Source organism: Rattus norvegicus, chromosome 14, assembly GCF_021556685.1.
Source record: "Rattus norvegicus strain SHRSP/BbbUtx chromosome 14, alternate assembly SHRSP_T2T, whole genome shotgun sequence".
NCBI lineage: Eukaryota > Metazoa > Chordata > Mammalia > Rodentia > Muridae > Rattus > Rattus norvegicus.
The window spans coordinates 38,947,709-39,019,797 of record NC_141547.1 but is presented as its reverse complement, the minus strand read 5'-3'; the positions used below and the strand labels follow the sequence as shown (position 1 = coordinate 39,019,797).

General features: G+C 39.0%; 1 protein-coding gene and 1 non-coding gene across 3 annotated transcripts; one reads left to right on the top strand and one right to left on the bottom strand.

Moving 5' to 3' along the window:
- The first annotated feature begins 27,057 nt into the window (after positions 1–27,057).
- On the top strand, positions 27,058–27,187 carry LOC120096807 (small nucleolar RNA SNORA17). The gene has a single exon (XR_015637783.1). It is a non-coding gene; the product is annotated as a small nucleolar RNA SNORA17 (small nucleolar RNA).
- A 16,624-nt stretch (positions 27,188–43,811) lies between these two features.
- Yipf7 (Yip1 domain family, member 7) lies at positions 43,812–71,811 on the bottom strand. Of its 2 annotated transcripts, none has more exon segments than NM_001108861.2 (6): positions 43,812–44,325; positions 46,337–46,518; positions 48,557–48,702; positions 53,224–53,387; positions 70,239–70,355; positions 71,769–71,811. In NM_001108861.2, coding segments are annotated over 5 exon segments (771 nt in total). In that variant the 5' UTR covers position 70,355; positions 71,769–71,811; the 3' UTR covers positions 43,812–44,162.
- Positions 71,812–72,089: the final 278 nt, after the last annotated feature.

The following is a 72,089-nucleotide window of genomic DNA, read 5'->3' as shown; positions in this document are numbered from 1 at the left end:
AGACAAAAAACAGGGGGTGGGTATAGACCAAGGCACTTTTATATGAAATCATTATACACAATTCGCTCTCAGTGAAGACAGAAAACCCCTGTGATTGATTCTGTTACAGAAGAAATTTCTTTAGTTATGTATTTTAATTAAATTCAATGTAGTTCCAAAGGAGGACAAAAAAACAAGAAGCCAAAAGCTATTCTGAAGAGGTCTTTATATTACCAAAATAACCTACAGCATTTCACAAAATAGGATCTGGGGGGCAAGAGAGATGGTTCAGTGGTTAAGAGAACTGACTGCTCGTCCAGAGGTCCTGAGTTCAATTCCCAGCAACTACAGGGTGGCTCACAACCATCTGTAATGGGATCTGATGCCCTCTTTGGGTGTGTGTCTGAAAACAGCTACAGTGTGTTCTTATAAATAAAATAAATAAATCTTAGAAAGAAAGGAAAAAGAAAAGAAAGAAAGGAAAGAAAGGAAAAAGAAAGGAAAGAGGATCTGGGACCTTAAGAATACTGGTTGGATATGAAAACAATAATCAACACACTGTTACAGAAGAGGATCATAGCTTTCACTAAATTACCCCGAGGAAAGGGCCTCATCTGTCAGGAGACCCACAGAAATCTATGAAATTCAAAAATAACCAGGGATTTATTCCCTGCCCACTGTCGACAAGGAACCAACAGAAGAAAAAAGAACAAAGTGTGGCAAAAGACAAATGAGTTGAAGATGCACTGCTTTGGGCAAATTCAATGGCATGTAGGATTTTTTCCCCCAACTCAATAACATTATCCAGGTTATAGCACTGACCCAGTTCCATTTTTATTTTCCTCTACCATTACTTTTACAAGGAATTAATTTGAATACTTTCAAAAGTACATTATAGGTCATCAAGAGCATATATTTTAAAATCTTAAAGTCATGCTGTGATATTAAATTAGTAAACACAGAATTATTGATAGGGTCACTGGTTTAGCTTCTTATATCTTCCTTTTGTAAACGTATTCATTTTTTTTTATTAACTTGAGTATTTCTTATATACATTTCGAGTGTTATTCCCTTTCCCGGTTTCCGGGCAAACATCCCCCTCCCCCCTCCCCTTCCTTATGGGTGTTCCCCTCCCAACCCTCCCCCCATTGCCGCCCTCCCCCCATAGACTAGTTCACTGTGGGTTCAGTCTTAGCAGGACCCAGGGCTTCCCCTTCCACTGGTGCTCTTACTAGGATATTCATTGCTACCTATGGGGTCAGAGTCCAGGGTCAGTCCATGTATAGTCTTTAGGTAGTGGCTTAGTCCCTGGAAGCTCTGGTTGCTTGGCATTGTTGTACTTTTGGGGTCTCGAGCCCCTTCAAGCTCTTCCAGTTCTTTCTCTGATTCCTTCAATAGGGGACCAATTCTCAGTTCAGTGGTTTGCTGCTGGCATTCGCCTCTATATTTGCTGTATTCTGGCTGTGTCTCTCAGGAGCGATCTACATCCGGCTCCTGTCGGTCTGCACTTCTTTGCTTCATCCATCTTGTCTAATTGGGTGGCTGTATATGTATGGGCCACATGTGGGGCAGGCTCTGAATGGGTGTTCCTTCAGTCTCTGTTTTAATCTTTGCCTCTCCCTTCCCTGCCAAGGGTATTCTTTTTCCTCATTTAAAGAAGGAGTGAAGCATTCACATTTTGATCATCCGTCTTGAGTTTCCTTTGTTCTAGGGATCTAGGGTAATTCAAGCATTTGGGCTAATAGCCACTTATCAATGAGTGCATACCATGTATGTCTTTCTGTGATTGGGTTAGCTCACTCAGGATGATATTTTCCAGTTCCAACCATTTGCCTACGAATTTCATAAACTCGTTGTTTTTGATAGCTGAGTAATATTCCATTGTGTAGATGTACCACATTTTCTGTATCCATTCCTCTGTTGAAGGGCATCTGGGTTCTTTCCATTTTCTGGCTATTATAAATAAGGCTGCGATGAACATAGTGGAGCACGTGTCTCTTTTATATGTTGAGGCATCTTTTGGGTATATGCCCAAGAGAGGTATAGCTGGATCCTCAGGCAGTTCAATGTCCAATTTTCTGAGGAACCTCCAGACTGATTTCCAGAATGGTTTTACCAGTCTGCAATCCCACCAACAATGGAGGAGTGTTCCTCTTTCTCCACATCCTCGCCAGCATCTGCTGTCACCTGAGTTTTTGATCTTAGCCAATCGCACTGGTGTGAGGTGAAATCTCAGGGTTGTTTTGATTTGCATTTCCCTTATGACTAAAGATGTTGAACATTTCTTTAGGTGTTTCTCAGCCATTCGGCATTCCTCAGCTGTGAATTCTTTGTTTAGCTCTGAACCCCATTTTTTAATAGGGTTATTTGTTTCCCTGCGGTCTAACTTCTTGAGTTCTTTGTATATTTTGGAAATAAGGCCTCTATCTGTTGTAGGATTGGTAAAGATCTTTTCCCAATCTGTTGGTTGCCGTTTTGTCCTAACCACAGTGTCCTTTGCCTTACAGAAGCTTTGCAGTTTTATGAGATCCCATTTGTCGATTCTTGATCTTAGAGCATAAGCCATTGGTGTTTTGTTCAGGAAATTTTTTCCAGTGCCCATGTGTTCCAGATGCTTCCCTAGTTTTTCTTCTATTAGTTTGAGTGTGTCTGGTTTGATGTGGAGGTCCTTGATCCACTTGGACTTAAGCTTTGTACAGGGTGATAAGGATGGATCGATCTGCATTCTTCTACATGTTGCCCTCCAGTTGAACCAGCACCATTTGCTGAAAATACTATCTTTTTTCCATTGGATGGTTTTGGCTCCTTTGTCAAAAATCAAGTGACCATAGGTGTGTGGGTTCATTTCTGGGTCTTCAGTTCTATTCCATTGGTCTATCTATCTGTCTCTGTACCAATACCATGCAGTTTTTATCACTATTGCTCTGTAATACTGCTTGAGTTCAGGGATAGTGATTCCCCCTGAAGTCCTTTTATTGTTGAGGATAGCTTTAGCTATCCTGGGTTTTTTGTTATTCCAGATGAATTTGCAAAATGTTCTGTCTAACTCTTTGAAGAATTGGATTGGTATTTTGATGGGGATTGCATTGAATCTGTAGATTGCTTTTGGTAAAATGGCCATTTTTACCATATTAATCCGGCCAATCCATGAGCATGGGAGATCTTTCCATCTTCTGAGGTCTTCTTCAATTTCTTTCCTCAGTGTCTTGAAGTTCTTATTGTACAGATCTTTTACTTGCTTGGTTAAAGTCACACCGAGGTACTTTATATTATTTGGGTCTATTATGAAGGGTGTCGTTTCCCTAATTTCTTTCTCGGCTTGTTTCTCTTTTGTATAGAGGAAGGCAACTGATTTATTTGAGTTAATTTTATACCCAGCCACTTTGCTGAAGTTGTTTATCAGCTTTAGTAGTTCTCTGGTGGAACTTTTGGGATCACTTAAATATACTATCATGTCATCTGCAAATAGTGATATTTTGACCTCTTCTTTTCCGATCTGTATCCCCTTGATCTCCTTTTGTTGTCTGATTGCTCTGGCTAGAACTTCAAGAACTATATTGAATAAGTAGGGAGAGAGTGGGCAGCCTTGTCTAGTCCCTGATTTTAGTGGGATTGCTTCAAGTTTCTCTCCATTTAGTTTAATGTTAGCAACTGGTTTGCTGTATATGGCTTTTACTATGTTTAGGTATGGGCCTTGAATTCCTATTCTTTCCAGGACTTTTATCATGAAGGGGTGTTGAATTTTGTCAAATGCTTTCTCAGCATCTAATGAAATGATCATGTGGTTCTGTTCTTTCAGTTTGTTTATATAATGGATCACGTTGATGGTTTTCCGTATATTAAACCATCCCTGCATGCCTGGGATGAAGCCTACTTGATCGTGGTGGATGATTGTTTTGATGTGCTCTTGAATTCGGTTTGCCAGAATTTTATTGAGTATTTTTGCGTCGATATTCATAAGGGAAATTGGTCTGAAGTTCTCTTTCTTTGTTGTGTCTTTGTGTGGTTTAGGTATAAGAGTAATTGTGGCTTCATAGAAGGAATTCGGTAGGGCTCCATCTGTTTCAATTTTGTGGAATAGTTTGGATAATATTGGTATGAGGTCTTCTATGAAGGTTTGATAGAATTCTGCACTAAACCCGTCTGGACCTGGGCTCTTTTTGGTTGGGAGACCTTTAATGACTGCTTCTATTTCCTTAGGAGTTATGGGGTTGTTTAACTGGTTTATCTGTTCCTGATTTAACTTCGATACCTGGTATCTGTCTAGGAAATTGTCCATTTCCTGAAGATTTTCAAATTTTGTTGAATATAGGTTTTTATAGTAAGATCTAATGATTTTTTGAATTTCCTCCGAATCTGTAGTTATGTCTCCCTTTTCATTTCTGATTTTGTTAATTTGGACACACTCTCTGTGTCCTCTCGTTAGTCTGGCTAAGGGTTTATCTATCTTGTTGATTTTCTCAAAGAACCAACTTTTGGTTCTGTTGATTCTTTCTATGGTCCTTTTTGTTTCTACTTGGTTGATTTCAGCTCTGAGTTTGATTATTTCCTGCCTTCTACTCCTCCTGGGTGTATTTGCTTCTTTTTGTTCTAGAGCTTTTAGGTGTGCTGTCAAGCTGCTGACATATGCTCTTTCCTGTTTCTTTCTGCAGGCACTCAGCGCTATGAGTTTTCCTCTCAGCACAGCTTTCATTGTGTCCCATAAGTTTGAGTATGTTGTATCTTCATTTTCATTAAATTCTAAAAAGTTTTTAATTTCTTTCTTTATTTCTTCCTTGACCAGGTTATCATTGAGTAGAGCATTGTTCAATTTCCACGTATATGTGGGCATTCTTCCCTTATTGTTATTGAAGACCAGTTTTAGGCCGTGGTGGTCCGATAGCACGCATGGGATTATTTCTATCTTTCTGTACCTGTTGAGGTCCGTTTTTTGACCAATTATATGGTCAATTTTGGAGAAAGTACCATGAGGAGCTGAGAAGAAGGTATATCCTTTTGCTTTAGGATAGCATGTTCTATAAATATCCGTTAAGTCCATTTGGCTCATGACTTCTCTTAGTCTGTCTACATCACTGTTTAATTTCTGTTTCCATGATCTGTCCATTGATGAGAGTGGGGTGTTGAAATCTCCCACTATTATTGTGTGAGGTGCAATGTGTGTTTTGAGCTTTAGTAAGGTTTCTTTTACATATGTAGGTGCCCTTGTATTTGGGGCATAGATATTTAGGATTGAGAGTTCATCTTGGTGGATTTTTCCTTTGATGAATATGAAGTGTCCTTCCTTATCTTTTTTGATGACTTTTAGTTGGAAATTGATTTTATTTGATATTAGAATGGCTACTCCAGCTTGCTTCTTCTGACCATTTGCTTGGAAAGTTGTTTTCCAGCCTTTCACTCTGAGGTAGTGTCTGTCTTTGTCTCTGAGGTGTGTTTCCTGTAGGCAGCAGAATGCAGGGTCCTCGTTGCGTATCCAGTTTGTTAATCTATGTCTTTTTATTGGGGAGTTGAGGCCATTGATATTGAGAGATATTAAGGAATAGTGATTATTGCTTCCCGTTATATTCATATTTGATGTGAGGTTATGTTTGTGTGCTTTCATTCTCTTTGTTTTGTTGCCAAGACGATTAGTTTCTTGCTTCTTCTAGGGTATAGCTTGCCTCCTTATGTTGGGCTTTACCATTTATTATCCTTTGTAGTGCTGGATTTGTAGAAAGATATTGTGTAAATTTGGTTTTGTCATGGAATATCTTGGTTTCTCCATCAATGTTAATTGAGAGTTTTGCTAGATACAGTAATCTGGGCTGGCATTTGTGTTCTCTTAGGGTCTGTATAACATCAGTCCAGGATCTTCTGGCCTTCATAGTTTCTGGCGAGAAGTCTGGTGTGATTCTGATAGGTCTCCCTTTATATGTTACTTGACCTTTTTCCCTTACTGCTTTTAATATTCTTTCTTTATTTTGTGCGTTTGGTGTTTTGACAATTATGTGACGGGAGGTGTTTCTTTTCTGGTCCAATCTATTTGGAGTTCTGTAGGCTTCCTGTATGTCTATGGGTATCTCTTTTTTTAGGTTAGGGAAGTTTTCTTCTATGATTTTGTTGAAGATATTTACTGGTCCTTTGAGCTGGGAGTCTTCACTCTCTTCTATACCTATTATCCTTAGGTTTGATCTTCTCATTGAGTCCTGGATTTCCTGTATGTTTTGGACCAGTAGCTTTTTCCGCTTTACATTATCTTTGACAGTTGAGTCAATGATTTCTATGGAATCTTCTGCTCCTGAGATTCTCTCTTCCATCTCTTGTATTCTGTTGGTGAAGCTTGTATCTACAGCTCCTTGTCTCTTCTTTTGGTTTTCTATATCCAGGGTTGTTTCCATGTGTTCTTTCTTGATTGCTTCTATTTCCATTTTTAATTCCTTCAACTGTTTGATTGTGTTTTCCTGGAATTCTTTCAGGGATTTTTGCGATTCCTCTCTGTAGGCTTTTACTTGTTTATTAATGTTTTCCTGTGCTTCCCTAAGTGTGTTCAGGTCTTTCCTGAAGTCCTCCAGCATCATGATCAAATATGATTTTGAAACTAGATCTTGCTTTTCTGGTGTGTTTGGATATTCCATGTTTGTTTTGGTGGGAGAATTGGGCTCCGATGATGGCATGTAGTCTTGGTTTCTGTTGCTTGGGTTCCTGCGCTTGCCTCTCGCCATCAGATTATCTCTAGTGTTACTTTGTTCTGCTATTTCTGACAGTGGCTAGACTGTCCTATAAGCCTGTGTGTCAGGAGTGCTGTAGACCTGTTTTCCTCTCTTTCAGTCAGTTATGGGGACAGAGTGTTCTGCTTTCGGGCGTGTAGTTTTTCCTCTCTACAGGTCTTCAGCTGTTCCTGTGGGCCTGTGTCTTGAGTTCACCAGGCAGCTTTCTTGCAGCAGAAAATTTGGTCTTACCTGTGGTCCCGAGGCTCAGGTTTGCTCGTGGGGTGCTGCCCAGGGGCTCTCTGCAGCAGCAGCAACCAGGAAGACCTGTGCCGCCCCTTCCGGGAGCTTCAGTGCACCAGGGTTCCAGATGGTCTTTGGCTTTTTCCTCTGGCGTCCGAGATGTGTGTGCAGGGAGCAGTCTCTTCTGGTTTCCCAGGCTTGTCTGCCTCTCTGAAGGTTTAGCTCTCCCTCCCACGGGATTTGGGTGCAGAGAACTGTTTATCCGGTCTGTTTCCTTCAGGGTCCGGCGGTGTCTCCGGCAGGGGTCCTGCCGCTCCTGGGCCCTCCCCCACGGGAGCCCAGAGGCCTTATACAGTTTCCTCTTGGGCCAGGGATGTGGGCAGGGGTGAGCAGTGTTGGTGGTCTCTTCCGCTCTGCAGCCTCAGGAGTGCCCACCTGACCAGGCGGTTGGGTCTCTCTCTCACCGGGTCTGGGAGCAGAGAGCTGCAGCGGGCCGGGATCCGCGGGTGTGGGACTTCCGGTAAACACAGAACGTGCCAGGTTCTAGAGAAATTCTGCTTCCGTGTGTCCCAAGCTCACCAGGCAGCTTTCTTGCAGCAGAAAATTTGGTCTTACCTGTGGTCCCGAGGCTCAAGTTCGCTCGTGGGGTGCTGCCCAGGGGCTCTCTGCAGCGGCAGCAACCAGGAAGCAAACGTATTCATTTTTAATTCACATCCAAAAGTCTACTTTCAAAGGATAAGTGTGATTTGCAAAGGTATCGTTGCCTTGGATGAAAATGTATGTTTCAGTGACTTTTCTCTTTGTTGTGACTAAGTACCTCACAGAAATACCACGTACAGATATCAGTTTATTTTGCCTCATGGTTCCAACTGTTATCCATCCATCATCCTGGGGAAGGCCTCCTTTTGACACTTGGAACATCTCTTGCCATGCCACGGGGAACATACTATGTGACTTGTTTACATCTTGATGGTTCGCAATAAACAACCTTGCCAACAGCTAAAGAAGAAATCACCTTCCAGGCCCAGTCCCAGGAGTTCACTTCTGCCAGGTGCCCATCATTCCAGAAATATGAGAGTGTCCCAGAACAGCGCCACTACCTGGGAGCTAGTTGCTATCTCTAGGGGCTTTGGGGGTGTTTCATACTTAAACTATAACTGTGGGGTGAAATATTTGAAAAACTTCTTTTAAAAGAACACCACTAAAAATAATAACAGACATACATACTTAGAGAAAGCTAAAACAACAATAGTCTCAAGTGTTAGGAGAGATTATATGCCACAAACATTAAGACGACTTAAAGAATATGCTATTAAAAACCTTCAACTCTATGAATGAGAAATTAATTAGGGGTCACATGGAGATGAAAACACTTCTCATCTTTAAAATTAAGAAACAGTCATAGAAGCTAAGGCATCTGTCTGAGCTATTCACAGACAGCAGTTGGGAACTTCACTTGACTTTATAATCATATTTTTGATTCTAGAATATGCACCCCTCCACCACTCCTGTTCCAATTTCCCCACACTATATCCTTCAGGATTTAACCAACACTTTTTGTTTTGATTTGAACTTGAATTGTACCCTCAAATGGCTCGTATTCTGGAGACGTGGTCACCAGTTATCATTGTTGCTTTGGGAGGCCCTGGAAATACTAGGAGGCAAGGCTTTGTAGTGTCCCTGGAGAATGTGTTTTTCTGGATGTTTCTTTCTTCAGACTGTCCCCCTTTCAGTTTCTACCTTCTATGATTTGGGCACTCTGCCACTCACTCCCACTGCCTTCATCCCCAAAACAGTGGCTCTGACTGACCTTGGACTGACGTCACGTAACCCATGAGCTAAAAATATAGAATCGTTCTACCCTTAGGTTCCCGTCCTTCAGGTACTTAGTCAAATAAGCAACCCAAGTCTAACTGCCACTGCAGCTTGTAGTTTAAAAACAAAACAAAAAACAAAAACAAAACAAAACAAAAAAAAAAAAAACGAGTCATGCTAAATCTGGCTAGGCACCACATTGGTGCTCTTGAACACCCCAATGGCCAACCCCAAGAGGCCATCTTGCCCTGCTTCCTGTGGTCAGCCAGCTGCACTTCCCAGTGGCAGGCCTACAGAAAGCCAGCTACCATTCGCTCAGTTCCCCTTATCCCTGTAAAATGATAACACTAGAAACTTGTAATATTCCAGCCAGATTTATAATGGTAAATCTCAAACCCCAAAATGCCCATGAAAAGAACACAAGACTCGATTGATATGAATACAAGCTGCACACCTAGATTGGACAAATGTACCCTACAGTACTCTGTTGCCCATCTATGAAATGCCTAGTTACTTATGGCTCCTAGCGACCACGAGGTTCTGCTTCATTTTCTTCTTCCTCCGTCTTCCATCCTCTGTCTAGTCTATTCTTCTTCCTCTTTTCCTCTCTTCTAAAACTTCCAGCCCTGCCTTTTCCTTCTACTGCCCAATCACAGGCTCTAGCCTTATCTGACAAATTAAGATTTCACCTGACCTTACCTGAGTACGGGCAACTCTCTTGAGGAAGCAGAAAATACAAATAGCAATCCACAATCTGCCACATTCTTCTTAAAGGGTAAACTTTAACAAAGCTCCTGGGACAAGCAGTATCTTTCTCCTTAACCTTACCACACTGAAGGCTAAACAACACACCTTTCTATTCATTTCTGAGATGCTTAGCATAGGGCATGTCTTAATGCCTCTAGGTGCCAAGTGATGCTTGGGCATCATTCTCACGGAATATTTTTACTCACATTTACTAGGGCCTTAAACAAATGTTCCTACTATTCTGAATGAACTTGTTCATCCTCATTACTTTAATAATTCTTACATCTGTGTTAATTAGAGAAAGAGGGAGAAGGAAGAGGCTAAAAAGAACAATGGCGAAGAGTAGAGGAAAGGCAAGGGAAGGAGAGGCAAGGAGAAGACAAGAGAGAACAGGAAGGGACAGAAAGGAAGAGGAGAGGAGAGGAGAGGAGAGGAGAGGAGAGGAGAGGAGAGGAGAGGAGAGGAGAGGAGAGGAGAGGAGAGGAGAGGAGAGGAGAGGAGAGGAGAGGAGAGGAGAGGAGAGGAGAGACAAAGAATGTTCAGACTAAGTTTTGTGCTGGTTCTGATGTCAATGATCATCCATTCTGCTTTCTAAGATATTCTGACACTCTCAGCTAGAAATTCCCAAGGGAATCCTTTTGTCCTAGGTCTGTCTGGTCCAGATCTGCTCCTGCTATTTTTACTAACCCTTCATTTTTTTTTCTTAAAGCACCTACTAACCTTGTTCTGTTCCCAAATTGGTTAATATCAGGCTAATTACTTCTTTTTATAAGAACCTGTATACACATTTCTGAGAATGGGTCTGAGCTAACTTTAATAGAGAACCTTTTTCTATTATGTTCCTATAACTCTAGCACAAGGTTTGTAGGTCACTAAATATTCCATAAATGTCTTTTTATTATAAATTACTTATGACAAATGTTACCAAATAGATGCCTGAAAACACTTACTAGTGATTTGTCTCTGGTTTTTAGAGATTGAAATAATCTGTAGGTTAAATTCTTTCTCCAGATGCAGAAAAAAATTCCCCACTGTTATAAAATACCTCAACATGCAAATACAAAATGCTTATTAATTTTAATATGTTATCTGACAACTACAAAGTATAAAACTACATTCTATTCATTTATATATAAAATTATTTAATACTGTATTTAATATAATGTTAAGTAAATTGTGGCTGCCAATAAAATAAGACCAAACATACATCACAGTTGAATATTTTCCAAACTTTCTAAAATCACAGGGCTTAAAAACCTCTACTTTAACAGACAGTAGTAACAGCACTTATAACGACAATGCTGTCCACTTCTATCACAGCTGTTAACTTTGATATTCACAAGTTATGGCTTCTAATGCACTTAGAGCAACAACTCAAAGCATCTATATTCATGCTGTAACATTCTCAAATGTAAACAGAAATAGAATATGCTACATGCCTGTTAATATCTATAAATTGGAGTAAAATAATAAGCTGTTGATTATAGCACGTCTCTGCTCTTTTGTAGCTTCTTCTTCCCCACTCTTTATTACCCAGGTTCACTCCTGTCACTAGACAGGAGAGAACAAAGGATAGAGGGAGAGATCATTGAATCTAATTTAATTCTTTTTCTTCTTTGCTTACAGATGGTATTTGTTACTTTGTAGGTTCTTTTTACCCCCCGCACTTTATTCCCCGGTTTCAGCTCCTATTATAAGATAGAAGAGAAAGAAGGGTAGAGGGAGGAAAGAGAGATAGAAATCCTTGAATCTAATTTCTTTCTTCTGTTTCTTCTTGGAGCACGATCCCTAACCAACTGCAACCAACACCCCCTAAGCAGCAAACAACCACTCGCACGACCTACTGGGCTCTCACATTTCTATACCTTCAGAAAATTTCCCAGAATTCCAAATATCACACAACTGCAGAAAATACGTGCAGCTGGCAAGATCATGCCTATGCAAATTATGGTCAGCTGCCGCAGATAGTCCAAGGTAGCCCCATATCCCCACACCTGGGATTAAAATGAAAACATATTCCTATATTTCTGTGTTTTATTAAAGAAACCAAAAATCCAGAATTCTAACTACAATTAATACCCAAAGAAAGAGAGAATTTAAAATTTTAGAAATGGAAATATTTTATAGGGAGCTCACAATTAGAATACATAGCAAAAATCTTTCTGAACATCCAAAGAGACATTTCAGATCACATTCCTCTTTAAATGAATTCAAAATTGTTCATTTTATAAACCAAATACAATGTATTAAGTTCTCAAACATATTTTAAAGCATAACCTATAAAATGAAAAGGATATATTGTATAAACATGGCATCCATAAAAATAAAATAGTTTTTAAAAAGTAAAATTAGACTTAGAATTTTTATAATTACATGCCTGACAGTAACCAAAAAAGTTTAAAAAATGACTAAATAAAGTAATCTTTTCATATCTTAAAGACAGTGATATATATTTTGTTTTTACTTGTTTCATTTCTTTGAATATTTTAACCTGAGATATAAAAGTATGTACTGCTTTTATTATTATTTTCCATGCAATTGACTTATTTACTATGAATTAAAACTCAATTAAAAATGGCCTCCTCAAGTAAAGTATACGTTGACTATATATATATATATATATATATATATATGACAGTTTGCTACAAAGACCAAGAGCAAGCTTCTTTGGACTCACTATGTGCAAGTGCATTGACTGAACAATCCAGCATTCTTTTGGTATTGTTTTCCCCAATGGCATCATTCCATTCTCAGTTCTTCCTCAAGAAGACAAAAGTCTCTTAAGGCTTCAGGGTACGTTTTCATTTAGAAACATCTATAGAAACTTCTCTCTTCCTCAGCAATGCTCTACAGGAAGGGCCCATTGGGATTCGCAAGGATATATAGTACTGGTCATTCAGGTTGAATCACCTGGGCATAAAGCAGAATTTAAAAACCTATTGAACTTGGTAACTTGTTACCCAGGGTGTGTGTATTGGTATTCAAGAACAGAGCACAAAGACCACGCTTTGTGTCACCTTGTTGGCTTTGGAAGAAATACAGTACAATTTGCTTTTGGGTCAATCTCATAGTCTAGGTAAATTGTCAGGTCACAAACTAAAAGGGTTTGTGGACTCTAACATATCCAGACCTTAGGCTTGAGGTAATATTTTCAAGAGATGGAATTCCGATGACCTCATATTCCACTAGAAAGTCAATTATCATAGACTCCAATTAAGATAATACTCAGTGTGTAAAGCAAAGAGCTACCTTTCCTTTTAAAAAAAGAATTTATTACCCAGTACCTAATGACTTCAAATCTTTTTTGGTTATACATTGAAATAAGAAAGGCTTCTCATCTTCAAAGTCAAGTTCAATAATACATAGAGAATAAGAAAAATTGTCATCCAAGATTAACATACATGTTTGCAATTGCGGTAAGGCTGTTGCTTTTGAGGACATTCAATGTCTTTTGAAATTTTTTTTTCAACAAGATCAAACTGCCCAAGACCAGACTTTAAAGGGGAATTTGTGCCCTGTAACAATTTGTGGTGAACTGGGACTGACAGACAATAAAATATGAATAGCTTTATGACTATCTTCAGCTCATGTTATAATAAATAATTTAGAACATTTCATTCGGAATTTTTAAATAATATAGAATATCTTACATCAAAAGTTTTAAACAATAAATTATATTTAAATATCCTTACTGCTAGTTTTAGAAAAGATTTTGAAGCACAATTTTTATTCTGTAAAAAACTAATATTTCAATACTTTTAGGTTTTGCTGTTAAATAATAGCCAAGTTTACAAGCAAAATATGTATTTACAAGGATATATGTTCCCTATTCAACAGAATTTTACTAAAAAAGGTATTTTTGAGAATTTAAAACGAGTTCCTATCTTTTAATTTTATGGTTTTTTAGGTCCAGATTTTATTCCCCTCCAGATCCACCCTCTGACTGTTTCAAATCTCATACCTCCCCCTGTCCCCTGTCTCCATGAGGATGTTCCCACCCCCTATCCCCCCCACTAGACCTCTAAACTCTCTGGGGTCTCCAGTCTCTTGAGGGTTAGGTGCATCTTTTCTGACTGAACCCAGACTCTGTAGTCTCCTACTGTATATGTGCTGGGAGTCTCATATCAGCTTCTGTATGCTGCCTGGTTGGTGATCCAGTGTCTGAGAGATCTTGGGGGTCCAGGTTAATTGAGACTGCTGGTCCTCTTACAGGGTTGCCCTCCTTCTCAGTTTCTTCTAGCTTTTCCCTAATTCAACTATAGGGTTCAGCAGCTTCTGTCCATTGGTTGGGTGCAAATATCTGCATCTGACTCTTTCAGCTGCTTGTTGGATCTTTTGGAGAGCAGGCAAGTTTCTTAATAATAATGCCTCCCCAACCCCCAAAGAACTTGTTAGATGATAGATTCTATTTACATTTATTTATTTATTCTTATAGATTCTTTTCAAATATACATTTTAAGCATTCCTTAAAAGAAATGTATAGTCATAACAAACGACTAGAAGATATCAACTATATCGAATTATGCTCTATAAATATTAAACGTTTTCATGGTGTAAGAATATAGATAATTTCAGTCACGTTTTAAATGAAATATGAATTTGGGGTTGAGCACTGAGTGTCTAGATTTTTGAGTAAGCAAACCTAGGTGATATTGCTAGGGCTAATTGATAGGCCTCGTCAGGAGCTAGAAAGAAAGGGTCCTTTGATTTTTCTTTTTAAATGTAAATTTATCAGAAAAGAAGAAATGAATTTGACAAGCACAAATTTAAAGTTGAAGCCTATCATATTATTTTTGTAAAGATTAAAATATAGATAGCAAACTGATAGCTAATTTTCAATTAAAATTTAAACCCACCTTCAGAGTGATAGAATATTTTTTAAAAATCAGGTTAAAAATGTGAGCATCCTAATAGTATGCCAAACTAAGTACTTGAAAAGCAACCAATGCATGCATTGTATAATCTTAGCACAGAAATACGTGCCACTTAAAATAGCCAAATACATACTAAATACATTGATACAAAATTACAAACTACAGAAAATATGCTTGTTTTCTTCTCAACTACATCTGTACTAGGTCTTATTGAGGTTAGTAAGTAGTGTAATAGAAGGTAATGTGAATCCATTTGGAGATCACTTTATAAATAATGTATGAAAGATGATTAAGCAAATAAAAGTAGGTCTGATTGTTTATCTTATAAGTTTAATAGACCATTGAGTTATTTTATAAGGATTTATTGAATATAAGTCATTGAGTGACTCATTTAAAGAGATATTGATTGACTACCTACTATGTCTCAGACATTATGTAGATGTAAAGGATACAGTTGTAAATTACAGCAAGGCAAAAGCAACCGTTATTGTCTTTAAATTCTAGGATGGGTGACAGATAATAAAAAGTGCATGCAAGTTAATACTGTGGTATGTTAAGTAGCTTTTATGCTCAGAAGAAACTGGAAAAATTTGGATAGAAAGCACTAAAGGGCTATCATTTTAAATAGGACAATTAAAAGGGAACCAGAAGAGAACGTAGTGTCTGAGTCATCCTGTATATCACATAAGCTGTTTGTAGTTCAATCAATGGAAAATATATCGAGCAGAAAATGGAAGTGACTCATTCAGTAAGGCTTAAGGATATCATATAGTTCTCAGGCTTGCTCTCTACCTTCTTTATCTGCCTAAAGCATACAGCTCTTAGCCACCTAAGTGCAGCAAATGCAATGTTAGTAAGAATGATTGGACACCACTTTTTTTTCCTGCTGCTTTTGTCCAGGAAGTTTTCCCTCTAACATTTCATCTCAAGTACACCACTCAGCCTAACATTTTGTTGGTTTCAATTTCTCCTACCTGGCTAAACAATAGAATTCTTATAATTGACTTAGACTAAACGTTTAGAGTCCCTGTCTGATAGATTAAATAAGGAGAGAAGTTAGGTTTTGGAAGTCAAACTTCCTGTCATGTCTTTTTGTTTTCTCTTGTTTCACAACAACTACAGTCAGTCACACATAAATACTGAAACTGAAATTGGAGTACAGAATTTGGACATTTGTCTTTAACAATGTGGCAATTTTAAATTAATCGTAACATTTCCAATCTTTACTTGTGAAAAATTAAAGATAATTTGGTTTTGTCCACTGTCAATGGAAAATGTTTTCCAAGATGAACACATTTATTAAGTTTAAAATGCATTCATACTTAGTAAATATTTGTGTTACAGATAAAGGAATTACCTACCGTTTATATCACATTCTGCACTTACATCTTGCTACACTTCAATGACTTAATTACTTCAGTCAAGTTCTCAATATGTAACTTTAGAAAAGAAGATACCGGGGTTGGGGATTTAGCTCAGTGGTAGAGCGCTTGCCTAGGAAGCGCAAGGCCCTGGGTTCGATCCCCAGCTCCAAAAAAAAGAACCAAAAAAAAAAAAAAGAAGAAGATATCTATGAAGCTAGGACCCTCTTAAAATGAAGCCCTTCATTTCAGTATTTGTTAATGAATGGTCCTTAAGTATCACTTTCTGGGTGTTCTTTGGACATTCCAGGCTCACATATGTGTTTTGTTTTGTTTGTTGTTCGTTTGTTGGATCCAGCATATTCATGGAAAGGACAGCATGACAGGCTTCCTGCTCATGGAGCAGAGCCAGTAAGATGTGGATCTCCTCAAGTGATGATAATTGCTGTAGGCATAAGGTTTGGTTGCAGGATACACTATATAATTCACTTTATGCTCCTCCTTTAGGGAATGTTTTCCCTGCCAAGGTCAATGACTTCAATACTCAGAAACATCATGGCCCCAGGAAGCAAGACTATATTTCTGTGACACTAAGACCTTCAGAACAGCCCTTAAGACAATGGGAAAGAACTCTGAAAACACCAGTTCAAGAATACATAAATCAGCCTGAAAAATTAAACGGATTCAATGTGAATTATATGAGGGTCTTCACAGACGTGAGAAACAGAGAAAGAGGCACTAAAAAGCTAGCTTTGTTAGAAAGATCACTTCCGGTTTCTAGCTGGCGCCTGAACCTTGCTGATCCCGGCCCACAGCTCTCTGTTCCCACACACCATGGGAGAGAGAGCTCATTGACCAGATATGTGGGCAATCCTGAGACTGCAGGGCAGGAGAGACCACCACTTCTGCCTACCATTGCCCACATCTCTGCCCAAGAGAAAACTGTATAGGGCCTCTGGGAACAGGAAGATAGGGGCAGTCAAGCTGTGGGAGCCCTGTGGTCCAGACTGTGCCTGGATCTGAACGGACCTGGTCAAACAGCTCCCTGCACCTAAATCACATGGGAGAAAGAGCTAGACCTTTAGAGGCGCAGACATGCCTGGGAAGCCAGAGGAGACTACTCTCTGCCCACATTTCTGACTCTAGAGGAAAATACCTAGCGCTGGTTGCTGCCCTCACGGAGAGCTGAAACCTAGCCCCAAGGAGCAACTTCAGGCCAGAGGTAAGACCAACTTTTCTGCTACAAGTGACCTGCCTAGTGGACTCAGGACACAAGCCCACAGGAACAGCTGAAAGCCAGTAGACTACAAGCCTGAAAGCAGAACACACTGTTCCCATAACTGGCTGAAAGAAAACAGGAAAACAGTTCTACAGCACTCCTGACACACAGGCCTATAGGCCGGTCAAGCCACTGTCAGAAATAGCAGAACAAGGTAACACCAGAGACAACCTGATGGCAAGAGGCAAGCGCAGGAAACCAAGCAAAAGAAACCAAGACTACATGGCATCATCGGAGCCCAATTCTCCCACCAAAGCAAACACGGAATATCCAAACACACCAGAAAAGCAAGATCTAGATTTAAAATTACATTTGATCATGATGATGGAGGACTTTAAGAAAGATATAAAGAACTCCCTTAGAGAAATGCAGGAAAACAAAAGTAAACAAGTGGAATCCCTTAGAGAGGAAATGCAAAAATCCCTGAAAGAATTCCAGGAAAACATATTCAAACAGGTGAAGGAATTGATAATGGAAAAAGAAACAATAAAGAAAGCACAAAGGGAGACAACCCTGGACACAGAAAACAAAAGGAAAAGACAAGGAGCCATAGATATAAGCATCACCAACAGAACACAAGAGATAGAAGAGAGAATCTCAGGAGCAGAAGATTCCATAGAAATCATCAACACAACTGTCAAAGATAATGTAAAACAGAAAAAGCTACTGGTCTAAAATATACAGGAAATCCAGGACTCAATGAGAAGATCAAACCTAAGGATAATAGGTATAGAAGAGAGTGAAGACTCCCAGCTCAAAGGACTAGTAAATATCTTCAACAAAATCATAGAAGAAAACTTCCCTAACCTAAAGAAAGAGATGCCCATAAGCATACAAGAATACTACAGAACTCCAAATAGGTTGGACCACAAAAGAAACTCCTCCTGTCACATAATAGTCAAAACACCAAATGCACAAAATAAAGAAAGAATATTAAAAGCAGTAAGGGAAAAAAGTCAAGTAACATATAAAGGCAGACCTATCAGAATCACACCAGACTTCTCACCAGAGACTATGAAAGCTAGAAGATCCTGGACAGATGTCATACAGACCCTAAGAGAACACAAATACCAGCCCAGGTTACTGTATCCAGCAAAACTCTCAATTAACATAGATGGAGAAACTAAGATATTCCATGACAAAACCAAATTTACACAATATCTTTCTACAAATCCAGCACTACAAAGGATAATAAATGGTAAAGCCCAACACAAGGAGGCAAGCTACACCCTAGAAAAAGCAAGAAACTAATTGTTTTGGAATAAAACAAAGAAAAGACAGCACACAAACATAATCTCACCTCCAGATATGAAGATAACAGGAAGAAACAATCACTACTCCTTATTATCTCTCACCATCAGTGGACTCAATTCCCCAGTGAAAAGACACAGATTAACAAACTGGATATGCAGTAAAGACCAAAATTTTGCTGCCTCCAGGAAACACACCTCAGGACAAAGACAGACACTACCCCAGAGTAAAAGGCTGGAAAACAATTTTTCAAGCAAATGGTCTGAAGAATCAAATAAAATCGATTTTCAACCAAAAGTCATCAAAAAAGATAAGGAAGGACACTTCATATTCATGAAAGCCTATATTCAACAAAACTCGAAAATCTGGAGGAAATGGACAATTTCCTAGACAGATGAACCCTCAATCCTAAATATCTATGCTCCAAATACAAGGGCACCTACTTACATAAAAGAAACCTTACTAAAGCTCAAAGCACACATTGCACCTCACACAATAGTAGGAGATTTCAACATCCCACTCTCATCAATGGACAGATCATGGAAACAGAAATTAAACATAGACAGCCTAACAGAAGTTATGAACCAAATGGACTTAAAAGATATTAACAGAACATTCTATCCTAAAACAAAAGGATATACTTCTTTTAACCACCTCATGGCACTTTCTCCAAAATTGATCATATAATCGGTCACAAAACAGACTTCAACAGATACAGAAAGATAGAAATAATCCCATGCATCCTATCAGAACACCACGGGCTAAAGCTGGTCTTCAATAACAATAAGGAAAGAACGCCCACATATACATGGAAGTTGAACAATGCTCTACTCAATGATTACCTGGTCAAGGAATAAATAAAGAAAGAAATTAAAGACTTCTTAGAATTTAATGAAAATGAAGGTACAGCATACCTCACCTTATGGGACACAATGAAAGCTGTGCTAAGAGGAAAAGTCATAGCTTTCAGTCCCTGCAGAAAGAAACAGGAGAGAGCATATACCAGCAGCTTGACAGCACACCTAAAAGCTCTAGAACAAAAAGAAACAAACACACACAGGAGGAGTAGAAGTCAGGAAATAATCCATCTCAGAGCTGAAATCAACCAAGTAGAAACAGAAAGGATGATACAAAGAATCAACAGAACCAAAAGCTGGTTCTTTGAGAAAATCAACAAGATAGATAAACCCTTAGCCAGACTAACCAGAGGACACAGAGACTGTGCACAATTTAACAAAGTCAGAAATGAAAAGGAAGACATATAACAACTAAATGAGAGGAAATTTAAAAAATAATCAGATCCCACTACAAAAGCCTATATTCAACAAAACTCGAAAATCTGGAGGAAATGGACAATTTCCTAGACAGATACCAAGTACCAAAGTTAAATCAGAAACAGATAAACCATTTAAACAACCCCATAACTCCTGAAGAAATAGAAGCAGTCATTAAAAGTCTCCCAACCAAAAAGAGTCCAAGTCTATATGGGTTAAGTACAGAATTCTATCAGACCTTCATAGAAGACCTCATACCAATACTATGCAAACTATTCCACAATATTGAAACAGACAGATAACTAATGAATTCCTTCTATGAAGCCACAATTACTCTTATACCTAAACCACACAAAGACCCAACAAAGAAAGAGAACTTCAGACCAATTTCCCTTATGAATATTGACACAAATATACTCAATAAAATTCTTGCAAACCGAATCCAAGAGCACATCAAAACAATCATCCATCATGATCAAGTAAGCTTCATCCCAGGCATGCATGGATGGTTTAATATACGTAAAACCATCTTGTAAACCACTATATAAACAAACTGAAAGATAAAAATGACATGATCATTTCATAAGATGCTGAGAAAGCACGTGACAAAATTCAACACCCCTTCATGATAAAAGTCTTGGAAAGAACAGAAATTCAAGGCCCATAGCTAAACATAGTAAAAGCCATATATAGTAAACCAGTAGCTAACATTAAACTAAATGGAGAGAAACAGGAATTCAGGAGACAGAGCCATACAGATCTCTGATTATGGGATAATCAAGTGGGAACTTGGGGTAAATGATTGAATTGGTATGGAATTCCTAAGGAGGTAGGTTATGCAAAATAAAAGACTGGCTTTGGCCTGTAAAACAGCAAGCATAGTGCTATCTAGAACAGAACAAAAAGTTGTCTATCATTGACTCTGAGTTCTTTTTCAACACTCCCAAATACCCCTTACTCAGGAACTTGGGCTAAGGTTGGACCTTGATATTTATCAGTTTTTTGTTTTCCAAATTAAGTTTTGTTCTTTTAAGGAATAGGAGCACAGCTTAGTAGGTAAGGCACCTGAAGCACAATCATAAGGATTTGAATCAATCCCTAGCATCCCCCAAAAGCTGGCATGGTAGTATAAGACCCTGACCCTCGCTCAGTGGTATTTAAGACACACCAAGTGAGACGCTGAAACACAAGTGGATACAAAAGCAAGAGGTTTATTTTTTGGCACTTCCGGATTGACCCCCAATTAGTCCCTCAAGGTGAGTGACTAGAGGGTGATCCCAAATGGCTATGACAAGCAGTACATCAGCAAGGTTACAGTTCAAACTTATTGGCTAAGCATATTGACCTTTAAATCTATTGGCTGGCAAGCATGGGCAGATCATGACACCCATGTGAACTCTATCTGGGACATTGCAGAGGGTCAGGTGACTATCAGCCAGTACATTCTGAGAACTGTGGGTGGAGAACAGAACTTGGTCTGACGTAGGTAGGTGTGGTGCTGGCGAAATCCCCTAGGGTCCTTCAGTAGCACCTTTGTAAGCCCAGTGTTCCTACTGAGAGCAGGGTAGGTAGATGGCAGAATCCCAAGAACCTCATGAGTCAGCTAATCTAAGAGTCAGACAACAGAGACCCTGATTTAAAAAATGTCGAAGGACCTCTGTCACGTACATCTGTCCACACTCACACACAAGAATGAACACATATATATCATAAGCTCATACTTGTACTGAGATCAAAATTAGGTTATTTGGTGGCAGATGACTGGGGAAAAACTCATTCTTCTTTGAAAATCACCAGAGTTTTGGTCTTGTCAGTTCTACTAGAAAATGACATCAAAGTCCCAAAAGTGACTAGAAATGCTTTTGTTTGAAATTCACCCATCAACTTTTATTTTACATTAGTGGTCGTGTGAAACAATATCTTACATTCCATAATATCCCAAGGTGCCTTTCAGTCTCTGAAAATAATAAAATCATTGTTTTTACTAAAAGGACAAGATTCCACTGAAAAGAATGAGACACTGTAGAACATGGTAAGACTGAGCCTTCTGCATGTGGGAGTATGAGTCTGTGCTTCACACGCAGCAGCCTTGGCGCAGATTGAAAAGGTTGAAATCAATCGGCTTATTTCCTAATCAGTATGCTAAGATCCTGTCAGTCCATTGTAAATCAGGGAGAAAAAGCAGTGAGCAAAAAAAGAATGTAAAATTTCTAATAATTAGGCTCATACATTGCTGAGTTGGCCTCACTGTCATCCTCTTCATGGAGAACTGAAACTGTCTCCTATGAATGTTCCTCTAAGAACAGGAGAATCTTTGATAGAGAAGAACCATTGAAGCTGATTTCAACGTGAGAAATTCCAAATATGAACAAGCCAAATTATTATTATTGTCATTAAAGAGACCCTTTGCTATTGAAATATGCTTAGCGATGAAGGGAGCAGCTTTCATGTAATAATAATATACATAATTCACAAGCAGGGATATCTTGCCAGGTCCCAAGAAATAGATTCTCTAAAAGGCGGAATTATCAGTGAAGAGCCTTCAGTGGTCATTCAGACTTTGGAAGGTTTGCAACGTTCAGTGTATAAACTTGGATTTCGCCAGAGCGTCTGCTGGTGAGGAAGAAGTGCCATGACAGGTTCTCTGCCTGCATAATTCATATGGCACCAATATAGTCAAAAAGAATGTGAATACTGTCATTGAAGGAACAAGGACAAGAACAGATCACTTTTCAGAGAGGGTACAGTGTCTTACACTGTGGTGTGACTTAAGATGATGTGTATCAGTTGGAGATGTGGCTCAGCAGTAGAGCACATGCCCACGATATGGGAAACCCCACGTTGTAGACTGCTCCTTGTTCTTCTTACGTATCTGTCCCTCACACTATGAACAGGAGGGAGAGGGAGAGACAAAAGGAGGATGGGGAACTCAATTCTCAACTAGATAGGATCTGAAATCAACTGAGAAACAAGACATCTGTAAAAGTGCTTCTGGGCACCTGCCTCTCTAAATCTGACCTTTCCTTCATTCTTTAACAATGCCAACCAACAAGAGCTTCTAGGGACTAAACCTCAAAGACTTTATATGGATGGACCCAGGGCTCCAACTGCATATGTAGCAGAGAATAGCCTTGTTGGGCACCAGTGCAAGGGGAAGCACTTGGTCCTGCCAAGGTTAGACCCCCAGAGCAGGGGAATGTCAGGGGTGGTTGTAAGGGGGTGGGTGGTGGATGGAGGAAGGAACACCCTCATGGGGGAGGATGAGGGGATAGGGGGCTTATGGACAGGAAACTGGGAAAGGGAATAACATTTGAAATGTAAATAAAGAAATATATCCAAAAACATTAAAAATGCTAAAAGAAAGATATATTTTATAAGACTTTTACAATATGATTCCAATGGTGGTACATTTTTTAAATTTTTCATCTTTTAATAAATATGGTTTTTAATGTAAAAAAAACACAATGCCATCTTCAGTGTGCGGGGGTTGTGGGGGGATGTGTCTGTCTGTCTACGCATGTTATATGTGTTTATGCACTTATAAATGCTATTATTGGTTTTAATGATGTTGATTTGTTACGGGTTATTGTCACTGAGTAGGGGGTTTCACCAGAAGAACTGCCCCAATCACCTTGATTAATGTGGGAAGATCCACCACAAACGTGGGTAGTACCTTCTGATAAAAGTCCAGATACAAAGGGTAAATTAGAAGAAATGTCATCTTGTCTTTGCTCACTTGGGTTTTCCTCTTGGTGCCAGGTTGACTTGCCTGAAGCTGCAGTTTCCTACATTAGTTATGGCTTTCATCTCTGAGTGTTAGATGACAACCCTGAGGTTCTTCTGTCCAGGATGTAGCCAAGCCAAGCCAGGATGTATCCATCTGTTTAATACCATTGCTATTTTAAATTGCTTAATTTACTGGTTAATAGAGTTCGGATACTTGTGCGTTTTTTCATTGGAAGTCACCAAAGTACCTCCAAGAACTCATGAGAGAAAGCTGTTAAGTGTGATGAGTATCTTCCAATTGCTCAAAGAATTCTTAATTTTAACAACCTCTCTCCATAAACATAGAGCAAGACAAGACCATAAAACCAACCAAACAGTCCTGATAGTTTTCAAAACCAAGCCCAACGTCCTTGTTACTGAATTTCATGGCTACAGCCCTCTTCACAACATCTTCTCCCCATAGCACCTTTACAACCAAAGCACGTGGACCTGACCACTGTTCTGCACACACACATTGTTTCCTTGTGGAAAGCCGCAATAACATTCGCCATCAAAAGATGCCGCTGGCTCCCGCTGCGCCCCACGTGGAAAGCCGGGATAGCATTCGCCATTACAAGATGGCGCTGGCTTCCACTGCGCCAGCCCGACTTCCTTTCAGGAAACTAGCTGTGTGCGCATGTGCAGGAGTGTGTTCGAGCCAAGTCTTTGCCCACCCCGGGGTGTGCCAGTGAGATCATGGGTAAGCGACCAATCAGGCGTGGATGCGCCGTGCTAGGGTTTTATAAGCAGTGCCTTTCTGGGCCCCGGTCTCTCCTCTTCAAGATGTAATAAACGCTTTGCTGCAGAAGGATCCTGGTGTCCGTGCATGTTCTTGCTGGCGAGACGATAGCGCGGGACATTTCCTGTTTCTCATTTGAACGATGCTCCCCATGCTCTCCAGCCAGTATTTATCTAAGCACCCCCCCTTTCTCTTTCTCTTGGGTAGACATTCTCCATCTTCTAGCAAGTTTCTACTTCCACTGAACCTTAAACAATACATCATCACTGTCTGATTTTCCTGAGACAAGCCTACTGCCGTCTCTGTGAAGTCGAAAACCTCTCTTTCCAGGGATTCGTATTTTGAATGCTTGTCTCTCGTTGAGAGCAGCTGTTTGTTTTGCAACATGGAATTTTTAGGACTTAGGGGTTGGCTTGCAGATGTGCATCACTCAGGAACAAACTTTGAAGGTTATACTTATCCCTGGTTCTGGTATTATCAACTCCGCTCTGTCACAGACATCTCTTTGCCACGGGCCAGACAGCTTCCCATTATTCACCTTCTCTGCCTTGATGGAACAAAATCTCACTAGAGCTCTACCAAACTAAGCCTTTCATTCCGTAAATTGTTCTGTCAAGTGTTTTGACAACTACAACAAAAGTTAACCTTACATCTTCCTGGAAGATGCTGAACTAGGGACAAGATTGAGTGACTATTCTCTACCTCCTTCCTAAGATGACTCCAGACTTACAATTATCTTCCCATTTCTGTCTTGTGTTTAGGGCAAGAAATTCCTTGAGGACAGAAACTAAGTCTTTATTTTCTGTAATAACATATAGTGTCGCTGATAGCATGGTTTCATTAGGTATAAATAAGACATTTAATGCAATAAATTATTGGGCAAATGAATGAGAGAGAATGTTTGACCAGAAAAAATGTGACATGTTTCTTGACAAGAAAAATGACATGTTCCTTTTCTGACAAAGTAGAAGGGAAGGAAGAAATAAAAATGTGTATCAATAAGAACCACAATAGGAAAAGAAGCATCTCAATATTTATTGTAAGGAGGACCGCATGCAGGGGTGTAGGTTCCAGAGGAGCAAAGGTCAGGTGAGGTCTATTATTTGAGTAATGAGATGATCCATTAGAGCAACTCAAGAGAGATGTGACACCTCAAGGTTTTACTGTCTATAACAGAGTAAACAATAAAAACAGGGCTATACATGGTCAGGAAGATGCAGTGTAGATACCAAAGACACAGCCACTTGCCTAGGCATCTCAGAGGAAAGACTTTTAACCCCTATGTATCTGTGAACTGAAAGGTAGACTGAGAAAAGGCTATAAACAGAAAGGTTCTGCATCAAAACAGAAAAGTACCTTAGGCATGGCCTTTGGTTAAGGTTTCTGAGGAGCTTCCTAGGATTTGCTGAGGTCCTCTGACCAAATAAAGAGGGCACTGATATACAAAGGCATGTGGGGGTGTGGATGTAGGGAGACAGTCTAATCAGTTTCAGTTATTTTGCAGAAAATCATATTGCATAGGCTATGCTACAAGGCTGGGCTGGAGATTAGCTTCTGTCTGAAAAGCCTTCTCTACTGTCAGGACTGACTGTGACCCACTCTGAGACCACAAGAAGAGTTCATTCAGAACTGGAGTTGGATTCCTTACAAGGAACCCTCTAGCATGCAAGACAACTATTGAACTACGCATCTGGAAAACAAATAACAGTGACAGTCTCAGCTGTCTGAAGCACTGAAATGAATAAAAGACTCCCAAAGACAAGAAAAGCTTATGTTTGCTTCTGTTGAGCCTTTGGGTTTGGCTACTTCCGCTCAGGAAAAAAACGCTGATTTCTGGTTCTTTATAGCCTGATACATCTTGCATGGAAGACTTATGGGAATCTTAATTGGAAACCTTCAGAAGGATTCTTGATAAACATTACTTCCAGAATGACATTTTTCTCTCCTCCCCCTCTCCTTCTCTCTATCCCTCACTCCCACCACCACCACCACCACACACACACACCCCATTTCTGTTTGCATGTCACAATGACAGTTGAGCTAAGCAGTGGGCCCGGAACAGTACAAAGTAGCTGCTGTTCTAGTGATTAATGAATTTTCCCCACTTCTTAAACAGTCCACTTACTGAATACCAGCAAGAAACTTTAAATTGTTACTGTTTTTAACTTCTCAGTTCTGCCTTTAGGAATTCATTCTTTACAAAAAGGGACAGTTGTTATCAGCAACAATCTAAATACCCATCACTAAGGGGACGTTAGACATAAATCAGATGTGTCTGAAAGGATGATACAGAATCACGAAAATGAGACATCTGAAAGACACTCATACAAAATGTGTTTTGTAGTGTGATGGATGTTTTGTAAAATAACACGCATGTTACTTCTACTTCTACAGAAATACAATTAGAAGGACAAGCCTCCAAATGGTAATAGACCACTTTTCTATGTAAAGGTATTTTGAGCACCTATTCTCACCACATATTACTTTTTAAATTTTTTATGTTTACATTTTATTTTCCCAACAATATTTTATGTTTATTTTTACTGATCTACATGATCAATAGATTTTATTTTCATTAAACATGTGAGGAATACATTTGCTGTTCCAGTTTATAGATTTAAAATAAAACTCCCCTGTGCAGTTAAATGATTAGCTTTCTAGCAAATTTCATCCAACCAAACAAGGAGCAGTGAAACAAGGTACAGATATTAACATTAATCTGCTCTACAGTCTAGTTAAGCAAGAAGGCAGCAGAGTTAGGGTGATGAGAGCGAGGGACACCTTGACATGTGACATATGGAAGAACAAAATTACCTATCTTAGGTAATTTTGCCCCCCAAAAAGCAGAAACTGGAGAAATGAAGGTAATAAATATCAGCATCCTGATTTTATTATAAGAGAAAAATCCAGAGTGTAACAATACTCTTCAGGTGCTAAATGGAAGACGATAGAATAGAAGGCTTCAATTCCACGTGGATGAGGTATGGGACCTGTTACCCCCATGGGCAGACATATTCCTTAGGATGGTTTACACATTTGAAAGAAGGGATGTTCCTGGAGGCACTGCAGATGTGGCCGCTGTGTCACCTGTGTGCCAGTAGGTGGCAGTGAAGTAAGGCTATGCCTATGCTCAGTATTCTGAACTGTGAGTACCTGAATGATTAGTAGCCTGACATTCTCTGAAAAAAAGCAAGCCTGGGATGACCACCAGGGCTCTAGACAGGGATCTGGCCTGAGATGACCACCAGTCTGGCACCCTGAAGGCCTGGACTGACTCTGAGAGTTGGAAGTGAGCCAGAGACAAGAGGAACCCTACCTTGGACCTGAGAGAGTGAGCCCAAGCTGACTACCAGTCCACCACCAAGGTACCCAGACAGGGAGCTAGCCTATGATGACTACTAGTTCAGTGCCACAAAGAACTGAGGGTGAGAAAGACCATGTCCAAAATGGCCTGTGCCTTGTGTCACAATGCACGGATAGGACATAGCACTCCTGAGGTCACTCCTGAGATGACCCCAGACACTCAGAAACCCTTGGCATCACAGTGAGGTGGTAAAATGGAAGAGAAAGACAAACAGGAGTATGTGAGCACAATAAAGAGAGACATATATGGAGACTCTAGGATACTGAGTAACAATCTGGTGTGTGTAACAACCCAGTGATGCCACCTGGAACCATTGTGGGGTGCTAGGCTGTGCTGCCACTAGGAACCATGACTGAGTCTGTGGCCCTTTGGCAGCAGGGATCTGTTACCACCAAAGGCCAGGCAGATATTCTTGGTCTAGGCTGCTATACCAGGATGTGTTGATGTATGAGGGATGTGTAGAATTGTCCCCATCCCTTATCTGGACATCATGGGAAAGCAGAACCTGGCAGTGTGAGAGAGGGCGAGCTGACTCTGCCCCTAGAGAGCTGTACTACTTGGAATAGAGGGGCCTCACACATCACCTCAGAAGCACAATAGAGCTAACCCCAGTGTCAGGAGTTGCAAGAAAGCCAGCACTGAGGGTATGGGTGTGGGAGAGTTTGCACTTCCCCTCATCATCCATGTGGTGGCCTACACAAGGAAGGTTTATCCTTCTTCCCCCTCTCCCTTATGCCACCTACACCAGGCAGGTAACCTGGAAGGCAGGAGAACAGACCCTGCCGCTCACCAGCTGAAGCACTCAGGAGAGCAGGCCTGGCACCTCACCTGGGAAGCATAATAGAGTTGACCATGGTGGCAGAAACACCCATGTGGTGACACTGAGATGTTGAGAACTGGCCCTGCTACTTGTCTGCCCTACATGGTGGGGTCAAAAGAAAGATACTGTCTTCCCCACAGCACCTTAACCCTTTCCACCTACAGGAGGTAGGAGAGCTGACACAGGCATCATGAGAGGATGAGAGATGTCTGCATCCCTCACCAGCAATTACACTCAGGAGCGAGGAGCCTGCACTTCACCGGAGCAACAGAATAGGACTGCTCCTGGTTGAAGGGATTGCAGGTGAGCTAGGCCTGAGGTTGTGAGAGTGGGAGAGCCAACCTAGCCTCTCACCTGAGCAGCACAGTAGGGTTGGCCCTGATTTCATGGGCATGGATTAGCCATCCTGAGGACTTGAGAGCAGGAGGGAACTGACTCTGCCTCTTACCAGCTGCAACACTGGTTGGGCCAGCCAGGGCAGGGCAGGGCAGGGCAAGAGAGCTTTCCCTGGTTGTGTGGGTTCAGGAGACCTGGTGGGATGACCATCTCCAATACCTCTCAGGCCCAAACCCAAGGCTTTGAATTGACCCTAACATCTACCCCATTAATGAACTTCTGGGTTGTAGGAACTATGGGATCTCCATGACACAGGGCCACCATGGGATGCCAAATGACATGTAAAAGGAGTCCTAATGAGGTTACAGTAGTGATAGTGTAGCAGGAGTCAGAGTGTACAACCAGACTAACAACTCATTGCAATGAACGTTTGTAAGCAAAGGCGTGTGGACAAGAGGGTCTGCGGGACACACTACTACACACTACAGCTTCAGGGAGTTTGTTTTTCTCCATTTTGGGGAAAGTTGCAAGGGTGGAGAATAGATTTGAGGGAATAAGGAGATGAGTGGGATTAGGATTAGGGTGCATGATGTAAAAGTCCCAAAGGACCAATAAAAAGTTTTTTTAAAAAATCCAAGGAAAAAAATTTCCTGAACAAAACACCAATGGCTTATGCTCTAAGATTAAGAATCGACAAATGGGATCTCATAAAACTGCAAAGCTTCTGTAAGGCAAAGGACACTGTGGTTAGGACAAATCGGCAACCAACAGATTGGGAAAAGATCTTTACCAATCCTATAACAGATAGAGGGCTTATATCCAAAATATACAAAGAACTCAAGAAGTTAGACTGCAGGGAGACAAATAACCCTATTAAAAATGGGGTTCAGAGCTAAACAAAGAATTCACAGCTGAGGAATGCCAAATGGCTGAGAAACACCTAAAGAAATGTTCAACATCTTTAGTCATAAGGGAAATGCAAATCAAAACAACCCTGAGATTTCACCTCACACCAGTGACAATGGCTAAGATAAAAAACTCAGGTGACAGCAAATGCTGGCCAGGATGCGGAGAAAGAGGAACACTCCTCCATTGTTGGTGGGATTGCAGACTGGTACAACCATTCTGGAAATCAGTCGGGAGGTTCCTCAGAAAATTGGACATTGAACTGCCTGAGCATCCAGCTATACCTCTCTTGGGCATATACCCAAAAGATGCCCCAACATATAAAAAAGACACGTGCTCCACTATGTTCATAGCAGCCTTATTTATAACAGCCAGAAGCTGGAAAGAACCCAGATGCCCTTCAACAGAGGAATGGATACAGAAAATGTGGTACATCTACACAATGGAATATTACTCAGGTATCAAAAACAACGGCTTTATGAAATTCGTAGGCAAATGGTTGGAACTGGAAAATATCATCCTGAGTGAGCTAACCCAATCACAGAAAGACATACATGGTATGCACTCACTGATAAGTGGCTATTAGCCCAAATGCTTGAATTACCCTAGATGCCTAGAACAAATGAAACTCAAGACAGATGATCAAAATGTGAATGCTTCACTCCTTCTCTAAAAGGGGAACAAGAATACCCTTGGCAGGGAATAGAGAGGCAAAGATTAAAACAGAGACTGAAGGGACACCCATTCAGAGCCTGCCCCACATGTGGCCCATACATATACAGCCACCCAATTAGACAAGATGGATGAAGCAAAGAAGTGCAGACCGACAGAAGCCGGATGTAGATCGCTCCTGAGAGACACAGCCAGAATACAGCAAATACAGAGGCGAATGCCAGCAGCAAACCACTGAACTGAGAATAAGATCCCCGTTGAAGGAACCAGAGAAAGAACTGGAAGAGCTTGAAGGGCCTCGAGACCCCATATGTACAATAATGCCAAGCAACCAGAGCTTCCAGGGACTAAGCCACTACCTAAAGACTATACATGGACTGACCCTGGACTCTGTCCCCATAGGTAGCAATGAATATCCTAGTAAGAGCACCAGTGGAAGGGGAAGCCCTGGGTCCTGCTAAGACTGAACCCCCAGTGAACTAGACGGTTGGGGGGAGGGCGGCAATGGGGGGAGGGTTGGGAGGGGAACACCCATAAGGAAGGGGAGGGGGGAGGGGGATGTTTGCCCGGAAACCAAAGAATTATTATTAAGTATTAAATAAATGTAAAAAAAAAGAGAAAAGAAACATCTCAACAAAAATAAATAAATAAATAAATAAATAAATAATCCAAGGAAAAACAGGAAGATAAAGAAAGAAGGGCAGTAATGGTTATATGCTTTCCATGAACACAGAACTGACCCAGAGTTGGGAGTGGCAAGACAGAAAAATCTAACAGCATGATCTAAGCTACATTTTTGGAAGAATCACAAAGGGAAGAGAATTGTTGGTGTGCATCCAAACTCGAATTCTCGGATTGCTTTAATTTTGAACAACAACAAAATTTACCTTGGATTTCAAACATTTTTCATTATCATCACTTCGTAAGAACATGTGTTCATATGTAATGAATTTTCCTGCAGGCCTTTATGATCGCTTCACTTATGGAGGCAAGCGGTGTATACTATCAGTTAATTTGCTTCCAAGCCATCTTTACAATGATTAATGACTGGTCATACAGAGAAATTTGCCTTTAATTTTTTTTCTCATTAAAATCACACAAGAAATGTTGACAGTACCATTTGCACCTGAACAAGCTTCATGGATTCCAGAATATTTAAGAACCACTTTTGGTATGCTTTCTCTAGTGAATAGATTTTAGACTACATAAAATAGAACTTACAGTAAAAGTACATGTTTTTACTAAAAACAAAATAAAAGAAAACCAAAACATTAATTTATTAAATTGTAAAATTTCCTCTGGACTAAAACAGAATTTTATGGATAAGAAGAGAAGACAAGGGTACTATCTTGCTTATTCTTTATTCTGAGCTACTGATAAACTATTAAGTTATGGGACTCTGTGCTATATTCTCATGTAGTAGAATGTTATTAGGGGATTCCATGATACACAATAAATATAGAAGTTATTGTGATGTCAAGGGGCAGGTATCAAGAAATAGATGTCTCCTGTAGTATCCAGTAATTCTCAGGGTAGAAATCAGGGTAGCTTTGTCTACCCCCCTTCTCAAAACAAAACAAAACCCCATAGACTAACACAAACCATTGTACAAGCATAAGATACCTCCTTCCCAATGGTTGGTCAAAGTAGCCACGTGAGTGCCAAACAATACAGACGATCGTTCTGGCCATTGGTTGTCATACAGAATTGGAAGGCAAGTCCCTATTATTGAAGACAGTTCACACTTGGGACACAACACAAGAATTAATCAATCTGGAGATAACTTGAAAGCCTCTTTCCTGCAGCCTAGCTTCCATGATACTAGAAAATACTGTTTAAGCTGACAAGGGAGAGAAGCAATTAATAGCCCTACTCAGTTGTGACACTTATGAACAACAGCAGTGATCCCCATGGAAATACATGAAAAGGTACAATAATTGGCATTCTCATGTTTGTGGTAACCAATTTATGTCTAATTGGACTTAAGGTCCACTCAACAGGAGGGACATCATGCCTGGTACTAGACCTAGCCACCCTCCTGCAGGTAGTGACCTGATGGTAGCCAGGAATCCACTTCTGCCACTTTGCTAGACCAGCATAATTCCTAATTAGATTTTTGAGTCTTAGTCTTCCATTCACATATAACTGTAATTACCACCGCTCATCAAAGAAACTTCTCATTGCCATAAATGTAGACAATCACAGAGAACCACACTGGACAAGATGCAGAAATCAACAGATTTTTGCAGGTCCCAGCCACAACGGATACATCTACACCACAGTATCAGCATCTGTGGCTTAGAGAAAATCATGGATAAAAGATTAGAAAAGTTTTAAGGGTCAGAGGAACAGAAAGTCTGCTGTAAATCAGTTAATCCTAGAAATAGCTACATAAACAAGACCAGAACAATGGTCATATCAATAAACAATCTAATATGAAAGGAGGGAAGCCTCAGGGAGTCCCATTCATAGACAAACAACTATAGGTAACTAATGACAACCAGGAAGAATTAGCCTCTCCCAAGGATGCACCACTTAATCGGTTATCCAGGACTAAGTGACCAGTCTATAAAGCACATATAAATGACATAAAAAATGAACTCAGTTGGTTATAATTATGTACTTGTGCAAAAATATGCACATACATAACAATAATAAGAAAAGAAAAGGTATTATCAAACTGAAATGTGACATAAAAGAAGTTAGAGTAGGCAGGATTTAGGAGGGACTAAAGAGGGGAAAGAGAAGAGGGAGATTGATGTAAGTACAGCTATTAGAAGAGTTATAGGAACAGGGTTTTGCTGTCACATAATGTCTCCTAGAAATTTCAGAAGCTACACCCATGAAGTCTCATCAGCATAGCTGCCTAAACATGATCTGAACAAGAACCACACCAAAAGGCATGCTAACATAGAAGAGGAATGCTCAGGAGCACTAAATGCTAGACAAAGAACTAGACCACTAAGGACAGGAGAAATAATCAGGGAAGAGCACACCAAATCCAATATCAAATGGTCAGCCGTGAAGACATGTACACATGCAAATAACACGATACAGACTGAACTGGTTTATGTATGTATTATATCTGTGTGCCTGCATGCATGTATGCGTGTGTGTGTGTGTGTGTGTGTGTGTGTGTGTGTGCATGTGTGCGCATGCAATGTGTAACAACAACTAATGAAAAGAAACAATGAATTTGAAAGAGAGTAAGGGATAGTACATGGAGGAGGGTTGGAGGAAGAAAAGGAAAATGATGTAATTCTACTATAATCACAAAAAGTTAAAAAGCTTTAAACTATATATAAGTATATATACTGTTATGGGATCTGCTTAGAGACAATAGAACACAAATACCAGACCAATACAGATAACAAAAAATTATTGTAATCAGGCTGCTAAGGATTGATCATGGACTCAGAACAGACTCAAGAGCTGAACTGTGACCCTGAGCTACAATGGTACCATAAACAATTCTGCTAAATAGCAGTTACATTTTCCTAACAATCAGGATTCAAGGATAAGGGACTATCCGAGGAACATTTCCCTGTGTGGTACAATTATCCTGTTCTCATTTGGCTTATCAAACTGTCGGGATGACTTGCCTAGCACTCATGTCTCTATTTGACAACCTGGATCCAAGTTACCCACGAATATGTCTCACTCTGCCAGGCAGAATGTCAATTATCCAGGGAGGTCTTGGGAACTTAAACTTTATTTGAACCCTATTCAAAATGAAAGTTTTACTCAAAATAGCATCAGTTAGGTTCCTTCTTACAATATGGGAGAGAAATTTTACAAAGATAGATTTGTCTTTTTCAGTAATATTCACAGCACCTCAGGGCTCTCTATGCGGCACCTTTCTGTGGCAGGCACTTAAACTCCCAAGCCGTGGCTCAGTGTTTCAGAGGCCGTGAAGCAGGTACACCTAGCTCTTTCAAGCCTTGGTCTTAGAGTCTGTACAGTGTCACTCTGTTGTTCTACAGGGAAAACCAATCACAAGGATTCTAGCTTACAAAAAAGGGAGCTGCACTTGCACACCATGACACAGGACATGGGAGATATGCCAGGCTTTTCTGTTAAAGCCTATGGGGATATCCTCTACGGGGTTTCATAAAAGTTACTTTGAATCTATTTTGAAAAGTATTAGAAATGTTCTTGATTAACGAGTGATATCCGTGCATTAACTTTGACATTAGTCTTCTTTCGTTGAATGAGAGTCGTCGTATGCTAGACATGAACAATATCAAGTGGGAGGGTACTACCCTCATCATTGGTTGGATACTACTCCACTGAAACATTTGTATGTTAAAGTTTCAGTCCCTACACGTCAGAAGGTAATGATAACAAACGAGGTCTTATGGTGTCATTGATCCATGAAAATGCTAGACACAGTCATAAGATGTCCCAGTTCACACCCTGAAACATGGGCACAAAGAAGAGACTGCAGCAGACAAGTAGAATCGCCAGCAAGATTCTGGCTGTATGAGAAACCTTTAGCAAGCAACAGAGGCAACCATGTCCAAAAGTAGCCCTGACCTGTGTACAGAGAGGAAACAGTTTGTAGCCTTAAAATGTTATATTTATTCCTCTATGAATTTGGCAGTCTGTGATCAAGTAGTTTGTATGAAAATCTCATAAAAACTTCAAAGTCACACACATTCTCTCATACACACACACACTCACATACTCACACACTCATAAAGTCTCTCACACACACACACAAATCAGACATACAAATGTGACAAATCTGTAACACTGAAGGCTCAGTGGGGCTTAGTATTTGCTCAATTATTTTCAATTGGTGGCTCCGACCTGTAATTCCTGCTACTGTGAAGGCTGGAAGGTCAAAAGCTCAAGGCAAGTCTATGCTACAGAGTGAGTTCAAGGGCAGTCTACAACCTAGTGAAATCTGGTTTGAAAAAATTCCAGAGGGCTAGGAATATAGTTCAGGAATATAGATGTGCCAAGGATGTATGAAGCCCTGGGTTCAATTCCATCCTTTTAAATAAACAGATAAGCAAAAATTTATTTTAAAAGGAAAGGGAAGGGTCAGGGAGGCCATCTGCAAGCCAAAGAGATAGGTCATGGGAACAAATGTGGCTGTTATCTCATGAAGTTTCAGCCTTAACATCTATAAGCCTCTAAATTTCTACTGAGTATACCTTCCAGTCTGCATACTTTTCAAGGAAGCCCTAGCTAGTTGACACGGCCACTAATAAGCTGCATTGAAGGTGTACCCAAATAACTAGTCAAGACAACACATGCAACAGCATAAAACACAAGATGGGAATGAAATATATAAAACAGTCACTATCTCCTCTTGGCTTAGACTTCTATAATATCAATTTTCCTCATAGAGAAATGATACTACAGAAAACACTATGGCATGCACGTCTTGGGTTAACACTCTGTTCTTTCATATATCCTTGACATACACACAATGTTTATTTTTCCTCATTTTACCCATGGGTAGAAATGTAAGTAAAAGGTCAGAGTAGAAAAGTACGAAAAGAAATGGGTGCTGGGAAGTCAGCTCATGTAGGGATGAAGGGGAGGACTGGAGTCAGCAGTGCTTGGTCACTTAATGTCTCGCAACCAATGTCTGCAAGCTCTAAAAAGCTGAGACCATGTGCGAGCAATTAAGTAGGGTTCTAATGAGCATTTCAAAATATTCTACTGAGTTCATTCTGCTCAAATTAAGAGAAATTTCCTCAAGATTGGCTCAACCTATGATTGAAAGAAAATATTAGTAAATAGAATTTCTCATTATTTTTAACATAATTATCCGAAAATGCACAGTTTAAGCAAACACTAATGGCTACTTAAAGAGTCTGTTTCATCTAAATTTATAAATGGCAAGAGGCTTATTGAAACAAATTTTTGCCAAAGGGAATTTAACTTGGGAAATCTTGCTGGAATTGGATTTCTAACAAGATCAAGTTGGTATTAATACATTCCGTTCATCGAGTGCGAGTAATTCATGTTTCTGAATTGCTGCTTTCCTTAAGGAGTGTTCCTTCACAGCAGCCAAGACCCAGTACATATAGAGCAAAGCATCTCTCCAGACTAATTCCTTAGAGGGGCAGGCTGAAGGTCCTACACAAATAGATATGAGGTCATTACTTTTAAAATCATTATTCATGAAAACAATTCCAGAAATTAGAATTATTATTCTCACTTTGGATACTTTTTCTGGAACTTGCTCCCTCAAATCCCTTGGGATAAAAAAGACCAAACAGAGCCATCTATAAATAACTACACTCTTAAGCCAATCCCAGTAATATGAAGCATCATGTATAACTTTCTCCAACAAGCTTCGGACTCAGGAGAAACCTCACGTAGCCTTGTTGGACTGGCTTCTCTCACCCTTGCCTGCTGAATAAACAGATCCCGTTGAACCGATTCTGGCTGTTTATCTACAAGGCACACACTCTCCATTAAATAGGCATGACACTCTCTGCCTTGCACATTTTTAATGAAATTGAGATTTCAGTGCCTTCAGATGATGATCTCACCGTACTTGGTGACAGGTGGTGACTGAAATTGACTGCTTTCGCCTGTTTGTAGAAGCATCCTCAGACTCTTGTGGCTGTCTCAGGTACTCTCTGCCATTCCTGCTCTTGACCTTGATTCCTCCTTTATGAAGTGTAGAACATAGTCCTTCTTGCTTCCTGTCTTCTACCTTGCACTACTTATCTCTGTTTACCCCATAGACACTTAAAATAGGAAAAAATTTGCTTTCAGGAATGATAATACCGGATTTAGAATATATCCACATAACCTAGGAATTATACTGTAGTTATCCCCAAAATCTCTACCTTAATTGAATTCAGTTTGCAGTACAGATTTTCTGTACTGCCTTGTGTGATAACAATTCTTGTACAGTGACAGTGTCAGGTCTAAATAGTCTGTTTGTGAATGCTACATAATAGCCCATATTAGTATCCTCTCAGACAATGCAAAGGATTTTACTTCAATATCATATATTCATCTTGATATCCTGATTTGTAGCTTAAAGATTTCATTGGTACCAAAATTTTTATATACTTAGGATTTTACCAATGCTGCAAGATTTATTATAAACAACCAGCAGTAATTGGCTATAGTTGATATAAAATAAATAATATTTAAAATGTTCAATATGTCATTGAATCAACTTAAATGTGAGAAGACAATATGGATCACAATGCAAAATGGCCATAAAAAACACAGAACAGGTATGGACAGACAGTGAGTCAAGAGTCAAGTTTGATGATAGGTACTAGCTAGAAAGAAACAAACAAATATATATATATATATATATATATATATATATATATATATATAGTATGGTAGAGCTCGCTAAACTTCGCCTCTTTGCTTTCATATACATTTCTAATGGTTCATTTGTTTGTTGTATTTTATCATTTTTTGCAATACTGAGCAAATAGATATTGTTGGATGATCTGAATTCATCATTCTCTAGCTCCTAGAGACCAAAGAGAGGCTATAGAGCCCTTCTTTAGAGCATATAGAAAACCTTTACTATAAAAAGGATGTCCAAATACTTTATAGACAAATAATAAAGTGTCAACAAAACTCCTTCTTTCAATGAAGCTCATAAGTTAAAAGAAGTTTCTCTGGCCTGCTTTGACATTATCTGACTCACTGATTGCTCACAATGGCAAAACAGTTGATTTTCAGGAAATATTATAGGGGGAAAAAAAACAACCACCCTTCCTGAAAATCTCACCTCAGAGATTCTCTCAAAACTGAGGGAGATTTTTATTTACTGAGCAATTACTCTGTGCTGGGCACTGAGCTAAGCCATTCTCAAGCCATGTCTTACTCGTTCCTCAACACAACCTGGCAAATTTTGCAGCCTTCATTTAATTTTCTGTGTAAAGAAAACAAGATTCCTTAAGTGGTTTGCATTTTACTGCAATATCAGATGTGACATCTATTATTTCCTCCAAGATCCCTTTTCTTTCTCTCATCCAAGGTTCCATCTATGACAAATTCATTGTGCATAATATAACATCTGCTCCTTTGGCTTTTATCAATCTAAAAGTTCATGTGTTTTACCTATATGAAACAAACTGTTCTACACACACACACACACACACACACACACACACACACACACACACACTCATTCACCAACAACATTGTGAATTCTCTGTCACAACGTATTTGGTTTTGAAAATTAAAAAAAAAAGAAAGAAAAAGAAAAAAGAGAAAGAAAAAGAAAAAAAACATTCTAGACTTCTATTCAGGAAAGGAAACTGATTTAGGAAAGCTGTAGATTTGACTGAATAGAAGCAGAATAGAGCCTGTAGCCTGGTCACAAAAAGAAGCTGGATGGTGTTAAAGGAGCTTTGCTGTTGGTGTTACTCACGCAGAGACAGAAAGTAGCAGAGCACCTGTCATCAGCCCTTCCAAAGGCCACTGCCCTACTTAAGCTGTGTGAACGGGGGCACTCAACTCTGAGTAATTCAAGACTCTTATTTTCAGCACATGTCCCCAGTCATTTTGTCAAAATGGAGACCCTCTCTCGACTCTGAATGTGTCATTTATCTTTTGAAAAATAACCTGTAACTCTCATCCAGCCAGTAAAACAGAAAGTGAAAAAGAAAGAGAAGAAGTTACATTCGCAGATAAAAATGATTGAACACTTCTGAGGCAAGGATGAAGGGAAAGCCTGCTGGGAGGCATTAAAGTGAGAGGACCCATTTCTCTCCTGTGTCCAAGTGTGCTCCCACTTGCTGCATTATCGGTGACTACATAACTAAGGGCCACAAATAAATTCCAGATGTTGTGAATTAGTAAAGAGAACACTTACATTAGTTCTATGTAATGTTCACCCTCATTGGACGGAAGCAAAGAACTATAGTTTGTGACGATTTCGTATTCAAATGCCAGCCATCTTTGATGAATTGATATCTTTGACTTCAACTACAGTTCAGTACCAGGCCCTGGAGTCTTTTAGGGCCCACTGTACTCCTGCCAGGAATCTGCCTTCTTCCTTGACCTCAATTATTCTCTTCCACAGTTGAAGCCAATGGTCCCTGTTTAGCCTGCCGGAAGGTCAAGAGTAAAGACAAACCTAGATAGAGCAGATGAAAGAAAGCTTGAAAATAGGAATTGTTATGCTGTGATTAGGGGCCAGGGAATAAATTCTGGTCTCTGAGTAACGTGGACAAGTGATTGAACTCCTCGGTCTTTGGTACCTTTAGCTGTGAGGTGGAGGCAATGACAACAGGATTTCATATTTATTGTGATAATCAGATGAGTTAATACATGTGAGAAGCACTTAGGCCAGTCTATAGTAAATTCTCACTAAATAATGACATGTACAAACTGAGCTGGTTGTGATGGCAAAATAATCCTGCTCTCAGAAAGCTGAAGCTGCAGGATTGGACACTTTGAACCCCTTGAAGGACAGCAAATTCAAGACCTGACTGGACTATATGGTGAGATTCCATCTAGAAAAGAGCAAAAGCAAAAGCATAAACCAGAAACAAATTAAAAGTAACAGCTTACTTGAATGCATTGTCTCATGCCTACTCTCCAAATATATTTCAGTTTACTTAGCATTCACTCTTAGAAGTCAGCAGTTTGGGGTTGGGGATTTAACTCAGTGGTAGAGCGCTTGCCTAGCAAGTGCAAGGCCCTGGGTTCGGTCCCCAGCTCTGAAAAAAAAAACAGTCAGCAGTTTAATTCACTCTCAAAACAAATTTTTAGACGGTTTGCTTCATGATTTTTACACATATATCAACTTTAGCATCACCTTGTTGACCTCCAAACTCTTTGATTATTTTTAGTAAAATTATATTACACATGCACGTTTCCAGGGGAATTCTTGATAAAATTTAATTTTGTCATCTAGGTTCATAGTATATCTGTCTATATAACAAACTGTCTGAAATATATCCTTAATATTTTATAAGGTTTATATTCATACAGAGAATCTACAGTTTTTTATTATATCAGTTTAATTCTTAGGTATTGGTGATAGTCTTGTGGAAGAGTGGGGGATAAATTGGAGCAACATAGAGGAGTCAAGGACACCAAAAAAAGGTCTACACAGTCAACTAACCAGGGCCCATGGGCTCACAGAATGAACCACCAAACAATGAGTATGCAGGGGCTGGACCTAGCTCTCCCCACACATACAGAGCAGATGTGCAGCTTGGTCTTTGTGTGAGTCCCCTAACAATTGAAGTGGGAGCTCTTTCTGACTCTGTTGCCTGCTATTGAACCCCCTTCCACCAGATTGGACTGCTTGGTCATTGGGAATAGGCTTAGTCCTGCTGGAGATAGATGTGCCAGGGTGGGTTGGTACCCAAGGGGAGATTCCCCTTCTCCTTAGAGGTTAATGAGGGGAGGATTTGAAGGGTGGAACTGGGAGGAGAGGTGGAAGGAGGAGTTGCAATCAGGATGTGAAGTGAATGAATCAATAATGAAGTCAAAACCAAAAATAAAAATTGAAAAAAATCCATACTTCTTTATTAATGGTTATTAAGCGGCAGCAGCGTCACTCCTCTGATGTCCCGACTTCCTTTCCACAGACTTGCATGTGAGCATGCTCATACCTTAGTAATTACCCTGCTTGTTCGCTTCCTGTTTATTTGCTTTGGTGTGTGTTTTTCCAACACTCACAACCCGGCTTCAGTTTTCTCATTTATCACAGGTATCAACATCCAATCACTGTATCAATCCTTCCGTTATTTATTGATTCATTCATTCACCCCATAAGCAGAATAGAAAATTTCTAGGGGTAAGCAAAAGTACTTTTTAAAAAATATAAACAGATACAATGTGAATTAACTTTGGAGAAATATAAGCTACATGATGTATGAGATTTCTGACTGTGTGTAAGAACAGAATTCATGGAGGCAGGAAACGGAACAACAGTTACTAGAACTGTGGACAGTTACCATTCAGTGGGTGCAGATTTTCAGCTGAGAAGAAAAGGGCTGGAATAGGACAATGGTGATGGTTGCATAACAGGATGGCTGTACTTAAGACTACTGAGCATTAAAATCTCTCTTTAGGTATATATATATATATATATATATATATATATATATATATATATATATATATATATATATACAGAAATAAACATTGAGGAATGTTGTTTATGGATAAAGACTTTTTGGCTTCCACGTGTTTATCTTCTGGATGAGGAGAGAGAAAGCACAGAAGTAAAAAAATTAAGGTACATTGAGAGGAAGCTGCTTTAGTTACCCTAGTGTGTAACAGAGGAGAATGAGTAGAGTAAGGCTGAGTGGAATGTGTACTGATAGAAGGAGAACAACATAAGGCCTCAGAGGTAGCGTGAACACAGAGCTGGGTTACAGGCCACTGCTGACAGAAGCAAGCTGCAGGAAAACCGAGTACACGCGAAGCTTCAGAGGTGATAAACTGTGTAGTGTGAGAAGCAGACATGAGCGTGGTGAAGAGGGGACTGAATTCGAGATACGAGATTCAGAAGGCAAAGCTTGTCACAGGGCCAGGTCATGCCGCCAAGCACTTTAAGGATTTATTGTGCATCTAATTCATCTGGGATCTTGTTAAAATGCAAAGTCTGATTCAGAAGTTCTGGGGCTGGACCAGAGATTTACAACCAGAGGATGCTATCTGTTATTCCAAGGGCCGGACTTTGACTAGAGAGCATCTGAGCTGTGAAAAGGAGGTTGAGGGGGGTTTTGTAAGTACGAATGAATGCTATAAAAGGGCCTCCAGTTGGTATGACCATAAATAAATATACATATTCAAACGCTCCCACATCCTGTGTATATTAAAAAAAAAGCCTGCTACAGTGAATGCATGGGGAAAGAAGTCAGTGAGAAGACCACTTCCTTCACCCAGCAGTTATAGTGGGCTGTGTGGTGCAGGCTGTGAAAGAACTTGTAACTTTGGCGAGAGAACTGAGTAAACAACTTAAAAAAGACTTGATTCAGACTCAGAGATTCAGAAGTTGCAGTCCGTGGTCATTTTGCACATTGGTTTTATGCCTGTGTGTGGTGAGAAGCAGTGTCCGGGTCTGGAGTGTGTGGCAGAGCAGAGAGGTTCACCTCACAGCAGACAGGCATGGGTCACAGATTAGATATGTCAGTTAAAGGCAAAACCTCTGGGAGCTACTTCTTCCAAGCTGGCCCAATCTCCTGGTCTCTATTTCTACCCAGCAACATTACCAAAATAAGAATTCACCAATGCATTTGTCCATTGATTATGTCTCTGACCTCATGATCCAATCATGTCTCGCTCACTGGAGGCACAATCTGAGAAGGAAGCCTGAAACATAAAAGACCTTTGGAGAAACACTTTTTGTCCAAACCAAATCAGAGCTTGTGAGACATGGTCACATTTGGAAAGTCTTCCTAGGATACTTTTAAATTAAATTAAATATTGGATCAAGATGCTGGTTTAAAATGAAAGTGGTAAAGACACCACTTGCCACAAAATTTAAAAGTTTCTAAAGAAAAATGAGGAAGACAGGATAAAAATCAAGGGATTATGAGCCTATCATATGATATAATATATAGGAGCTTATCACATGAAAAATCAAATGGAGATATTAAGTATAATGTGTACAGATAGCAAGAGCTCAGGGAAGAGAACAGTCAGTGCAGATGGAATCTTGGAGTCACTATATTTGAAAGCCATTTAAATGAATGACCACAGCTAATAACTTAATATTAGATTTATGATTTAAAGGTAGAAGAAAGAATGGCTAAGGGGAGAGGGCTAAGAGATTTGGCCATTGGAAAATCATGTGAAAAACTCTATAATAAAGTACAGCACCAATAGAGAAACTGGCAAAAAGACCAAGCCAATACCACTTATGAGATGAAATTGAAAAATCATGGTTGGATGTAGTGTGGCATGGCATCACCCATTTGACAAAGGTTGTCATGTCAACAGGAGGAAGAAGTCCTGCACAGATGGCCAGGAAGAATGAAGGAGAAATAGTAAGGTAGATTCAGAGATAAGACAACCCTCTCATTTGTTTTTCTATACAGAGGATTAAAGAAAGAGGTCTCACTTGAAACTTTTGAGTTAGGAGACACCAGTTGAGGTCTACGTGCTTTTGTGAATGAAGGGTGAGAGAAAATACGAGGTGTAGAGGGAGGAGTGGTGTGAAGAGAAGAAGGCAATCAAAGGGAAGCAAAGTAGACCTAAGCAGAATCTCTTGGAAGCAGACAGATGTGGTGGGAAGATGCGGTAATTATGTAGCTGCTTACGGCTTTAAAGAAAATAGGATCAAAATCACAGCTAGTAAAGGAAGGAAGATTAGAGAGGTGAGCAGTGAAGTATATTGGTGTTATTTGGTCATCTGAGCAGGAAAACAAATTTCAAACCAAAACGTAGTGCAGGATTAAAGGCAGTGCTGAGGAACGATTTCAAAACCTTCAGTAGCATTAATACAAAATAGCTGGAATTTCCTGCAGGGGCATTTATCTATTTATCTATTTAGAGAGAATATAGCAAAATTACTTTGGATATATGCAAGGGAGAGCTGTAGTAATAGACCCCAGCATTTAGGCCAGACGAGAGGGAAGTGAGAATCTGAAAATGTGTGAGTCGATACATTATCTAAATGACACTGAATAACAGCTCTTAAGGTAAATGAAGGGGTTTCTTTGACTCCAGACACATAAAGCCCCTGAACTCTCCAAAGGTGCCAAACTGTAACTTTTAACCACAGGCAGTTATGAAAGTTTTTGAAAAATATTTATTACAAAGTTAATAAATGTTAGGCATAGGATGGTGTTTTGCTTATAATTTCTCAGCAGCATGTCTGTTGAGAAAAACAGCATCTATCAGCACGGAGACTGCATCTCTTAATATTTCAAAAACGTTTTAACTGTTTTAATGCTGCAGGCTAAAGAAATCAAAACATCATCATCCCCACCAACCGGCTAGCAGAGCACTATCATTGAGCGCTGTCTCCTCTCTCTGCTGAATAGTCTCTCAACGGCGATAACATGGAAGTTATCTCACAGGATCTGAGTGAAAGCACACTTCCAGAAAAATCTGAAGAGCAAAACCATGCCAAGCAGTCTTTAGAAAACTGTCAGAAGGGCAAAGAGTCCATAAAGTAAGGCACAGGGGTAAGCGACGAGGAGCTGTTGTCCTTCCATGGCCAAGGCTGAAATGAAGATCTTGGACGCTGAGAGGCTGCACCAGGTGATGATGAGCAGGGCTGACATGGTTCCAGCGGTACCCCTGTAGGACAGACAAAGATGACAGATGCCTTACGCCTGGAGGAAAGGGGAGAGGCTGAGTCAGAGCTGCCTCTAAAAGGCAGGTGGTACATCTGATCAGAACATCAGTCTCCACTTGCAATGGAGATTGATTACCTGAGCGAGTTTACAAAGCCTCAGGCAGTCAGAAAGTATTTCAGTAAAAACTCTGCTGTTCAGGAATGATCTTTTTATATTTTTGCAAATCTAGAACAAGCAAGAGCAGAAACCATTGTTGTAATAAGTCTCATTTATTAGCATTCCAATTTTATTCCCATTTCGTGTAATGTATTTCTGAATTGCCCATTATTGCTTTGCTTTTAACAAAGCCTATTTGCCAAAGATTTAGTTGCTAGCTATGCCTGGATGTGGTGGAGCTACCTGGACAACAGAACCTAGAGGAAGGCGTTTGGCCGACCAACCTCTGCCTTTGTTCTCTTTCCTGGAAGGTACCAAGGTGACCAGCTCTCTTGCATAAGACTTTCCTTATCATCATTTCTACCTCTCCACAGAAGAAAGTTAACAAGCATGGCCCCAAACTGAGAGCCCAAATGAATGTCTCCTCTTTATGAGATGACTTTCTCAAGTGCTTCATCACGGGGGTGAGAAGCTCACACACAATTTCCCATATAGTTTCAGAATGGAAGAAAAGAAGCCTAAACATGTACTAATTTTTCCAAATCTAAATTACACAAATAGTCTTTTCTTCGTCCCTAGCACCCAAGTCATCAAAGATGCTTCAAACACCAAAGTCGCTGAAAACACCCTTTGACACTTAGCATTTTAAGATGGTACACCATAGCATTATTATTTTGCAAAACCCATCAGACAAAGAATTGTAGAACCAAACTACACTAACGCATCACGTTTCTCCAGTGCACAGCCCTGTAAACAGAACAACCTGCTAGAACGAACAGTGATGCAAACGGTGGTGTTTGTCTGCGTGTAGAACTCAGTAAGCATAACTGCTTCTATCTATGTATTCACAGTGTCCACTTCCTGTCATAGTCTATTGTTAAATCTGAATGCTCGCTGATGCTGGTAAAGCAATGTTTGGCTCCAGGAAATCTCAAGAACGTTATAATGCAAAAGAAAAAAAAAAGAGTGAGCAAGTTTTGATCACTCTCAGTAATTCATAAGAGTAATTATTTGTGATAGTAAAACAATCATATGTTTTGGCTCTTTAATCCTATTGTCCTTGTACCGATAAGTTGTCTACATGACAATATCCCTTTCAATGTAGCATTGATAACCTATGCCCTGCATCATCCCAGAAGAAATTACATCTCCATTGGACATAAAAGAAGAAGCCCAAGGGTGTTCCTGTCTGAATGCTTTGTAGACAAGGCCGGGTACAGTGAGGATACTTGCTAGCTGTCACCGAGTGCTAGTGTTATGCATGAGCCTTGGGAAAGTGCTGTGGGAAACACCTCTAAGTATCCTTATGAATAATTTAGCATTGCAAATGCCAGCTGCCTAAATGAAGAAAGAAAAGGTAAAAATCATATTGACTGAGTCTGTATGCTGGTAAGTTCTCCAGAATTAATATTCTCATTGAGGTTTCTAGGAGTTTTTTACTGTGAGGGACCCAGCTGAGAAATAACAGTTGCTCCAAGCCTAGAAGGCAGATGCCTGGGCACTGAAGTAATTTGTCAGAATTCACCAGGCATTTACTCTTCCAAAATCAAATAAGTTCATTTTCTTCAGTTGTTATATTACCCATGCCAATAGTTTATAGTGAAGAATGTGACAACTTAAAGGTACACGTTTTAAATATCACATGGTTGGATTTATTTTTTAAACTGGTTAAACGGGAATAGCTCCCTAGCCTAACTGACCTACTTTTTTCCGAATATATGTGTAGCTTTTAAGAAACATAATCCCTCCCCACCCCTAATTCCATTGACAAAATGTTAAGAAACCTTCATGATTGTTCTGGTCTGGCAGGCAGGGCAATGATTGTGCATGCGGGGTCAATTAGTTCAGACACTTACTGCAGTGAAAAGAAAACTGCACAGCTGGACAAGATGACCATGGGGAGCAAGCAGTATCCTAGCACACTGGCCACACAGCCATACGACACCCCTGAAGAGCTCATCAAGTTCAGTAAGGCATGAATCCCAAAGCAGCCAATGGCACTCATGCCATAGATATAACCAAACTGGGCTTTTCCTGCCTGAAAAAAAAATGCAAAGAAAGCAATTAGTAATCAAAACATGCAAATAGCATTTCAAAGTGTACTCAATGCTACTGAATGTCATGGTAGATACATCACTGAAGATTCTCGTTAAAGTATAACAGAACACTGCCTGTTATATGAATTATAATCTCTAAAATAAAACAATATGAATATATTATGCAGATAGAAAGGTAGAAAGGAAGATAGATAGATAGATAGATAGATAGATAGATAGATAGATAGATAGATAGATAGATAGATAGAATGAATTTGGGACAATCTAGGCATGATACAAAACGTATAAATATTGCCAGGATGACTTTTTTAAACCATAATTATCTATAGACAGTGACAGTAGTGAAACATCTTTTTGCCCCGTATTTACTTCATAGCTGAATGATTGATGAGAAGAATAAAACATCTAATAGAGTCTTAGAAATTTACAATTTGTATCAGTAATACCTTTATTTTGAGAGTTTGTTTCAAATGTTAAGAAAGGTTTAAAATTGAAATGGGAAATGAATCATCTGGGTTTTTAATCTCAAATGTCTGGGACCCCTCCTAAACAATTGACCTTTATCAGTTCATCTTGATCTAAAAAGGCTTAGTGTTCTTCTAATCAAATACTAACAAAAGCTTTGCCTCATGGTGTTCTTTTATGCAATGAGGTCTTGTTAAAGAGTTTAGGCTGGTCAAATTAGTGTATCTTAAACTCCCATTTCCTCAGTGCTGGAATGACAAACGTGTAGTACAATACCGAGCTCTAACTGCTTTTGCATCGCTTATAAACATTACTTTTCAGACCATACTGGTAGCCCTACTAGAACAGTTAAATGATAAATATCTCTAAATCATGTGTCCACATTGGGTAGTGCGACCATTTGTGTGTTTCCTTTAATGGCTATGTGTTAGAGATTCACATGTCTACAGTGCTTTGGGTAATGGTGGAATCTTTAGGAGATGGGATATAGCAGGGAGAAGTTATGTTGCCAGGGGCATGTCTCTGTGGAGGACACTAGGACCCCAGGCCCTTCTTATCTCTTTCTTTTACTTCCCGGTTGCCATATAGATGATTGAGAATCTTACTTAACAGATTTAAATATTGCTTCTGAATTTAGATTTACTCTTACTATAGAATGGATGTGATGGCCTATGAAGTGAACTTTTGCTTAAAGAGGCAAAGTACATCAGAGTTGACTGTTAGGAGTTAATAGATTCAGGCCAAAATCTGATTTCAGTTAACATCCCACTGGAGTTTTTGGAGTGTCATTGCTGATCTGTATCTGTTAACATTAATCCTGAAGTTACTACCTCTAATGGTAAAATTTAAAAAAATATTTCTATGACATATTCGTGACATATTATCATATATTCTATATAATTTTAGAAGTATGAGAAACTTGTATTGAAACTAACACCATCCTTTAAGAGATAGCAATCATAGCATATTCCACAGATCTTTGTAAAACATGTTAAAAAGGCAAACCCTTTTAGTCTCATAGTGAAGAAATGAAGAACATGTACAAACGACATTTTAAGATCATAGGTATTTGGGAGTTAGAGGTGAAATTGATTTTTATCATTTCCAGTTAAAATTTCTTCATTGATAATGTTTTGGATTTAAAACACATACTAGCCTTATGTATGTATCCAAGAGCGATCTTGATGATGATCTACTAACACCGTCCTTTAAGAGATAGTAACCGTAGCATATTCCACAGAAAATAAGCAGTTGTTACATTGCAAATGACTTGAGAGGGGAAAAATGGGTTAATAAATTAAGTCGATTGCTTCTGACTATTTGATGTATTGCCATGGCCTTACATAGCAGCTTAATCAAGACTAAGACAGTACTGTTAAAAAGAGAAGGGAACCCTGAGTGGGAACTCTGACAGTGTTTGAGTCAGACGGCATTGGAGTTTCATATGTGTTACAAGGCAGGATCTTGCTATCGCTATGCTGTTACATAGGATGAGAAGAATGTAGCACTCATAAAGACAAGCCAAGAAATGTCAGTTTAGCTGTCGGAAAATACCATAAGCAACGTGGCTCCCAGAGCCACACAGAAAAGGATGGGTCCTGTAAGATCTGTTTCATTCATGATGCTGCCATCTGCTGGTTTCATTGGGTTTAGCACCGTCAAGGTTTTCTGCCATATGTGATCAAAATTAATTCCAAGTTCTGTGAAAAGAAAATAAATAGTCTAAGGTACATGTAGGAAACAAAGAGTTATATTCCTTCAAGGATAGTATATCTATTTTTGCATGGTATCCTAAGAGAATTTATGTAGTTGTTTTCAGAATCTGAAGTATGAGGTAATATATAATGAGTAAACAATAACACGCTCAAAGGAACACTTCAGAGGGGGAAAACAAAACTGTTAAGAAAATTTTCATCGGCTCATGTAGTGAAATTTTAATTCTAGTTAGAAAAACACGGGAATTGACATTCAGTAAAGCCTATCATTGTAGCTAACAGACTAAAAGCGTCTCAATCGTCCCTTCAGATATTTTCTCTGCTCACATTTTCAACTGCAAGCATTTCTGTAACCATGTCCTATCACTCACGGCATAATTATGCAGTGACGTTCAGTTCAGTTTAGCCCTAGACTTTTCCTTCATCTTTCCTATTAAGAACAATAACCTTGTTCTCAACTGATAAAACCTCCACGAGGAAGAAAGAGGAGGACTTCCTGCAGAGAGCAGTAACCACGATGTACATGCGGATGTTTATAAATCAATGTGCTGGGAGATTGAATCAATATACTCAAAGATTAAATGCAAAGGACAAGTTCATCTTTTCCTTTTGTAAGGGAAAGTATTAGAATAAGATCATTTCACTAAAGCAAGCTCTGCTTGATTGCTCAGGGTTTACTGGCCTCTCAAGATCCACAAATACTGCTCTCCCACACATGGGATAAGCATAGTGTGGATTCGTTCCTACTTCATGGATCAGCTGGGAGGGATTTTGAAAGGTGAAGTAACTTTCTTTATCGCTATCATATGGTATTTATTAAGTAAATAGACATTTAATAAAACCTAAAAATGTGAAGGTGGGGTTAAAGAAGATCAGAAATAATGGTTGTATCTTATGTCCATGCACACTGGAGGTGAGTGGTTCAACAAGTTTAAAAAGGGTCAAGATTTTAATGTAATATTTTAAATAACATAAGACCATAAACTTAAGAAACATCACAGTTTAAATTAATTTCATTTTTAGTTTTCAATCACAATTAAGTGCTTTTGTTAGAAAATATATTTTTCCTTAAAAAGATGTAGTTATTTCTGAAAAATCAAGGAAAAATGCTTTATGCAATATCAATACTGATTTCAAGCATTTATTTGATGGCATAGTTAAGGCCTGCACACATTTCAATACCAAGTCACAAAACTCCGAATGGATATAGGATGTACTAGACATTTTCATGAGAAAAACATTTTATGTTTTCAACTGAAAATTAATGTCTATAATATTTTGTTTCCAAGTTTATTACAAAGTATTCATTGCAGGGGTCTCAACATAACACCTTATTGTGTAAAACACAAGCTGTAACCTCTATAAAACTTGAATGTAAAATTTATTGTTTTGCTGTCATCTAGTGGTAACAAAGTGTATGATATAAAGTATAAAACTGAATTAAAATCTTTATTTTTACATAAATCATCACCTTTCCGATGTAAGTATCAGCCTGTGGTACAAGTAGAAAACAAAAAATACCACTAACTTTTCTAATTTGACAGGCTAAGGTTAACCATTATGCTAGGGTGAAGTTTTATTATTTATTGTATATTGTATGTATAACATGAAAATTTGAAATATTTTACAATAAATATAAACAAAATACAATAAATATAAACAAAAATATTAAGTTAAAATCAGAGCATCCTTGAAGAATTTGATATAAATGCAATGTTGACCTAGAGAAACTGTTTCTAAACAAAACTCAAATTGTAGAAAAGTCTCCAAGAAATCTTATTTTTAAAATATAAATGCTAAGATTTCCATGGGTTCCTAAATACCTGTGAGAGAATTATATTGGAAATAAGAAAAAAAGACTACTTTTGTCAATTGCAATTGCATCTTCTAGAAAGTTATTAACTTATTGACATATTTTTATCTAAATATATCTTAAAATAAGGAAAGGAAAACTAATTTAATACTAATTCAGCAAAAAAGCACAAAAATCAGGTGATGTAAAAAGAATCAATATACATGGCTAGCTTTCTGAGTTCTAGTAGTATAAAATATAAAGTATTCATCTTTCCTTTCTTACTATGGAATTGCTATAGTCATTTCATATTATGCTATAAAGTTCAGTAGAAAAATCATTTTCAAGGAGAGCTGGCAATGTTCTGAGTACCTTTGGCCACATTTTCCCACTGTTCCAGACACATCTCAAAGACTGCATAGGACAATAGATTTTAACTATGATGTTCATCAAAATATTGGTTGTGGAAGACTACAACCTCTAAGGTACATTTAGATGGTGGCATATGATTCATATGGTCATTTTAAATCATGTCTTCTTACACCTAATGACTTTCAAGTACTCATGGATAGAAATAATTATGATATGATACTGAAAAGAAGACCTTATAAGATAACATGATTCAACTTTATGTTGACTTTATTTGAAATTCTCAAAACAAATACTTTCAATAAAGAATAATATTTCCTTTCGAACTAACTCTGTATGTACATATGCAATATTCATATAAATATGAAACTAGCATAGTATCTGGGAAAACCATTCAAATGTTTCATTGTTCCTAGGAAATTTTGGAAATGAGCAAAAGAAATTTATTTTAAGCACTACCATTTAATCACGGGGAAAACCTAAATTAAAGGTCCCAGACCCTAAGGGAGTTTGGGATTTCTCTACAGCTGAACAGCTTCTGTTGTAAATGATCGTGTGAGTTCAGACATCTCAGGAACAACTTGTAAGGAGTCAGCTGTCTGAATCAAACCACCTCGAGGACAACCTCTCCATCTTGCTGTCAGGGTCAAACAAGTCCATGTTCCCAGGACTAGGAAGGAACCAGTAAAGACTATAGAAATTGGTTTTATCTAAATTAAGGTGAATAAATTGTAAAAATATATAACCAATTGCCTGCTAGGTCCTAATTAACTGCATGCTGTTCCTTTGCCCCATCATCACTATGACCTTCGGACCTAAAGTCTCGGAGAATGAACGAAGGACCTTGAAGCCAGGGCCCTGTATATGGCAAATTCTCCAATGGGCACTCCCTTGTTTAACTCCCAATGTCAAAACACAATTGGTTAACACCATAGCCCCTCCCAGGTGTTCTCACCTTTGTGTTCTCACCCTTCAAGAACATTGTACAATCTCCCTTCAGGGACGTGGTTCAGGTCCCAAACTGGCTGCCTTCCTAAGTGCTCGAAAAATAAACTTTCATTTTTAAGCTTTCCTATCTGAAGTGAGTTTTCTCAGCTTCGACCCCAAAAACCAGCACATAGTGGTTAATCCTTAGGGACAAGATTTTAACTGTTTTGTATATTAATTCATATGTTCCTATACTTTTAATTTATATTACTGAATGCACTCAGGCAATGTATGGGTCATCGAAGGTAAAGATTTTGGTGAAGTCAAAATGCTCGGTGAAAATGGTTCATAAGATTCAGTTGTCCAGTGATTGCAGAGGAGAATCAGACTGGGCTGCTTAAACATAACAGATCACAAATGTTCGATAGCATCTAAGGTACTAAGATCTATGACATAATTATCTGTGCTATTCAGTATTAAATCTCTCAATCTCTCTCTCTCTCTCTCTCTCTCTCTCTCTCTCTCTCTCTCTCTCTCTCTCTCTCTCTCTCCTCCCCCCCATTATTTTAGGCAAAGAAAGAAGGCTGCATTAACTCCAGGTTGTTTTTGAGTTCAAATGAGGTAAGCAATACTTTTTATGAAAAATAGTGGTAATTATAATCTTTTTCACTTGACTCCACTTAGAGTCCATGTAAGACTTGGGAGAGTTTATCACTAAACATTTCTGTTTAGCTCTCTAAAAGAACAATTTCAAGTTCCTAGAGTTGCTACTGCCATCAAAAAATTCTTAATGCAGACATAATGTATCTGCATATGAATAAAAATAATAAAGAAATGTTCTGAAATCTATCTAGACCTTCATCTCCAAAAGTCTTGCATTTCCTTCCTAAGAACATTGCTATTGTTATGTACTGGAACTGTATTCTGAATATAGTCTTGCCAAGAGACAGACTGACAGACAGACAGAGAGCTCAGGAGAGCCAGAAAAAAGAAAGAATTTGGGTTGCCTCCATTTAACCACAAAGAAATATTAATTTGAGAAACTATTTCCTTCGCTCACAGGCAAATAGCAAAGAAAACATACTGCTGTTATGAAGGGCACCATTAGGTGGTTGAGAAGTATTGTTTGTTAGTCTGATATAAACCACTTTTCTTAAATTTCCTTTCCTGTTTATGCACCCCAGAGTCCAAATCTAAGTAATAGTGGAGAAGCCTTGAATATTGCAACAGTTTCACGGCAACAGAACAAGCATGCTTGTTTAGGTTTATGTGTATTGGCTTGCCTGACTCTTGTTAACCATGCATTAATTACACATAAAGCCCACTGTGCAGCACTGTGGCAGAACAGGTTAAATACTGATTGTTGCTGTGGTTCTCTAAGATGTACACACATTAAGAACAAGGTTTCCTTCACTTACCCTCTAGCAAAGGAGGCTCTTCATCAAAACTGTCAACTGAGGAAGACTGTGAATAGTAATGCAAGTTGGACGCTGGCTGAAAAAGCTGTCCCCCATAATCTGATGACAAGAACATCTCTGGTGGAACTGGAGAGGAAGGTTGACACTGCTCACGGGCTTGTGGTCTAGAAAAATAAAAATGTCTGCATTTTCACAAAAAGAAAGGAATATCCTTTGAAATTAACAAATGAAAGTACAATTTCCTCCAAATCAATTCACTTAACTTTAAGGGATACTTACCGAAGCAACGATGAAACTACTTAAAAATTAATTTTAACTCAAAAATTTGAAGCGGTTATGAAAAAGCTTCTATAATAATGATCTACAGTAACTGTTTTAGTCGAGCATTTTCAATGTACTGAACACTGTCCCCTCTTCTCACTTAAAACTCTGTATGGTCAAAACTGTATTTTAAATAATATTTTTACAGACAAATAAATAGAGTTTAGGAAGTAAATGGTCTGCACAGCGTCCTACTTGGATTTTTAGATTGAAGTTGTACGAGTGATACTCTGACTCCTACATAGAACAAGCTTCCTCACTGTTCTTCACAAGGATATAACTATACGGAAGTTTCTTAATAAACTTGCAGAGAGGCTAATAAAATTAAAACTTAGAAACATGATCTCCCCAAATGAAACAAAAATCTGTAAACCCAGTTTTGTTCATAGAGAAATGTATTCTCCACTACTCACTATTCCCAGAAAATACTGTTGATCAGATTATCCATGAATACCTAGATCACCGTGAACAGTATGTGAGTAGCTGTCTTCCGATATTCTTTTTTTTACAGTATCAATTTGCTTCTGCCAAAGCATGATGGTTTTATATATATATATCCATGAATGTGTATTTTGTTTTATCATATGCATGAAAAATTGAAAATACTTGACCTTTTAAAATAACTCATAGTGGTGCTGGAGGATAAAAGAGAAAAAGAAGACGGTCTATTAAAGTAATTTATTTCTTGTATATATTTTTTACTTTTCAATAAAGAAAAATCATATATTGAAGGTTGTTTTCATCTTTTCTTTGTCTTTGTTTTAACTAAAGTCCAACGGCCTAAGATGAATATAGAGTTCAAGGTTCTGAGCTTGTATATCCTGAGACTTCTTTACACTAGAATATTTTGCACAATTACTTTTGTTGATTTTCTTTTATGATTAATCTTGACACAAATTCCAACAAAATCATATCCAATTGTCTTTTTATGAACTAAACCTTTAACAACAGAATTACCTACCTTGGCAAATACAGCTATAGAGATAGAGAGAAGACTAAGTCAACTCATCGTTCATTTAACCAGTGATGTCTCATTAAGGGGAGGGGTGCGGTTTAAAAACTCTGAATCCCCACCCCACACATACTGATTATTACAGCTACCCAGTCCGGGTGGGCTGGAACCAGGGCTTACATTTGGTCCTAGTTCAGCTGCTCTGATGGAGTATAATCATGAGGTTTCCTCATTTAGAGTTAATGTCTATCACTTTGTATCCTGATTTCTGGTAAGCGTTGGAATGAATACAGTAGGAAAAGAAAGTTTGGTCAGAATAGGAGAGAAGGCTGTGATTGATCCCTAAGTTCTGGCTTAACAATGCAGCTTTAGATTCTTCTGACTGGACTTTATTTCAGTCAAAACTATAGGTAGTACTCAAGTAGAAATGCTGTTTGAAAAAGAGAGTGGATAAAAGGAGTAGGAATTTAAAGGCAATGTTCTTCTTTCTATAAAACAAGGTCACCTGACATGGAAAGCCCATCGAAGTTTCTCTTTTGGATCATTACACTGACCAATCTGAAAATGCCTAATCCTCAACGTCCTTGTTCATCCTCAAGCACTCTTTCTGTTTGATTATCTCTCAAAGAATAAATCATAAATGGCACAATTGAATAAGTTTTCACATTCTCACCATTTGAAGTTGTAGAAACATTACACAACAGTAGCTCTCCTTTTCATTTAGAATCTCACTCAGTAAGGAATGTGGCACTTTCTACTTATGTGTATAGGATGATCCGTTATTACAGCTACCCAGTCCGGGTGGGCTGGAACCAGGGCTTACATTTGGTCCTAGTTCAGCTGCTCTGATGGAGTATAATCATGAGGTTTCCTCATTTAGAGTTAATGTCTATCACTTTGTATCCTGATTTCTGGTTATATTTCTGTTATATTTATTCTTTGTTTCCTCTTCTTTTCTGTGTCTATTAAGGGAATCTGTCTACATTTTAAGCAAGCTTTCAATAATGAATATATCTGAAGAATTTTGTTATGAGGTTATTTGGCCTAGATCTTTTGGGATGATACATTCAATATGTTACTTAGTGTGGCTAAGATGATCGAGTTCACAGTTATTCAAACATTACTATTAAAAGAATCCATTTTATGCTCTTTGTTTTATAATAAACCATATGTTCACCCTCATATAAAACCAATTAAACAACCTTTGACCTAAAACCTTGAGCTTGTTTTTTACTAACTCACTGTAATGGTTAAAATATTTTGTCAGTTTGATTGGATTTAGAATCAACTAAGAGACAACAATCTGGGCATATGTTTGGGGAGTGGTGTTCATAGATTGGATTGATTGAGGTAGAAATATATACCCATACACTTAGCACCACAGCTTTCTGTGAGCTGGCTTACGCTAATCAGAACAAAAGGAGCCAGCATTCATTTCTCTCCTTTTATTTTCTGACTGTGGGCATAATATGTCCAGCAATCTCAAAACACTGCCTCTAAGACTTGACATTACCCTCAATGATAGACTGTAACCTCAAACTATGAGTCAAAATAAAATAAAGCTAAACAAATCTTTCCTGACTTGCTCTTTTGATATTTATCACAGCAACAAGAAAAAAACCTGATTAGAAAATTTGAAAAAATGTTTATTTATTTCCATGGCTGTTTTCTCAAGAATGTAGCTAACTCATAGGTTTGCTCAGGGTTCCAGTGACATACTTAGTAAATGTACAAAAATTTAAACCCAGCAATATGACTGCTCTAGCAAGGGATGACATCCAAACACCTTCAAGGACATTGTGATTTGACTGGAATATCATACCTTTAATTCCTTGGGTGAGACATGCCCTTAGCATATACTTTTAATTCCTAACAATGAAGATAAGGTGGGTTTGTAGAAGGAAGCAGACATGTTTGAATGTGAAGTCTCATTGAGAGGCAGACAAAGTGACAAGAGAAATATTTAATAGAATGAGTTAGAGGTAGAAAATGCTCAATTCTCATGAAAACAGAACAGGAAAGAGAGGTTAGTTAACAGCAGCACAGGAGGAAAGGGGATGGGTGATGGTGAGGTAGTGTGTGATGTGTGTGTACAGCAGTTTTAAAGGAACAGTTTTGCAGAGAAAGGTTGTGGAGAGAACAAGCTAAAAACCGGTGAAGATAGAATGAGCCAGAGAATGAGAAGGGGACAGAGGATTAGAAAATATTGGCAAAGTTAGTATGAGACCAGGCAAAGCAATTCAGTTACCAGCTGAAAGAAGCCGGTTTAAATTAGTCAGCTTGGAGAGGCATTGAGACAAAAGAGCTGAGTTAAACCATCCAGGCAGAGTTCAGAAAGAACTAGAAAGGGTAGGCTTATTCAGAAATAGACCTCCAAGATGATAATTATTTCTATTATATCCAGCAAATAAAAGTTCCTGTTAAAAGACTTTTTAGAATTTGATGAAAATGAAGGCACAACGCACCCAAAGTAATGGCACACAATGAAAACAGTGCTAAGAGGAAAACTCATAGCTCTGAGTGCTTCCAAAAAGAAACAGGAGAGAGCATACATTAGCAGTGTAACAGCACACCTAAAAGCTCAAGAACAAAAAGAAGCAAATATACCCAAGAGGTGTAGAAGGCAGGAAATAATCAAACTCAGGGCTGAAATCAACCAAGTAGAAACAAAAAGGACTATACAAAGAATTAACAAAACCAGGACTAGTTTTTTAAGAAAATCAACAAGATAGATAAACGGTAGCCAGACTAACCAGAGAGCACAGAGAGTGTGTTCAAATTAACAAAATCAGAAATGAAAAGAGAGACATAACAACAGAATCAGAGGAAATTCAAAAAATCACCATATCCTACTACAAAAGCCTATATTCCACAAAACTGGAAAATCTGGAGGAAATGGACAATTTACAAAGAAATACTAGGTACCGAAGTTAAATCAGGAACAGATAAACCATCTAAACAAACCCATAACTCCTAAAGAAATAGAAGCAGTTATTAAAAGTCTCCCAACCAAAAAGAGCCCAGGACCAGATGGGTTTAGTGCAGAATTCTATCAGACCTTCATAGAAGACCTCATACCAATACTATCCAAACTATTCCACAAAATAGAAACAGAGCCCTACCGAATTCCTTCTATGAAGCCACAATCACTCTTATACCTAAATCACATGAAGACTCAAGAAAGAAAGAGAACTTCAGACCAATTTCTCTTACGAATATCTACTGAAAAATACTCAATAAATTTTTTGCAAACTGAATCCAAGAACACATCCAAAACATCATCCATCATGATTAAGTAGGCGTTATCCCAAAGATACAGGGATGGATGGTTTAATGTATGGAAATCCATCAATACAATCCGCTATATAAACAAACTCAGCTCTGCACCCAAATCCCGTGGGAGGGAGAGCTAAACCTTCAGAGAGGCAGACACGCCTGGGAAACCAGAAGAGACTGCACTCTGCGCACATCCAGACGCCAGAGGAAAACACCAAATGCCATCTGGAACCCTGGTGCACGGAGGCTCCCAGAAAGAGCAGTGCAGATCTACTCGTTTGCTGCCTCCACGGAGAGGACTTAGGCAGTACCCCACGAGCACACTTGAGCCTCGGAACCTCAGGTAGGACCAACTTTTCCCCTGCAAGAAACCTGCCTGGTGAACTCAGGACACACAGAGGCAAAATTCCTCTAGGACGGGGCACTTCCTGTGTTTACTGGAAGTCCCGTACCCGCGGATCCCGGCCCGCAGCAGCTCTCTGCTCCCAAACACCGTGGGAGAGAGACCTCACCGCCTGGTCAGGTGGGCACTCCTGAGGCTGCAGAGCAGAGGAGACCACCAACACTGCCCACCCCTGCCCACATCCCTGGCCCAAGAGGAAACTGTATAAGGCCTCTGGGTTCCCGTAGGGGAGGGCCCAGGAGTGGCAGGACCCCTGCGCCTGAGACACCGCCGGAACTTAAAGGAAACAGACCAGATAAACAGTTCTCTGCACCCAAATCCCGTGGGAGGGAGAGCTAAACCTTCAGAGAGACAGACACGCCTGGGAAACCAGAAGAGACTGCACTCTGCACACATATCTCGGACGCCAGAGGAAAACACCAAACGCCATCTGGAACCCTAGTGCACAGAAGCTCCCGGAAAGGGCGGCACAGATCTTCCTGGTTGCTGCCGCCGCAGAGAGCTCATGGGCAGCACCCCGTGAGCAACCTTGAGCTTCAGGACCACAGGTAAGACAAACTTTTCTGCCGCAAGTGACCTGCCTGGTGAACTCAAGACACAGGCCCACAGGAACAGCTGAAGACCTGTAGAGAGGAAAAGCTACACGCCCGAAAGCAGAACACTCTGTCCTCATAACTGGCTGAAAGAAAACAGGAAAACAGGTCTACAGCACTCCTGACACACAGGCTTACAGGACAGTCTAGCCACTGTCAGAAATAGCAGAACAAAGTAACACTAGAGATAATCTGATGGCGAGAGGCAAGCGCAGGAACCCAAGCAACAGAAACCAAGACTACATGGCATCATCGGAGCCCAATTCTCCCACCAAAATAAACATGGAATATCCAAACACACCAGAAAAGCAAGATCTAGCTTCAAAATCATATTGGATCATGATGCTGGAGGACTTCAGGAAAGACGTGAAGAACTCCCTTAGAGAACAAGTAGAAGCCTACAGAGAGGAATCACAAAAATGCCTGAAAGAATTCCAGGAAAACATAAATAAACAAGTAGAAACCCATAGAGAGGAGACACAAAAATTCCTGAAAGAATTCCAGGAAAACACAATCAAACAGTTGAAGGAATTAAAAATGGAAATAGAAGCAATCAAGAAAGAACACATGGAAACAACACTGGATATAGAAAATCAAAAGAAGAGACAAGGAGCTGTGGATACAAGCTTCACCAACAGAATACAAGAGATGGAAGAGAGAATCTCAGGAGCAGAAGATTCCATAGAAATCATTGACTCAACTGTCAAAGATAATGTAAAGCAGAAAAAGCTACTGGTCCAAAACATACAGGAAATCCAGGACTCAATGAGAAGATCAAACCTAAGGATAATAGGTATAGAAGAGAGTGAAGACTCCCAGCTCAAAGGACCAGTAAATATCTTCAACAAAATCATAGAAGAAAACTTCCCTAACCTAAAAAAAGAGATACCCATAGGCATACCAGAAGCCTACAGAACTCCAAATAGATTGGACCAGAAAAGAAACACCTCCTGTCACATAATAGTCAAAACACCAAACGCACAAAATAAAGAAAGAATATTAAAAGCAGTAAGGGAAAAAGGTCAAGTAACATATGAAGGCAGACCTATCAGAATAACACCAGACTTCTCCCCAGAAACTATGAAGGCCAGAAGATCCTGGACAGATGTCATACAGACCCTAAGAGAACACAAGTGCCAGCCCAGGTTACTGTATCCTGCAAAACTCTCAATTAACATAGATGGAGAAACCAAGATATTCCATGACAAAACCAAATTTACACAATATCTTTCTACAAATCCAGCACTACAAAGGATAATAAATGGTAAAGCCCAACATAAGGAGGCAAGCTATACCCTAGAAGAAGCAAGAAACTAATCGTCTTGGCAACAAAACAAAGAGAAGAAAAGCACACAAACATAACCTCACATCCAAATATGAATATAACAGGAAGCAATAATCACTATTCCTTAATATCTCTCAACATCAATGGCCTCAACTCCCCAATAAAGAGACATAGATTAACAAACTGGATACGCAACGAGGACCTGCATTCTGCTGCCTACAAGAAACACACCTCAGAGACAAAGACAGACACTACCTCAGAGTGAAAGGCTGGAAAACAACTTTCCAAGCAAATGGTCAGAAGAAGCAAGCTGGAGTAGCCATTCTAATATCAAATAAAATCAATTTTCAATTAAAAGTCATCAAAAAAGATAAGGAAGGATACTTCATATTCATCAAAGGAAAAATCCACCAAGATGAACTCTCAATCCTAAATATCTATGCCGCAAATACAAGGGCACCTACATACGTAAAAGAAACCTTACTAAAGCTCAAAACACACATTGCACCTCACACAATAATAGTGGGAGATTTTAACACCCCACTCTCATCAACGGACAGATCATGGAAACAGAAATTAAACAGAGACGTAGACAGACTAAGAGAAGACATGAGCCAAATGGACCTAACAGATATTTATAGAACATTCTATCCTAAAGCAGGAGGATATACCTCTTCTCAGCTCCTCATGGTACTTTCTCCAAAATTGACCATATAGTTGGTCAAAAAACGGGCCTCAACAGGTACAGAAAGATAGAAATAATCCCATGCGTGCTATCAGACCACCACGGCCTAAAACTGGTCTTCAATAACAATACGGGAAGAATGCCCACATATACATGGAAATTGAACAATGCTCTACTCAATGATAACCTAGTCAAGGAAGAAATAAAGAAAGAAATTAAAAACTTTTTAGAATTTAATGAAAATGAAGGTACAACATACCCAAACTTATGGGACACAATGAAAGCTGTGCTAAGAGGAAAATTCATAGCGCTGTGTGCCTGCAGAAAGAAACAGGAAAGAGCATATGTCAGCAGCTTGACAGCACACCTAAAAGCTCTAGAGCAAAAAGAAGCAAATACACCCAGGAGGAGTAGAAGGCAGGAAATAATCAAACTCAGAGCTGAAATCAACCAAGTAGAAACAAAAAGGACCATAGAAAGAATCAACAGAAACAAAAGTTGGTTCTTTGAGAAAATCAACAAGATAGATAAACCCTTAGCCAGACTAACAAGAGGACCCAGAGAGTGTGTCCACATTAACAAAATCAGAAATGAAAAGGGAGACATAACTACAGATTCAGAGGAAATTCAAAAAATCATCTGTTCTTACTATAAAAGCCTATGTTCAACAAAACTTGAAAATCTACAGGAAATGAACAATTTCCTAGACAAATATCAGGTACCAAAGTTAAATCAGGAACAGATAAACCAGTTAAACAACCCCATAACTCCTAAGGAAATAGAAGCAGTCATTAAAGGTCTTTCAACCAAAAAGAGCCCAGGTCCAGAATGGTTTAGTGCAGAATTCTATCAAACCTTCATAGAAGACCTCATACCAATATTATCCAAACTATTCCACAAAATTGAAACAGATGGATCACTCCCGAATTCCTTCTATGAAGCCACAATTACTCTTATACATAAACCACACAAAGACACAACAAAGAAAGAGAACTTCAGACCAATTTCCCTTATGAATATCGACGCAAAAATACTCAATAAAATTCTGGCAAACCGAATCCAAGAGCATATCAAAACAATCATCCACCATGATCAAGTAGGCTTCATCCCAGGCATGCAGGGATGGTTTAATATATGGAAAACCATCAACGTGATCCATTATATAAACAAACTGAAAGAACAAAACCACATGATCATTTCATTAGATGCTGAGAAAGCATTTGACAAAATTCAACACCCCTTCATGATAAAAGTCCTGGAAAGAATAGGAATTCAAGGCCCATACCTGAACATAGTAAAAGCCATATACAGCAAGCCAGTTGCTAACATTAAACTAAATGGAGAGAAACTTGAAGCAATCCCACTAAAATCAGGGACTAGACAAGGCTGCCCACTCTCTCCCTACTTGTTCAATATAGTTCTTGAAGTTCTAGCCAGAGCAATCAGACAACATAAGGAGGTCAAGGGGATACAGATCGGAAAAGAAGAAGTCAAAATATCAGTATTTGCAGATGATATGATAGTATATTTAAGTGATCCCAAAAGTTCCACCAGAGAACTACTAAAGCTGATAAACAACTTCAGCAAAGTGGCTGTGTATAAAATTAACTCAAATAAATCAGTAGCCTTCCTCTACACAAAAGAGAAACAGGCCGAGACAGAAATTAGGGAAACGACACCCTTCATAATAGACCCAAATAATATAAAGTACCTCGGTGTGACTTTAGCCAAGCGAGTAAAAGACCTGTACAATATGAACTTCAAGACACTGAAGAAAGAAATTGAAGAAGACCTCAGAAGATGGAAAGATCTCCCAAGCTCATGGATTGGCAGGATTAATATAGTAAAAATGTCCATTTTACCAAAAGCAATCTACAGATTCAATGCAATCCCCATCAAAATACCAATCCAATTCTTCAAAGAGTTAGACAGAACAATTTGCAAATTCATCTGGAATAACAAAAAACCCAGGATAGCTAAAACTATCCTCAACAATAAAAGGACTTCAGGGGGAATCACTATCCCTGAACTCAAATAGTATTACAGAGCAATAGTGATAAAAACTGCATGGTATTGGTACAGAGACAGACAGATAGACCAATGGAATAGAATTGAAGACCCAGAAATGAACCCACACACCTATGGTCACTTGATTTTTGACAAAGGAGCCAAAACCATCCAGTGGAAAAAAGATAGCATTTTCAGCAAATGGTGCTGGTTCAACTGGAGGTCAACATGTAGAAGAATGCAGATTGATCCATGCTTATCACCCTGTACAAAGCTTAAGTCCAAGTGGATCAAGGACCTCCACATCAAACCTGATACACGCAAACTAATAGAAGAAAAACTAGGGAAGCATCTGGAACACATGGGCACTGGAAAAATTTCCTGAACAAAACACCAATGGCTTATGCTCTAAGATCAAGAATCGACAAATGGGATCTCATAAAACTGCAAAGCTTCTGTAAGGCAAAGGACACTGTGGTTAGGACAAATCTGCAACCAACAGATTGGGAAAAGATCTTTACCAATCCTACAACAGATAGAGGCCTTATATCCAAAATATACAAAGAACTCAAGAAGTTAGACCGCAGGGAAACAAATAACCCTATTAAAAAATGGGGTTCAGAGCTAAACAAAGAATTCACAGCTGAGGAATGCCAAATGGCTGAGAAACACCTAAAGAAATGTTCAACATCTTTAGTCATAAGGGAAATGCAAATCAAAACAACCCTGAGATTTCACCTCACACCAGTGACAATGGCTAAGATCAAAAACTCAGGTGACAGCAGATGCTGGCGAGGATGTGGAGAAAGAGGAACACTCCTCCATTGTTGGTGGGATTGCAGGCTGGTACAACCATTCTGGAAATCAGTCTGGAGGTTCCTCAGAAAATTGGACATTGAACTGCCTGAGGATCCAGCTATACCTCTCTTGGGCATATACCCAAAAGATGCCTCAACATATAAAAGAGACATGTGCTCCACTATGTTCATCGCAGCCTTATTTATAATAGCCAGAAGCTGGAAAGAACCCAGATGCCCTTCAACAGAGGAATGGATACAGAAAATGTGGTACATCTACACAATGGAATATTACTCAGCTATCAAAAACAACGGCTTTATGAAATTCGTAGGCAAATGGTTGGAACTGGAAAATATCATCCTGAGTGAGCTCACCCAATCACAGAAAGACATACATGGTATGCACTCACTGATAAGTGGCTATTAGCCCAAATGCTTGAATTACCCTAGATGCCTAGAACAAATGAAACTCAAGACGGATGATCAAAATGTGAATGCTTCACTCCTTCTCTAAAAGGGGAACAAGAATACCCTTGGCAGGGAATAGAGAGGCAAAGATTAAAACAGAGATTGAAGGGACACCCATTCAGAGCCTGCCCCACATGTGGCCCATACATCTACAGCCACCCAATTAGACAAGATGGATGAAGCAAAGAAGTGCAGACCGACAGGAGCCGGATGTAGATCGCTCCTGAGAGACACAGCCAGAATATAGCAAATACAGAGGCGAATGCCAGCAGCAAACCACTGAACTGAGAATAGGACCCCCGTTGAAGGAATCAGAGAAAGAACTGGAAGAGCTTGAAGGGGCTGGAGACCCCATATGTACAACAATGCCAAGCAACCAGAGCTTCCAGGGACTAAGCCACTACCTAAAGACTATACATGGACTGACCCTGGACTCTGACCTCATAGGTAGCAATGAATATCCTAGTAAGAGCACCAGTGGAAGGGGAAGCCCTGTGTCCTGCTAAGACTGAACCCCCAGTGAACTAGACTGTTGTGGGGAGGGCGGCAATGGGGGGAGGGTTGGGAGGGGAACACCCGTAAGGAAGGGGAGGGGGGAGGGGATGTTTGCCCGGAAACCAAAGAATTACTATTAAGTATTAAATAAATTTTTAAAAAAAGAAAAAGAAAGAAAAAAAACAAACTGAAAGAAAAAAAAACTACACCATCATTTCACTAGATGCTGAGAGGGCATGTAACAAAATTCAACACCCCTTCATGGTAAAAGTCCTGGACAGATCAGGAATTCAAGGCCCATACCTATACATAAAAAAGCAATATACAGGAAACCAGTAGCCAACATTGAACTAAATGAAGAGAAACTTGAAGCAATCCCGCTAAAATCAGGGACTAGACAAGGTTGCCCACTCTCTCTGTACTTAATATATTGTACTATATTGTACTCGAAGTCCTAGCCAGAGCAATCAGAAAATGAAAGGAGGCCAAAAGGATACAAATTGGAAAGGAGGAAGTAAAAATATCACTATTTGCAGATGATATGATAGTATACTTAAGTAACCACAAAAGTTCCACCAGACAACTACTAAGCCTGATAAACAACTTCAGCAAAGTGGCTGGGTATAAAATTAACTCAAACAAATCGGTAGCCTTCCTCTACTCTAAAGATAAACAGACTGAGAACGAAATTATGGAAATGACACCCTTCACAATAGTCTGAAATAATACAAAATAACTCGGTGTGACTCTAACTAAGCAAGTGAAAGATCTTATGACAAGAACTTTGAGTCTCTGAAGAAAGAAATTTAAAAAGATCTCAGAAGATAGAAAGGCCTCCCATGCTCATTGATTGGCAGGATTAATATAGTAAAAATGGCCATTTTGCCAAAAGCAATCTACAGATTCAATGCAATCCCCATCAAAATTTCAACTCAATTCTTTATACAGATAGAAAGAACAATTTGCAAATTCATTTGGAATAACAAAAAACCCAGGATAGTGAAAACTATCCTCACCAATAAAAAAAACTTCTGGGGGAATCACCATCCCTGACCTCAAGCAGTATTACAGAGAAATGGTGATAGAAACTGTATGGTATTGGTACAGAGACAGACTGGAAGATCAGTGGGATAGAATTAAAGACCCAGACCTGAACCCACACACCTGTGGTCATTAGATCTTTGACAAATAAACTAAAACCATCAAATGAAAAGAATATAGCATATTTAACAAATGGTGGTGGTTCAACTGGAGGTCAAATCAACCCATTCTTATCACCCTGTACAAAGCTTAAGTCCAAGTGGATCAAGGACATCCACATCAAATCAGTTACACTCACGCTAATAGAAGGAAAAGTAGTGAAGAGTCGTGATCACATGGACAGTGGGGAAAATTTCCTGAACAAAACACCAATGGCTTATACTCTAAGATCAAATGCTCTAAGATCGACAAATGAGACCTCATAAAACTGCAAAGTTTCTGTAAGACAAAAGACACTGTCATAAGGACAAAAGGGCAACCAATAGATTGGCAAAAGATCTTTACCAATCCTAAACTGATAGAGGGCTAATATCCAAAATATACAAAGAACTCAAGAAGTTAGACACCAGAGAGTAAAATAACCCTATTAAAAATGGGGTACAAGGCTAAACAAAGAATTCTCAGCTGAGTATAGAATGGTTGAGAAGTACCTAAAGACATGCTAAACATCATTAGTCATCAGGGAAATGCAAATCAAAAGAACCCTGAGATTCTACTTCATGCCAGTCAGAATGGGTATGATCAAAAACTCAGGTGACAGCAGATGCTGGTGAGGATGTGGAGAAAGAGGAACACTCCTCCATTGTTGGTGGAATGGCAGGCTGGTACAACCATTCTGAAAATCAGTCTGGAGGTTCCTCAGAAAATTAAACATTGCACTGCCTGAGGACCCAGCTATACCTCTCCTAGGCATATACCCAAAAGATGCTTCAACATATAACAAAGATATATGCTCCACTATGTTCATAGCAGCCTTATTTATAATAGTCAGAAGCTGGAAAGAACCCAGATGCCCTTCAACAGAGGAATAGATACAGGAAATGTGGTACATCTACACAATGGAATATTACTCAGCTATCAAAAACAAAGATTTTATGAAATTCATAGGCAAATGGATTGAACTAGAAAATATCATCCTGAATGAGGTAACCCAATCACAGAAAGACACACATGGTATGCACTCACTGATAAGTAGATATTAGTCCATAAGCTCTAATATAACCCACAGACCACATTAAACTCAAGAAGAAGGACAACTAAAGTGCAAATACTTCACTCCTTCTTAAAAGGGGGAACAAAAATATTCATAGGCGGGGATATCGAGGCAAAGTTTGGAGAAGAGACTAAAGGAACGGCCATTCAGAGCCTGCCAATATGCATATATATATACCAAAACTATATAAGATTGATGAAGCTTAGAAGTACTTGCTGACAGGACCTGATATAGCTGTCTCCTGAGAGGCACAGCCAGAGCATGTCAAAAACTGAGGCGAATGCTAGCAGCAATCTATTGAACTGAGAACGGAATCCCCATTGGAGGAATCAGAGAAAGGATTGAAAGAGCTGATGGGGACTTGCAACCCCATAAGAACAACAAAGCCAACCAACCAGAGCTTCCAGGGACTAAACCACTACCCTAATACTATGCATGGACTGACCCATGGCTCCACCTGCATATTTAGCAGAGGATGCCTTGTTGGGCACCAATCAAAAAAGAAGCCCTTGGTCCTGCCAAGGCTGGACTCTCCAGTGTAGGGGAACGTCGGGGAGTAAGGGGGAAGTGGATGGGATGGTGAACACCCTTATAGAAGAAGGGGAAGGGAATAGGATAGAGGGCTTTGTCCGGGAAACAGGGAAAGGGAATAACATTTGAAATGTAAATAAAAAAATAACCAATAAAAGAAAAAAAAAAGCTCAAGGCAGTTCATCACACACAGAGGGTTTGGTAACTGGTAACTATCAGGACAGTTGAGAGACATGATCCTTACTCTAGATCACTAACCTAGACACACAAAACAACGTGCAAAAAAAGCAGTTGAGCAACCACAACCAGTATGGTAGCAGAGTGCTTTAGAAAGTTATATTTAATCTAACATTTCAGCACTGTCTTACACTACTAGATACTTCATTATCTATCAGCAATTGTTCTTTATGACAATTTCACGAAGTACATGTGACTAGGCTGCAACTAAGGAAAATTAAGTTAAATCTTGTCAATGTCAATGACATAATCAATACCAGAACAAATTTTCTTCCTATAGTAGAGTCTTTTCTTTTCTTTTCTTTTTGCCACCAATAAAAGCAAATACTAAATTCTGCATTGTTTCTTTTTTAAAGTTTAAGTTAACAACCTCCCTCTCTCTCTCTTATGTGTCTGTGGGGATTGGACCCAGGGGTAGGGGTACATGCGTGTAAACATGTGTATGATTAAGCCAGAGGTATGTGTTGAGTGTCTTCCTCAATAGATCTGCCATGTGTTTTCAAAATGAAGAATCTTTCACTGACCTGAAGCTTACTGATTTGTCTAAAATGACTAGCCACTGAGCCTCAGAGAATTCCAGTCACCATCTCCTCCTTGTTGTATTGCAGTTGAATATCACGCCATCCAGTTTTTCCACATGGGCTCTGAAGATCTTAAGTCAACTCTTCTTGATTTTGTGGAAAGCGTTTTACCAACTGATCTATTTCCCCAGAACCTCAAGTTAAATTTACCTCAAATACATAATATATCTTAAAATATGTTTATGTCAACACTGTCATAGCACTTTCTCTCACATACACTTATTAAAATTTTATATTTTATTAAACAACTCCTCCAAATAAAATCTTATAATGGAAAATATTTACTAATTTTTAAAACTTATCCTTACACCATACATAAGTATAGGTCTCACCCCCATTAAAGATACTTATTTATACTTTCAACCCAAAATTTATCCTGTCTACAAGAAATGCAGAAACAGGGGATGGAGCAGAGACTGAGGGAATGGCCGATGAATGAGTGGCCAACTTGAGATTCATCTCACATGAACAAGCACCAATCCCTGACACTATTAATGATACTCTGCTATGCTTGCAGACAGGAGCCTAGCACGGCTGTCCTCTGAGAGGCTCCACCCAGCAGCTAACTCAGACAGATAGGACACCCACAGCCAAACAGTGGGTGGAGCTTAGGTACTGTTAAGGAATCCTATGACAAAGGATTGTGAACCTGAAGGGGATAAGAACTCCACGGGAAGACCAACAAAATCAACTAATCTGGACCCTTGGAGCTCTCAGAGTCTGAACCAACTACCAAAGAACATACACAGGCTACACTTAGACCTCCCCACACATGTGTAGCAGGCTGCTCTTCATGTGCGTTCTAAACAACTGGAGCAAGGGCTAGTCCAAAGGCTGTTCCCTATACATAGGATAAGTTTTTCTAGCTGGACTGACTTGTCTAACCTCAGTGGAAGAGGAAGTGCCTAGCCTCACAGAGACTTGATGTGCCAGGGTGGGAGTATACCCTCACCCACTCAGAGAAGAAGGGGAGGAAAGATGGGGAAGGTTTGAGGGAGAGGGTGACTAGGAGGGGTGCAGTGAGTGGGATATAAAGTAAAACAACGAAATATTTAATAAAAGAAAAGGAAAAGAAAAAGGATTAAAATTTTTAAAATGATACTTCTTTGTGTAGCATACAAGACCTTTACAAAAATCTATACCTGATCAAATATATATATATGTATATATATATACATATGATATATATATATATATATGAGTATGGAATGACCAACTCCACCTGATACATGAACAATGTAACCCCAACACCTAATACTAAAAGAACACTTCAGAAAAGGTTGGCAGAAAGATCTTAAGAGCCAGAGGACAACTACTGCAAGATAGTGTCTTCTATATATGACAGATAGAGCACCCACAAAATTTCAGCAATATTGTTTATAAACAAGATCATAATGACAACGTCAATTGGCATGCCATCATGAATAGAGGAAAGTCCAGTCCCTAGATAAAGAGCTACTTGCAACCAATGACTGTTGAGAGAGATAACTGGTTTTCTACAGGGAGGTGACCACTGGAAAATTATCTACTCTCGTGTGGTCAGCATTAAATACAATACATAAAAGAGCAACACTAAATGGACCAGCAGATTGACCTGCACATGGATGAGTATGCGTGAACACACATATGTAGTATGTAGTATTAACTATTCATGAAGAAGTTGTGATTTTGAGAGGTTATGAGTTTGGACACAGAAGAGGGCTGGCAAAGATGTGACTATAGTACACATGTAGAGAATTCTCATTTGAAATAATTAGACATTTTAAAAGACCTTGAATTTCATCCTTATCTCCCTTGTGTATTTTTTTGAAAGAAATTAGACAAAATAAATGCTTTTAAATAGGTAAAATCTATTTTCAGCATCCGGAATAATATTGAGTAAAGACTTCTTGCTTAAGAATTATTCTTAAAATAATAAATGAAGCATTAACCTGTCATGAGCACCAAGTGAAAAACTATTCACAGGAAACTGGGGTGATTCCTGTGTCCTTTCTTGTCATTTAGCGGGGAATACTTCATTGACAACTGCTCAGTCAACTTTGTCTTCCCTGAAGAAAACCTACCTACCAGGAACTAACTGACAGAACATTGACACTTCTAAAAATGGGGACATGTTTATTCAATACTTACTGTCTGGATCCATAGAAATTTCCGTAAGCATTAGAATCATTATAACTCTGCTCCTTATTATCAATGATATAATTTGATTGGTAGAAGTCCATGTCATACTGTTCTGGGTTCGACATCCTGAAAAATTAAGAATTTGTTTGTTTGCTTGTTTTTTATTTCATTAGTCCATTAAACATTCTTGAAATATATACCAAGATTAACTGATGGTGTGGTTATAGCTATATCCTTATCAAAGAGGAGATTATTTAGAAGAATAAATTAACTATTAGTGTAAAATAAAACACATGCTGGAAAGTCACTTATTTAAAATCTGCCATCTTCAACTAATTAAGTTTTCACACTTTCTTATTGTGACTCTAGGTTGACTTCAATTTTTCTAAAAGAAATCACCAATGTTCTTCCCCCACACACCTCATTCTCAACAGTTTAGAGAAAGATTTTAAGCTTGCTGTGGTAGGTATCTACAAGATTATCCTAAACAATGCGAATCTTTACTTTAAAAAGACACACACACACACACACACACACACACACACACACACACACACCATAAAGAAAGCAAAAAGTAACAACTGATAATAATATTTTTATTTTATAAATATTTCCTGTAAAATAATTCCTAGTCCTACTTGGGAATGCCTATTAAGTATCTGGAACATTTTCTTCTCTTTGCCCAGGATGCTACCCATGGGTTCTGAATGAGTCAGAGGGGAAAAGACTCCATACTGTTAGACTGAGGACAGAGTTGGAGTCAGTTTACCTATGATCACTACTTAGCTAATAGTTACTTCTGCTAATTCTGACCTTTACTTAGACTACAGTCTAAGACTACCAGATGACAAAAGGACAAAAAGAGATAAAGCGCTGGCAGGATGAAGTATTGAAAAGGCAAGGATGGCTATTTGGATGCAAATTTTAGAAGAGAACAGAGTCTTTTGAATTTTTTTCAATTTTTGAATTTTTCATCCTATGTTTTTAGACAGCCATTTTTATTTTAAAACAGTGAATTTAGAAACCCCTGGGAGCAATCCATATAATTATAGTCATCTGTAGGTTACTGCCAATGATAAATTTTAAATCAAACTACATTTAAAAAGCAGCCTTAATTCTAAGAGCTCCATTAATCAGAAATATCCAATCCACATTTGTTAAACATATCAAAGTTATTCAGTTCAGTAAAATAGAGAGCCTTGCTAAAGTTGGATATAGTAATTAGTACAACTGATTTTATAAATAAGGACTTTTTGTTAGTGATGTGCATGAAGCAGCTATGAGTTATGAAAACTAAAATCAAGACTTAGTAATAAATCTTTTTAGCAATTTATAATGTAGAGAACTTAAATTTAATACCATAAGCTTTGCAGCCCTTACAGAAATGTTACTGTGAAGCATAGTGATTTCTCTTGAGAATAAACTAACTTTAGATAACACGCCAAGCTTTATGCAACAGTTATTTTGCTTCTTACATAGTCCCATTTTGTATTTTACTTAAATCCTAAGTGTTTTAGAAGAATTAGACCAGACACGTACCTACCTCTCTGTATGCTATGAGGGAGGGTCCTCCAACAAACGTAGTCGTACTTGGGAACCTGAAACTAATCAGTGGGTGAAAAGGTGACGCATTGGCTATATATAAACATTTCTAAATTTGTACTCTGACACAGTGGACAGATGACACAGCCAAGCAAGCAAGGCTGCCAACAACCACAGTGTCTTATAACACCTCTTATGGTTTGCAAACACAACAAGCAACATGAAGACGTGAATGTGATAATATGGGGAAATACATCAGTAACCTTAAGTGCATGTCCACTAAACTGTGGAACGAGATTATTAGAAGTAACCTAGGCA